At 39.5% G+C, this 60,948-nt stretch overlaps 2 protein-coding genes across 4 annotated transcripts; both read left to right on the forward strand.

Annotated features, from left to right (window-relative positions):
* Positions 1-18,487: 18,487 nt before the first annotated feature.
* On the forward strand, positions 18,488-30,118 carry SPON2 (spondin 2). Of its 3 annotated transcripts, none has more exons than XM_074229978.1 (6): positions 18,488-18,558; positions 19,614-19,840; positions 21,148-21,371; positions 23,662-23,853; positions 24,354-24,531; positions 28,905-30,118. In XM_074229978.1, the coding sequence occupies exons 2-6, from the start codon at positions 19,618-19,620 to the stop codon at positions 29,081-29,083; spliced, it is 996 nt and encodes a 331-aa protein (XP_074086079.1). In that variant the 5' UTR covers positions 18,488-18,558; positions 19,614-19,617; the 3' UTR covers positions 29,084-30,118. The 3 variants fall into 3 exon arrangements, with proteins under 3 accessions (XP_074086079.1, XP_074086078.1, XP_074086076.1); XM_074229977.1 differs by lacking the exon at positions 18,488-18,558 and adding an exon at positions 18,887-18,930; XM_074229975.1 differs by lacking the exon at positions 18,488-18,558 and having other exon boundaries at positions 19,267-19,840.
* Positions 30,119-33,544: 3,426 nt separating this feature from the next.
* LOC141516430 (transmembrane emp24 domain-containing protein 11-like) lies at positions 33,545-60,699 on the forward strand. Its single transcript, XM_074227508.1, has 5 exons — positions 33,545-33,674; positions 54,244-54,344; positions 57,286-57,411; positions 59,284-59,430; positions 60,550-60,699. Exons 1-5 carry the CDS (start codon positions 33,545-33,547, stop codon positions 60,697-60,699), a joined length of 654 nt encoding a protein of 217 aa, XP_074083609.1.
* The last annotated feature ends 249 nt before the right edge of the window (positions 60,700-60,948 follow it).

Genomic DNA, 60,948 nt, shown 5'->3' on the forward strand with positions numbered 1-60,948 from the left:
ACTATATATGTCAGACACTGTGCTAAGTATTTTACAATGATTATCTCACAATCACTCTTTGAGGGAGGTGCTTTTATTATTTCCATTTTCTAGATGATGAAACTAAGGCAGACAAGAGTCAAGTCAGAGAATAAATTTGAACTTAGGTCTTCCTGACTTCCAGGCCCAGTGCTCTATTTACCTAGGTACCTAACTGCTTCAAGACTGCCTCCTAGATCAATTGTTTTTTTTTTAATGCATAGATCTGGTTTTGACACTCCTTTCCGCAAAAACCTGCAGTGGCACCCTACTGTCAATGGAATATGGTTTAAAGTCTGGCATTCAAGGCTAACCACCTTCCAACTATCCCTAGCAAACTTTTCCAGCCTTATTATATATGACTCCAGATGCTGTATTTCAGTCAAACCGGATCACTTGCTCCCCCAGAATTCATCCTACATCCTCCTGAATCTGGGCCTTTGCTCAGATTATTAGCTATACCTGATATTGACCATCTCTACCCATCCATGAGGAAAATTTTTCCCTCTTAGGTATATGTTCTTGATTGTGGAAGCAGGGAAAGATCCAGAACTTTAGTCTTTAATTGGAACCAACTTTGCTTCATCTGGACCAATTGTCCTTAGTGACTTCTGTCCTTGGCAACCTGACCAGCTCAGAGCAGTGCCTCAATTTTTTTCCCCCATCATCCAACTTTTCCCTAACTTAGTCTGGATGGTCTCTTAGAAAGGAATGGCTCATGGTGTAATGGAATGACTCCTGGATTTACAATCAGAAGACCTATATTTGAAGACCAGCTTTGCTACAAAGTACTTTGGGAAAATCAGTTAGCCTCACTGGACCTCAGTTTCTTCATCTATAAAAGGCAAAAGACATAGAGAGTAACTCAAAGGTCATCTTATATTCTCCTGCCTTATTTTATTTCATTTCAGACTCAAATACCTTTTCTCCCCACCTTTCTCATTGAACTCCTTTTAGTGTTTATGTCACCAGACATACTCAGAGGTACCCTCCCAGAAGCCTCCTGGAGTTTCTTCTTCCTTCTGTTTAGACCTTATAACTGGCCCAGGTGAGACAAACATCAGATGATGTTCAATATAATGACTATCTTACCTTGCATGTGAACAACTGCAAATTTGTGTGCACTAACTAGCCAATGAAGAACATTCCTAAAGGGGTATGCTCTCATTTGAGAGTCCCAATTGGAGAATTCTGTCATAGTTGCCTAGGACTGGAAGATAGCAATGTAAAGTTTAGGATTAGATAATTTTGTTATGTACCAGGCTGATTGGCACAGGACTGGCTTTAGAGTGATTCTATACAAAATCCTCCAGAACCTCCATATTTAGCCAATCTTATGCATGACCTTGCCTCACTTAGCAGGTCCTGAAGTGTTAAGACCAGAGAAAACTGACTGTAGCATGTGGCCTCCAAACTGAACCCTGACACTGCTGAGAGCTGTAATATCATCAAGAACTATAACACTGCGCCTACACCAGCCAACTGAGTATTTGACAACTTGCTGGCAAATTGCTACTTTCCTTCTGAAACAGGCGTCATCCTACTAGGAAGCCCAGTGAGTGTTGAGGAATTCTAGGGGCCAAAGACAACCATGGACTTAAGCATACATACTCCTGTTAAATGTCCTTGCCAATAAACAACCTTGATCAATCAAATGTTGAGTATGCATGCCGCCATACGTGGCCCAAATTTGACCTTTGAGTAAAAGTTCCATTGGACTTTTGACCACATCTGGAGTGGCTCATTAATACTCTATTGGCTCTGAAAGATTGGCATAGCCTCATGTGATATTTCTGAATCTGTAATCCCCAGGAATTCATTCTTCTGATTTAGAGTGAGTGAAGTCAGGGAGAAGGAAAGAGGAGGAGCAGATGCCAAAATAGGGGACCTGGAAATAGTCATGAGAACTCAGATGCTACAGATCTCAGAACCCAAGACTTAGAGAGGTCTCAGTGGTCAAGCACACCATGGGATTTAATTGTCTGGAGTAATAGCAAGACTCAGAATAAAAGTGAGAGGGATCTTGTGAATTTGGGTTTTTAAAAGACAATATTTTGAATATTGTATTTCACTCTGACTGGTTTCCTCAGTAAACCCTCTGTATTATATTTTAAACATTTAAAGACGTTCTGATGAGGGGTCCATAGACTCCCACCAGACTTCATTGGAGTCCATGATAAACACAAGTTGCAAAAGGCAACATGAACACTTAAATCTCAGACACCTGCAAATGCTACAAGTCAGGTCTCAATTTATTATTGATTTATTTCTCATTCATTCAAATCTTGATTTTTATAAATCAGAACTTAATTTATTGTTTTACTGGTTGTCTAGACTTAAGAAAGTGATGGAGAAAATGTTAATAGTGCCATTTTTCAATTGTTAAACATTTATCAGCAAACCATTGGTGAAAGGAGAAAACAAGGATTCTTGGTCGAATTTTATAGATAAGAAAGCCAAGACCTAGAGGAGAAATGACTTTCACAGAGTTCACACAGTGAATTAATGTCAGATCCAAGGCTAGAACCCAGCAACCCAGAATCTCAGAATTGGAAGGGAATCCAAACCATATCTTCCTGAAGTATCTGTTTGGACTGCAACATTCCTAACAAGTGATTCAACCAGTCTCTTTGCTTGTTTTTCTTTGTTTTTGCAAGACAATGGGGTTGTGACTTGCTCAAGGCCACACAGCTAGGGTTAGGGTTAGGGTTAGGGTTAGGGTTAGGGTTAGGGTTAGGGTTAGGGTTAGGGTTAGGGTTAGGATTTGAACTCTACTGTGCCACCTAGCTGCCTACCTCTTGAAATCTTAGTCTGTCTTCAAAGTCCAGTTCAGGTGCTTACTCCCCTGTGAAGCCTTTTCTGATCTCCATCCAAACCTCTTTTGCCTCCACCCTCCAGACCCTAACTTAGAAAAGGGATCTTTACCTTCCATCATCTTCAAAGCTAAATGCCCCCTTCATCCACCCAATGAAGGTATCTTCAGTCCTGCTTCTTCCCCATCACTTAGCACTCCCCCCCCCCCCAAATTCCTGTGAACTCCTTTGAATTTATTTTGGGTTTGTATGGTAACTAATGTGATATAGGTGGTAAAGAGCACTGAGTCTTGAGTCAGGGAGACCTGACACTAGTGAAGCCTCAAATTTGCCTCAATCTGATCCACTATAAAATAGGATAATAATAGTGTCTGCCTTAAAGGGTTACTGTAAGAATCAAATAATATTTGCAAAATGCTTAGCACAGTCTCTAGCACATAGTAGGCAGTTGTTTCTTTTCTTCCTTCTATTTGCTTCTCTGTTCATGGTTTTCCCCAATGGAATATAAACTCTTTTTAGGCAGGGACTAGGTTTATTTTTGTCTTGGTATCCCTGAAGACTATCCTGTGAGAGGTACTTGATAAGTCTCTTTCCATTATATCTCTCCAGAGACTCAACTCTCCACATCTCCATTGCTTTATAATCTATATGTGCTTTCATGTCTATTTTGAGTTTATCACACCTTTCATAGATTTACAGCCCTATTAGTTCAGGGAATGAAAAAATAGTTCCATTTTACTGATGAGGAAACTGAGGGCGTAAGATGAGTGGCAGAGCTGAGACTTGAACCCAGGCCTTGTTCTTGGAGTATCCCCTCACCTACCTTTTAAACTTGGGTATCTCTGGTACTCTTATGGGGGTCAACAGAGGATGGGTCTCTATGACTTGGGGAGAAGCCATCCCAATTCACTGCCCAGTCTGTTCTCCACGTGGCTGGTTTGGTCGACTGCCAGGAGGCCTTAGATTTTTTGTTTTTCTTTCTCGTTGATTCTGGCTTCAGACAGGGAAAGCAAATGCTGACCCATATTTCCGCTGAAATTAATTTGAAAAGTAGGCCATGAGATGAGGTTGGAGCTCAGGCTTGTGGGGGAGGCCACGTGAGCTGCCTCAGGCACAGGGTCAGATTTTCCAGGCTTGGGGGAAGCCGCCTCCTTGGAAAAAAAAAAGTGACTTCTTCCTCGCTGCTCACTCTGCTGTTTCTCCTGAGTCTGGTTGAGAGGAGGGGGCACAATGGCCTGGAGGCCTATAGGCTTCCAGGATGGGGGTTGCAGCAAGCTGGGGGGGGCAGTAAGTATGAATGAGTTTCAGATGGAAGAGGGGAGGTTGGGGAGGGTTGGGAGCCTTTGTCACTGGCTCTCCTACATGCCCTCCAAAGTCCTTGGCCCTCTTCAGAGTCACACTATCAAGGTCAACTCCTTATATAAATAGGATACTTTGCAGTTTGAAAAGTGTTTTCCTATGCTTGCATCACCCTGGGGGAGGACAATAGAACTATTAACCCATATGTAGGACCAAACACATATGAAAACCATAAGAGTACCATCATGTTTTATGGAGGAGACAACTGGAAGCCCAGAGAGGGGAGGTCACACCCAAAATGCTACCAATGAGTCAGTGTCAGAGTAGCCCTAGAGCCAATGTTTTGGATTCAAGAAGAGTGTTCTTGGCAATGCTATACACAGCTCTTAGGGACACCCTTGTCCTGGATTCTGTCTCAGACACAAGCCTTTGTTTTCTTGGCATCTTAGTCCCTGTCTGGGGCTACAGAAATTGCCCTACCCAACCTCTTCCTTTTCCTGAAGAGGAAACTGAACCCCCAAAAGAAGAAAAGATAAAATTTCTGCCCATATTTACATGGTGAATTAGTGAGGGACCCTAATATCCTATTCCTAGGCCAAGATTATTTTTTAAATGAAACTTCAATGCACCCACTACTACTTCTTTTACAGACAAGGAAACCCAAGTTCAAAAAAAAAATAAGGGAATTATTCAAGATCCCACAGCTAAGTGTCTGAGACCAGATGTGAACTCCTGAAGATGAAATTTCCTGATTCTAGTCCTGTACTCTACCTACTGTACCACCAAGCTGTTAGAAAAACATTTTGCAAACTTCAAATTACTATATAAATATGAATTATAATTATTTTCCAAACCTCACTTGACTTATGAGTCTAACTGGAAAAATCAGTTTCTTCAGGGTACCCCAAAAGAATATTATCTTCCCTCCAAGAATACCTGCTTGCTGGCTTGGGGATTTATCCCCCAGTCTGAATCTAGTCCATTTCTTCATTCTATTTTTTTCAAAATCACTATAACCAATCAGGAAGTTTCCTGATTACGTTTGGGTTTATGAGCTTGTGGCATCCCACTCAAATTATTATAAAAACTACTAGTTTACCAGATAACTCCTTGATCTTCTCCCAAAAAGGCGAATGAAAAAAGACCTCTCATACCATTTAAGTTTTTCCCATTGCCTCTAAAATAGAGTTCATCTCTGCCTCTTTTTCTCCTCCATCCCCTACTGAAGATGTGCAAAGACCAACTTATTTGATGTATATGTGGGCAAGAAGGTCTTCTAATACCTCCCACATAACATGACAAAGATGATCCCCTCTTCTTGTGTCTAAGGACTGCTTGGGTCATAAGACAGAAGGCCTTACATCTAAGTAATGTTTGTCCTTAGCCATACAACTCACCCTGAAGATTCTGTTGATAATAATAATAGTAATAACTGACTCAGGAGAAACAGCATTTATATGTTAGTGCTTTAAATAAAGCTATCATCTTTGAATCAGTATGTGTTCCGAGCCAAGAAGTGGGGAGTCCTCATTTTCAATTCTTTCTTTGGGGGACGAAGGAGCCATCAACCTATCTTCTTTACTTCCACCTGCAGAATTCTGGGCAGATCAGTCATCCTTCCCCAGAGAGTTTTCACTTGACCTCTCCACAGTTTCCTTAACTGTAAAATGAGGTGGGCTTTTTTTCCCCACCAGATAATCTCTATAAGTCTCTTCCAGCTTTAAGTCTCAATTATACCATTGAGACCATTTCCTCCAGACTGTTTTTTTTTTTTCCAGAATCAGCATAGGAAAGACTGAGAGCATTTCCAAGACAGTCCTCTCTCTGTAAATGTTTGCAGAATTAGTTTTGGCCTTCTCCTGAAGAGGGAGAGACAGAGAGAGAGAAAGAAGAAGACAGAGAGAAAGAGAAAGAGAGATAGAGATAGAAAAAGACAGAAGAAAGACAAAGAGAGACTGAGAGGGAGACAGAGGCACAGAGACACAGAAAAAGAAAGAAGAGAGAGAAAGACAGAGAGACAAACAAGGAAAGAGAAAGAAAAAGGGAAAGAGAGAGACAGAGATGAGAAAGAGTGACAGAAACAAAGAGAAAGACAGAAGAGACAAAGAAAGAGAGGGAGATAGAGACAGAAATAGAGAGACAGAAAACTGAATTAGGGAGAGGAGAGGGCAGAGTAGAATAAGCAGGAGAAATAGAGCAAGTCTCTTGAAGTAGATCAGCATTCCAAAACCATCTAGAGTTTCCCTTTGCCTAAAATCTCAGAGATAGTCAGAATCCGAACATCCTGGAGTTGGAAGGGGACTTTTGAAGTTTTCAGGCTCATAGCTGTGTTTGCACCTGAAGGTGCTGCAGAGGATGCCTCATCCATGCCTTCCTGGATGTTGCTAACAAATCATCATCCAGCTTCTACTTGGAGGTCTCTGGTAATAACTAGCATCCTATTCTGCTTTGGAATAGTTGGAGAAGATGATCGCCAATAGAGAGAAACAAACATTTCTTGAATACCTACCATACAACAGGCACTATGTTAAGGACTTTTTTTTTTAGTTTTTTTTGCAGGGCAATGGGGTTAAGTGGTTTGCCCAAGGCCACACAGCTAGGTAATTATTAAGTGTCTGAGGCCGGATTTGAACTCAGGTACTACTGACTCCAGGGCCGGTGCTCTATCCACTGTGCCACCTAGCTGCCCCTTATGTTAAGGACTTCACAAATACTGTTTCATTTGATCCTCACAACAACCTTGGGAGGGAGCTGAGACAGAGAAATCAAGTGATTTTCACAGGGGTCACCTGGCTAGTGATTGTCTGAGGCAAGATTTGAAATCAGGCCTTCCTGATTCCAGACCAGTGCCAACTGCCCCTAGGATGATGAGAGGTCAGAACCTTTTGGAATTGCCTGGGACAACTCATGTGGCTTATCCTGATCTCATCAACTATGGTGGACCAGCCAGGGAAAGTGATACTTTGGTCTGATGTTGCAGACCTCAGCAGAGGAGAAGTCATACCACAACTGTAGCAGCATCCCCACAGCAATGCTCTGTGTGGTCTGGGTATAAGACAACACATTCCAATATATGAAGAAATTCAGGGTTTCCTGTAGTTGGACATCCTTCTCCTGCTATGGCTAACTAAGTACATTTCCTTCTGTTATGGTTGATTTACCTTCTAATAACCTAGGGATGTCTCATTTTGTTCCAAAGCTGAACATAAACTACCCAAGTCAATCCTAAGTCAGAACACCTTGTGATTAATTTTTTTCCAAGGAATGTATTGTGTTTGTACTCTCACATTTCAACATTTACATCTCTGTTTGAACAATTGGGCTAATGGCTAAGTTTCTAAACTCCCACTGTCTAAGACAGAGCAATCTTTTGCCTACCAGTCTTGATATGAGGCCTAGTGCCTACCCCAAGTCTGTTAAAGGCCAGTGGTGTTTGACAATTCGGACTTTCTAGTAATGGACAGTAGAATCTTTAGTAGATTGAACCCCACCAAATATAGACAAGCTAGAGAGGTATTTTAATGAGAATTAGCAAACTCATGGATGGACAGGGAAATTTTAGCTCAAGTTGGTGTTGCTCAGTCTTGACCAGTTCTATGTGACTCCATGGACTTTGTCCCCTTGGGTTTTCTTGGCGAAGATACTGGAGTGGTTTTCCATTTCCTTCTTAAGTTTTTCATTTCCTTCCTTTTACAGAGGAGGGACTGAGACAAAGTGGGGTTAAGTCAAACAGCTAGTAAGTGTCTGAGGCTGGATTTTAATTCAGATATTCCTGACTCCAGGAATAGTACTCTATTCTCTACACCACCTAGTTGCCCATTTCTAGCTCAATCTAAACATACAAATCCAATACGACTTTGATAAATTAAGCTTATAACCTTTAATAGTAACCCTAGAAACACACAAACATTCCTGAGAAAATCAAAGTGATCCTTGTCCTCAACTCAGTAGAACCTCCCATGTCACAACCAGAGAGGGCTAGGAGAGCCTTCCTTTTCTTGCTTGTAGAGAGAAGATAATAGCAATAACTCATGTTTAGAAGGCACACTCAGGTTTGCAAAGAGCTTTCCATATATGAGCTTCTTGTGCTAACAAGAAGAAAAAAGAAAGGGAGGGATTGAAAATCTCAGAAAGCTCTCTTTCAACTTCACCCATGTTTTTCCTTTCAGTCAGGCCATATATTAAAGCCTTCCATATATATATATATATATATATATATATATATATATATATATAATATCCTTCATCTCCTCCATTGGAACGAAGGCAGCAATGTTCAATTTTCACTTTATGCTTTGCTAGTGAAGGTGGGTTTCCTTCCCAGTTTTGAATCAAGGGTGTACCCCCCTGTTGACAATAGAAAGCCTCTTCTTCAATCCAATCAGTGTGACTTGTTGGAGCTCATCCAGTATTGTAGCTAGAAATTAGTTGGATGTGTGGAGTTGTGATGTCCCTGTTCCAAATAACTAAGGTAACTCAGGGTCAGTTGAGAATTAGTATATTGCTAAGGATGTCTGAGCAGAGAAGCTCCTAATGAAAGAACATGTGAGCCAGAAGGAAGCACAGAGTTGGCGAGCCAGAGAAAATGGTGATCCATCACCAGTAAAGTAGGATAAATAGATGGCTTCAGTTCCTGATGGAGAGAGTCCCTGAAGCAGGTGACATGGATGTTTGTAAAGGCTTTTGTTGCCAAACTACCTGGAATTCCTACAGCATTGAGTCCAGGAATGTCAGAGACCAGGTTTTAGCCACATAGTAGGTGTTTAATGTTTGTTGACAGGAACATTAATTGGATCTGAGAATTTAAAATTGTGAGTTGAAAAAAATGATTTGAAAAAAAAAAGAATTGAAAAAGAGTGGTATTAGTCTAGTGGAAAAAAACCTGACTAGCATCATAAGATTTAGAGCTCAAAGAGAACATAAGTCTCGGGGAAATGACTGGCCTGATGTCACACATTAATGGTCCCTAGAACCAAGCCTAGGTCTCTTGACTTCAAATCTTTTATAGTTTCTATTATGTGATCCTGAAGCTCTTACGTGTAGCAGTGCATAGTAACAAGAAAGATTAGCTAACTGAACCTAGATGTTCCTATTCAAATATTTCTCTATCAATATGTATTTTGAAAATTCTGTTCCTTAAAAAGTTCAGTTAGTTAAATGAAATTATATTTACTACAGGAAATGTATGACTGACCCCCACCCACGCAGAGCAGCCAAACCAGAAGATCTGACCCTCTTTCTGCAAGGGGAAAGTCCATATATATACCACGAGCTGTCAGTTTACCCTAATTATGGACAAAGTGGCCTGAGGTGCTGGTCATTCAGTCCAAATCCATGGAATAACAGAAGATTCTTTAAGAATAATCAGGAAAGAGGGCAGCTAAGTGGCTCAGTGAATAAAGCACTGGCCCTGGAGTCAGGAGGACCTGAGTTCAAATCTAGCCTCAGACACTTGATACTTACTAGCTGTGTGACCTTGGGCAAGTCACTTAACTGCACTGCCTTGCAAACCCCTCCCCACAATGAGGAAGTTGGGATCAATAAATAATGTCCATAAAGGGCTACATCTAAGGCAAGGTCTGACAGGATTAGATAGTCAGAAAAATTCAGTAAAAGTTATAAATATTTTCTGCTTTGAAAAGGAAATTTTTAGAACATAAGCATGCATTCTTAATCAATGTTCTATCTTTGTTTGAATTATTTTACTGCTCTTTCCTCCCCCATAGGCTCTACTGGGGATTCACTTTTTTAACTGTCATAAAAATCATTTGGATAACATTTTTCCATGGGATACTGCCTCCATCTTATCTTGCTAATGCACATCATAAGATGACAATCCAGCTTTAGAAGAAATTAATGACTTTACCAATGACATAGAATCTGAAAGAAGGAAGATGCATTAAGAAGAAAAAAATAAGAAAATTGAAATATAAATACCCAAGAGCCTACAGTGTGGGGAAAAGGATGGCCTTACCTCCTCCACAGACAAAGCCAAATGGCAGTCATTCATAAAACTCCCTCTCCAATACCAACAGGAGCTGCCACCAGTTCCACTTGCCCTCTGGGAGTTTGTTCATGAACCTTGGAAACTCTTGTGTTGAATTTTGTTTTAATGAAGCAGCTTGGCAAACTCTGTTGGAATCAAATGGAAAAGAAGTCTGTCATGCAGCTGGTCACTAAATGTTGACTCCTAAGGACATGGGCTCATTGATTTCAAGTTGGAATGGACCCTCGAGGTCACCTGGTTCGATACCTTCATTTTTCAAATGAGAAAACTGAAGCCAAGACAAATTAATTGCTGCTCATACAAGGTCACATAGGAGAGAATTGGGATTAGAACCCCAAATCAAACACTCCTTCTACTCTTAGAGATCATTAAATACAAACTCCTCATTTTGTAGATGGGGATTCTGACATCTAGAGTGGGAAAATTAATAGAATGCTAAGAACCATAAAGAATCATGTAAATCAAATTCAAATCATGGAATCATAGAATCCTCTTCTCAAAGAAAACTCAGAGGTCGACTCCAATTTATACCTATGCAGGAACTTTTTTTATTGCTAATAAGTGGTCACCTAACATCCCCCCAGAAGATCTCCAGTGTTGGGGAATTTAATAAGGTGTAAGGCATCCCATCACATCTTTGGATAGATCTATTTGAAAGGAAATTTTTTTTTCCCAGAGCAAGTTGAAGTCTGCTTCTACAACATTCTTTCCATTGCTTCTAGCTCTGCCCTCCAGGGTCAAGAAAAACTATGGAGGCAGAAAGGAGCAAGAGAGAAGATTGACATTGGAGTCAGAGGATATGAATTCAAATCCTTCCTCTGATTATTACTACTCATATCCCCTCAGGCAAAGCATTTAACTTTCCTGGGTCCCAGTCTCTATATCTGCAAAAAAAGGGGATTGTATTGACTTCAAAGATCTCTGATGGAGCTAAATCTGACATAATTTTCAAGTGCTCAAAGGTAGTAATCAAGTCCCCCCTAAGTCTTCTCTTGGATCATTTCAATAAAATAAACATCTACTTCACTGAACTCTTATTAGGCACTAGTTAGACACAAAAGTTTGGGCAAGGCTCAATCTCTTTCTTCATGTAGCTCACCATCTAGTTGAGGGATAAGGAACAGCTCAAATGTCTATAATACACTCAGAGACATTAAAATGGTGCAAAAAAAGCCTGATGGTCTTCACCAATCAGGATGATTGGGGAATCTTCATGTTGTTTAAGCTCAACTATAAAAGATGGCTTGAATTTCAACAAGGAAAGATAGAATGCTTCAGATATGGGAGTGGCGTGTGCATCTAAACCAAGTTTTTTTTTTTTAAGAGGATCAAGGAATTCTCTTCTAGGGAATCTTGTCTTAGAAGAGATATTAGAAACTAGGAATCTAGTACCTGGTTTTATTCTTGGGAAATTGAGGCTGAATGAGAGAAAGTAATTTGCCCAAGATCATTGACAAAATAGTAGATTCTAGTCTGCTTTGACTCCTGGCTCCCAAACTCGTGTTTATTTCCACACATCACAGATGCTTTCTGCTGTGACCAGGACCTTCATGGCTTAATAAATTAACCCTAATTAGTGTATAATTCTTTCCAATAGTGAAGTGAGATGCCCACATTGCATCTTAGTCCTTCTCTAGCTGAAGCATGTGACACTTTAACATGGGAATGGAGCTGTCCCTGTATCCCCCTGGGAAGATTGATCCAGGAAATGTGAGGCTACCTGCAAAAGGTCAGGCCCTGAGTCAGAACTCAGGTAGCCATGGTAACTGAAGGAGAATACACAAGGACATCTGTTGTAAGGAGCAGTCAAGAGTATCTCTTAGGAGGGATGGAGAAGCCAAACTGAAGAATCTGTAAGTTCTCAAATTGACCTGCTCCTGTTTCCTTATTTTCCTTCCCCTACCCATGTCCCAGAGTATTTTAACCTGTGACATAAAGCAGATTTGAGGATTGCTGATTTATGTCAGTATTTATTCCTAGGATAATATCAAATGTAGAATCAGAACTGGAATCAAACCCAGATTCTTCCATTTATAGGAGACTCGAAGTTAAAATTGGACAAATGACAAATTCAAGGTCACACCCAGATCCCTTCCCCCCCCCAAATATAAAGCCCTTGAGAAAAAGGGCTATTTTTTTCTTTTTAACCATAGGGTAGAGCACATAGTAGACAGTTAATAAAGGCCTATTGATTATTGGATTGATTGTTTCATTGCTTTGGCTGTTAACTTATTCAGGACTCTTATCTTCTGGCCTCCAGGCTAGGCTTACTTCATAGTGACTAAACAATCACATTCTGATGATGGCATCTTCCAGTTGGAATTTACTCCAATTCCATTGAACATTGATTTTCCCAAGCACCTCCTATGTTCAGGGGAGCAACATTCTCACAACTGGATAATAACTAGACAGTGTGGTATAGTGGAAATCCAACCTCCTCATTTGATAGATGAAGAAACTGAGGCCAAGAAGTGAAAGAATTTTTCAAGATTAAACAAATAGGGGCATCTAGGTGGTGCAGTGGATAGTGTACCAGCCCTGAAGTCAGGAGTACCTGAGTTCAAATGTGACCTCAGACACTTAATAATTACCTAGCCGTGTGGCCTTGGGCAAGCCACTTAACTCCATTTGCCTTGCAAAAACCTAAAAAAAAAAAGATTAAACAAATAGTAAGTGGCAGGCCCAGGATTTGAGCTTTTGAACCTGGCCTTTTGACTCCAGATCTAGTATTCTTTCAGTACTTCCATACTATCACATCATGGTATGGGGGTCCTCCTGGGTTTTCAAAATCTATGGTATGGCTTTAGAGGATAGTTTCTGTCAGGTCCCCAAAACCAAGCCCCAATATGAACTGAATGACTAGCTAAACTCTGAGACTGTCATCGCCAGGAACTTGGTTTGCAGGATGCTAGATTTTGACTTATAATCATGGGAGATGATTTATAATGAGATGAATCATCTCTGCCATGCCATCTCATTGAAATTTGTGAAGAAACTACAGTTTGTATTTGAGATAAATGGTAGATACTTGAAGAAGAGATAAGGTGACTTGAGCACTGTTCAACCAGCTTCCCTGGCCCTCTGCTGTGTGAATGGATTCCTGGCTCACAGCAGGGTGTTGTTGATGTCTGAAATCTCTCCATTAAAGTTCTCCATTTTTAGATTGTCATTGTTTCCTGTTAAAATGCACATAACCTTGGGGAGTGCTGAAAAATGTCATTAATGATCACTGATCTTCATAGAGTGCTTAGGGTTTGTAGAGTACTTTATATGACTTGCCTCATTTGATTTTTACAACCCTACCAATTAAATTCTGCCAGTGAGACAAGGAAACAAAAGCTCAGAAAAACTGTCATTTGCCCTAGTCACATAGCTAATAAATATCAAAGGTGGTGTTTGAAAGAAGGTCTCTTCTTGGCTCCAAGTCCAGAATTCTTTCCACTTCATCATACTTCTCATCCAGAGCAAGAAATACTGTCCGCAGGGTAGATCTGGAAGGGAGTGCTTATGGTATTTTATTAAGGTGGTGGTTTGTGAACATTTAGAAAAAATGCTCTGCAGTGTAATTTGGAACTATCCAAAGGGCAATCAAATTGTGTTTACTCTTTGACCCAACATTATGACTACTGGATCTGTATCTCAAAGAGATTAAAAAAGTGGGGGGGAGCAACTCTTTTTGTGGTGATAAAGAATTAGAAACCAAGGAGATGCCTATCAACTGAGGAAAGGTTGAACAAGTTGTAGTATTTGAATGCAATGGAATACTGTTGTGCAATAAGGACTGATGAACAGGAAGATTTCAGAAAAATCTGGAAAGACTTACTTGAACTGATGCAAAGTGAAGTGAATAGAAGAACCAGGACAATGTACACCATTACAGCAACAATATGCAATGAGCAGCTATGAATGACTTTGGTATTCTCATCAATACAATGATCCAAAGGACTTAGGATGAAAAATGTAATCCAAATCCAGAGAAAACTGATGGAATCTGAATGCAGATGGAAATATACACTTTTCACTTTTTTGTTATTTTATTTTTCTTTTGATCTTTTTCTTCTTTTGGAACATGGACTAATAAGGAAATGTTTTATATGAATGTACATATATAACCTATATTAAATCACTTACCATCTTAGGGAGGAAGGAAGGGGAAGGAAAGACAATTTGGAACTCAAAATTTCTTTCTTTTTTTTCTAGGTGTTTTTTTTTGTAAGGCAAATGGGTTTAAGTGGCTTGCCCAAGGCCACACAGCTAGGTAATTATTAAATGTCTTAGACCAGATTTGAACCCAGGTACTCCTGACTCCAGGGCCGGTGCTTTATCCACTGCACCACCTAGCCACCTGGAACTCAAAATTAAAAAAAAAAGAATGTTAACATTTATTTTAACATATAATTAGAAAAAATGAAATATAGTGGAGAAAACAAAAACAAAGACTGCATAAAGTCAGAATGGTTTTGCCAGGAATGTCATGCCAAGATATTCTAATTTCCTTCTGGTGAAGGTGGGGGGGATGGAAGCCAAGATGATTATGTTGGATTTTAGCAAAGCACTTTACAAAAATCTCTTGGATATCCTTGAGAAGGAGATGAAAGATGTGTCCTAAATGACAAAACTATTAGGTGAATTTGCACTTCATTGAATGACCAAACACCAAAATGGCCATTAATGAATCATGATATTTAACAAATGGTCAGTGTTATTCCTTGAGGATTTGTTACTTGCTGTCTCAATGCTCATATCAATAACTTTTGATGAATGTGATGCTTCTCATGGGCTAAATGCTTAAAAAAACTAAACATAATATGAAACTGCTGAGGATAGTTAATATGTTGGATAACAGTTGGATTCTAAAATGATTCTACAGGTTAGATTAATGGACCAAGTCTATGAAATTAAAACATTTCAGTAATAGATATAAAGTCTTATACATGGTTCAAAAGGACAACTGTTCAAGCTTGCAGATTTTAAATGTGAGAAAAGCAAGACCTTGAGAGTTCTGGAGACAAAAATTCCAAGACAGCACCCCAAAAAGCTAATGCATTACCAATTGGAGCAGCTTGATGGCACCATGGATAGAATGCCTAGCCTAGAGTAAGATATGAATTCAAATTTAGCTCCAGACACTTTCTAGCTGTGTGACCTTGGTGAATTCACTTAATTACTGTTTGCCTCATTTTCCTCATCTGGAAAGTGAGGCTGATTATAATAGTACCTGCCTCACAGGGTTGTCATGAGTATTAAATAAAGTAATTGTAGCAAAATGCTTAGCACAATGCCTAGCATGTAGCAAGTGTTCTATAAATCTTACTTATCATATGGAGTATTCTGTTGAGTTCTGGATTACAAAGGTCATTGAGAAGATGATGCATCTCCAGGGAAAGGCAGTTAGGATGGTGAGTAGACTATAAACCATACTACTGGTATCAAATTCAAATAGGAAAAAAATCCTTATTGACTTCATTTTGACTTAGAAAACTTCAAATTAATATTATCTATGTTACATTGTATTTATATCTATTTTTCTCTAACATTTCCCAATTTCATTTTACTCTATTTGGAAGTCCAAATTTGATAACTCTGGAGCATACTATAAAAGGCTTTATTGAAAGAATTCAGAGAAAGGAATGGAGGGAATCATGATAGACCCCATAAAGTAGCTATTAATGAAACCATGTCAACTCAAAAGGTGATTAATGGGAACACTCCTAAAGATCTGTCCTTGGTCCTATGCTTTTCATTTTAATCATGGATGAAGGCTTTGAAGTTGTGATTATCAAATATGCTTAGATAACACAAAACTGGAAGGAATTTAGTTGTTGGGTTTTTTTAAAGTGGGTTCAAAAAATCAACTTGATGAATATAGTTTGGGGGAGGATTAGAATAATTCTTATGAAAAAGCACTGGGAGTTTTAATGGACTGCAGGCTTGTGATGAGTAAGCCATGTGTTATGCCAACCAGAAAAGTTATGAGAATTTGGGCAGCATGGTGACACAGTATGCAGCCCCACCAGGGCAGAACAAAGGTAGTGATCATTTTGCTTTCCTCTGCCCTGGCCAGACCATATCTGGGGGATTGTGTTCTCTTCTGGGGGCCACATTTTATGGAGAGTTTTAAAAATCTGGAACACATCCAAAGGAGGATTGGTTGAAAAAGTGGGGAGGTGTTTAATTGTAGGAGGAGATTTAAGGGGATGTTGGAATTCTAAAATCATAGATCTAGAGGAACTTTCAAGTCCATCTGGTCCAACCCTCTGTTTTATAGATAAGGAAATTGAGGTCTTCAAAAGGGTAAGTGATTTCCCACATAGGTAGTAAACATGCAGGCAAAATTTGAAGTCAAGATATGAAGTATCACTGAGGCACACACAAAAAAGGAACAATTGGGAAGAAAGCAACTGTTTAGGGGTTTTGACAGGAATATAAAGGAAAATAATCAGAATTATACAGAAATGGAATAGGCTTCTTTTAAACTCCTTCCATCACTAGAGGTCATTAAATGGAGGCTAGATGACCATTTAGTAGATATATTGTAGGGAGAGTTTATGGTTTTAGTAGGAGTAGTTGAACTTTCTGAGGTCCCTACTCATATTGTGATTCTGTAATTCTAGGACATTTACAAGGAGATAAGTAGGGTCTTTTGAAATAGGAGGGAGTCTCATCTCCAGACTAATTTAGGGGTTTCCTTCCTAGAGGAAAAAGAAAGGTCTTAATGTCATCTTTTTTCAATGATGACTTCAAAGTCATCTCCTTATTTTCCTATGCTTACAGGGAACATTTTATAGTGGCATGAACCACTGTATTTAGGAATCAGTAACCCCTCTCCACCGGCATCAGAGGGGCTTGGTTATTTCCCCAGAGTTGGTTTTGCACAAAAGATGGAGAAAAGCTCTGATCCCTTTCATTTTCCCATTGACTCTCTAAAGTGCTTGGTGCATCAGCACTAGCTGTTTTTGTGATCTTGTTCTGCTTAGTTCATCAAGAGTGCTGTCCTTTCTTGGCATTTTCCTACCTGGGCTATAAAAAAAGAAATTCCATTTGGCTGGGAGAGGATCACAGTTACAGTATCAAAGGTCAAGCTAGAGGTCTGAAAGGATAGTCCCCAAAGGACCACGGACCTCGATTTGGCAAGGCATACTCTTCCTACCCTAGCTTCATCACTCCAGGGCATGGAGTGGGCCCCAATGGCATCTCCAGATGCCACACACACGCACACACACACACACACACGATGAGAGAGAAAGAGACAGAGGAGAGAGAATGAGAGACACACAGAGATACAATGAGAGAGTGAGAGAGATGGAGGAGAAAGAAGGAGAGAGACAGAGGCAGAGACAACGAGAGAGAGAGAATGAGAGAGAGGAGACAAAAATGTTGGAGAAAGAGAGCAGAGACTGAGACAGAGAGAGACAAAGAGAGAAAATGAGAGACAAATAGAAATAAAGATGGAGTCAGAATGAGAGACACACAGAGATAGAAACAGAATGAGAGACTGAGAGAGAGGAGACAGAGACAGACATCAAGACAGAGAAATACACACAAATGTGTGTGTGTGTGTGAGAAATACACACAAATGTGTGTGTGTGAAATACACACAAATGTGTGTGTGTGTGTGTGTGTGTGTGTGTGTATGAGAGAGAGAGAGAGAGAGAGAGAGAGAGAGAGAGAGAGAGAGAGAGAGATGCCCAGCAAGCATGTTCAAAGAGCTTTTTACTCAGGGTGCTGCTCAGGTAGATGAAGTCTTCTCCACTTCTCCAAGGGGTTAGCTGGGTTCTGTAATAACAGGATTATGGAAATAGAGCAAAGAAATATGGAGTGTGGAAAGGAGGTGGCCAGAGGGGGCAGGAGAGAAAGCAGAAGAAAAGCGAAAAGGTGCTTAATGAATCTTGAATGAATGAGTGAAGGAAGGAAGAGAGAAAAATTAAGAAGGAAGGAAAGAGAAAGAAGAGAGAAGCTGAGAGACAGAAAGGCTAGAGACCGAGATGAAGACAGAGAGAAATCGAAAAACAAAGGGAAGGATGAAGGAAGAGAAAAGAAAGTGAGGCAACAAAGAAAAGGAGAGAGGGAGAAAAGTGTAGTGCATTATAGACACACAATAGTAGGTGCTTTAAGTGTGGGCTGACCTCTTGCACACAGTTGGTCTTTAATGAATTCTGATTACGTCGAATGAATGAATGAAGCAAGAGAAAGGAAAGAAGAAAGAGGTAGCAAAAGTGAAAGAAAGGGACGAAGAAAAGAGATAGCAGGGGAGAAAGGGAGGGGAGGAGTGATCTCTGGGAATGTTTGCAGGAGGCCACAGTTCGTAGCCGTAAAGTTTGGAGGGCAGCTGGCCTCACTCCCCCCGGCGTCCCCTTCCCCCAGAACTCGGAACCTCTCGGCAGAACTCCCCGCAGTGGCGCCACCAAACTGGAGCCGTGGGTAAGACTCCCCCCGCCCCTCCCTACTTCCCGGACCCCCCCTCCCCATGCTTTGGCCATTCAGCAGAGGGAGGGGTGCTGGGGGGAGGGAGGTTCCACCCCGCCCTTGGCCCCCTCGGCCCCCAGGGGGCCCGGCCGGAGCCAGAACGTCAGAGTGCAGCCTCTTTGGAGGGCGTCGAACGGGAAGGTCTCGAGGTGACCCTTCCTCGTTGGCCGCAGAGGGGCCCCTGCTCGGTCATAAATAGGCTGCTCGGGCTGCCCTGCTCCCAGACGGCCGCCGAGTAGCGCTGCCCGCTGCCAGCCCTCTGCCAGCCCGCGCAGGTGCCCGCCGCCAGCCCCCCTGCCGCCCCGCGCCTGCCCACAGCTATCCTGAGTGAGTACCGGCCCCTGCCCCGGCCCCGGGGACTTCGACCACAGCTTTTATCGCCAGAGGCTATTAAGCTAGACAAATCCATGGGTCGGGGCACTTCTGGTGCCAGGGTGCCGGTAGCAAGTCTCTCCCGTGGGGGCGCGGCACCTCCAGCTTCTCAGCCCGAGCCCCTTCTGAAGTCCACCTGTGCTTCCTTCCCTTCTCCAGCCCCTCTGGCAGCAGGCAGGAGGCTGGGGACCTCAGTCTGAAGCTCAGCACAGCGTTGGCACCCAAGCCATTCTTTAAAAGAACAAATACCCCACTGCTGCTTCCCACAAGCATTTGCGGGTCTAACTCATTTCAGATGTGATCTAATAGAAGTGGAGGGGGAAAAGCAGGGCTCGATTTCTCCAGATGCCCCATCAGAAGGGATAGAGAAGAGGGCATTGGGGTTTTCCATTGGTGGTGCCCATGTGGAGGCTGGAGCCAGTCTGGCGGTGGGTGGGGATAGACGATACCGTACATGGGGCAGGAAGCCTGTGATGTGCTCAGCCAGCCCTCCTTCCACACTTAGTTCTATGTCCAGGTTACTTGTGGAGAGATCACAGCATAGCAAACAGTGGGCTTTGTCGCCAGGCACCCCCCTGCCTCTGTCTGTGATGATCTGTCAGGCCAATGAGGGTATATTCCCCCTTTTCCACATGTAGGAAAATGGAAAATTTGATGCGTGTCTGCCGCTTCTGTAGAGCTGTGGGGACCCTCCTCCTGACAGCTCTGAGTTGGAGCAGCTGCCTGCCTGTGGGGGAAGAGGCCATTTGCACAGCCCCCGGTCTGGGGAGGTACAGTATCTCCTTCACTGGGAAATGGAGCCAGGCAACTTTCCCTAAGCAGTACCCTCTCTTCAGACCCCCGGCACAGTGGTCCTCATTATTAGGTAAGTAGAGGCAGCCTGGTAGAACTAAAAAACATGCTGGGCTTTGGATAAGGAGGCAATGTTGAAAGAAAGATTTGGAGTTGGAATATGGGGAAATTGAGTCCAAGCCCTACCACTTTCTAACTGGGAAACCTTTGGACAAGTTGTAAGTCTTCTTCGAAGCTCATCTATTAAATAAGAGGTTTCCAAATAGTCTCCAAGGTCCAACACATTCAATTCTTAGAGAACTGATCTCATCATCAGGAAGACTTGGGTTGAATTCCTCTTTCTCATATATACAGCTATGTGACCTTGGACAAGACACTTGATTTCTCAATTGCCCCTACACCCAATTCCTCCAGACTATAGTTTGTATATTAATAGAGGGTGTTTTTCTCCTGAGGAGCTCTCTTCACTTAAGAAATCACAAATCCACACCCCAAAAAACCAGAACAGCCAAAACCCCTTAGTACTTAGCAGAGGGACTCAAACATATTCAGTTTTAAATAAATGTTTCAAAGTTTTAAAAACGCCCTCACAAGTTTATCATATTAATTTCCAAAACTCTTTTACATATCTTATCTCATTTGATCCTTATGGAAATTCTGTAAAGGAAATAGTGTAAGTATTATTGTCCCCAAAAACCCAGAGAAGGAAATTAAATTGCCAATGTTCACATGGCCAGAACCCACCCCGGGGTACTCTGGTTTCAAATCTAGGAAGGACTCTTTCCTCTCTATAGGGAATATATCACAGAATAATGGCTAATTCCTCCCCCCATTATGTTCTTAATGGTTCCAGAAATCTGATTCTATACCAACAGCCCCAGGAGATTATCTTGAGAGCCAGTGCCTTTGGCCAAGTTTAGCTTTAGGGTCCAGAATCCAAACTTACGTCAGCTCTAAAAATATTTAAGCTCTTTCTTCTTCCCTTCCCTCCAAATGGAGATATCTCGAACTGTTGGGTAAATGAGGTCAAACTGGAGAAGTCTAAGCCAAAAGAACAAATGGGACCATCTTGGAAACTCAAGGGTAAGGCCTGGCCAAACCCACAGGCTTTGAGGATCCAAGACATTCATCAAACACTCACTTAAAACTTTGTTGACTTTGTATACATTGTTTGATTTGACTCTCACTGGGGCTCTGCGGAACAGATATTGTTATCATTCTAAGACCAGGAAGGATGTAACCAGCCAGGGATCTCCCAGCAAATATTTAGTGTCGTTGGGTAAGGCACCCAGATGTCTCCTAATCTTAAGCCCTGTCCTCCTAACACACTGCCTGGCCTCTCTAATGTCCCTCTGGCTCATAAATTTCTGCTCCCAACAGGTGCAACCCATAGCTCTGACTATAGCATGTGGAAGAAGGATGAGTATGTCAGCAATGGGGTTCGGAATTTTGCTGAAAAGGGTGAAGCATGGGAATTGATGAAGGAAATCGAGGCAGCTGGTGAGAAAATTCAGAGTGTGCACAGTGTTTTCTCAGCAACAGCCATTCCCAGTGGGACAGGACAGACCTCCACTCAGTTAGAGGCTCATTCAAGGCATTCACTAGTAAGTGAATTTTCTCTTTCTTTTTTTAAGGAGATGGCAGGGTTAAGTGACTTGCTCAGGGTCACACAGATGATTTGAATATAGGTCCTTCTGACTCCAGGGCTGGTGCTCCAGCACTACCTAACTGGCCCTAGTAAGTGAATTTTCAAGGTCTTTCAGGAGCATCTTTGTCCTTATTCATTTTCCAATAAAGGACAAGTATCATAGAATCAGTGTCCTCCCACAGAAAGGACCCTATTGACATGATTTCTCTCTCATCACATTCAATTTAGATCAATGTATACCATGGAAATAATGTAAAGACTAACAGACTGCCTTCTTTTGGGGGGTGGGGGGCAGAGGAAGCAAGATTAGGGGGAAAATTGTAAAATTCAAAATAAATAAAATTTTTCTTTTATAAAAGAAAGAAAGAAAGAAAGAAAGAAAGAAAGAAAGAAAGAAAGGACCCTATTAGACAATGGGGTATAAAGAAGGGACTTGGAATTTCAGGACCTGGGTTCAGATTCCAGTTGAAACTCATTAAACCAGGGGTGGCTAGGTGGCGCAGTGGATAAAGCACCGGCCTTGGAGTCAGGAGTACCTGGGTTCAAATCCGGTCTCAGACACTTAATAATTACCTAGCTGTGTGGCCTTGGGCAAGCCACTTAACCCCATTTGCCTTGCAAAAAAACTAAAAAAAAAATAAAATAAAAAAAAGAAATGAAGTACCAGAAAAGTTAAGTGATTTGCCCAGTGTCTCACAGTCAGTAAGTATCTGAGACAGGATTTGAACCAAGGTCTTTCAGACTCCCTATCCAGTGTTCTATTCACTATATTACTAATAGAATTACTAATAGAAAGGGGATTGGTAATTATGATTTTGACAATGATGATGATTGCAATGAAGATGATAATAATGATGTTGATGACTATATTAACTATTAACAGTGATCAGAAAAGGCCAACTAGACATGCTTTAAGCAATTGTACCAGTATAAAAGGAGCATTACCTGGATATGTGAGTGAGCCATTCAAGGAAGAGGAAAAGACATTACCACTTCTCATAGACTGGTAGACAGACTACCTCCTTGGTGCCTTTGGGCTGCTTTGGTGGTTTACAGTGCAAGGTGCTGTGAAGGGAGGATCTGCATCATCTAGGTTTGTAGCTAGTGCTCCTTGATGTGGTCCTGTCTCTTTTTATCTCCTCCAGGATGCTGACTGGCAGGATGGGCTCCAGAGGTACAGTTCTTTAAGTGGGTAGCTACTAGGAATCTCGAAGTCCTAGGGAATGTTTCTCAATGTAGTGAGTGTGCATGCTCAGATGTGCTCCAGGTAGAATTCTAACCTGTCTCATGTCTCCTTGGGCTCACCTGGCCCACACTCTCTGTAGTAGGTGTAGAATTCCCAGAGCAAGGCAAGTCCCAACCAGTATAGGTTACTAAGGTAGGTGAGTCTGTGATCATCAAGCCCCCCATTAGAAGATCCTCTGATCACTCACTCATCCAGTATTTAAACCCATTCTATTTGCCAGGTTCTGTAGATACAATACAAAGAATGAAACAATCCCTGATCATAAGAAGCTTATATTCTAATAGAGAAGATAATATATCTAAATAAAAAAAGAACATATATAAATACATGCATCATAAGAATAATAAATGCAAATATATTCAAAAGAAGATGTGTTAAGAAATCTGGGAATGAGGGTATTAACAATTGGGAGGGTCTGGAAACACTTCATGCAAAAGATGGTGCTTGTGTGCTTCTTAAGGGGAGAGTGGGGGCTCTTCTAGGTAAAAGGAAAGATGGAGGACATTTCAGGCATGGGACTAGTCAAAGTAATTTATAAAGATAGGAGAAGGGTCTGTGTGTTAAAAAAAGAAAGGAGGTCGATTTTGACTGGATTACAGAGTGCAGGAGAGGAAGTAATTTTCAGTGAATTTGGAAAGATAGGGTTGCAGCCTGGTTGTGAAAGGCTTTAAAAACTAACAAAGAAATTCCCGTTTTATCTTCAAGGCAATAGGGAGCCACTGGAGATAGTTGATGAGGGAATCACATATGAGATCAAAATTATTTCCAGCAGCAATATAGGATGAGGTGGAGACTCTTTTGCATCACCCATAGTTATTTTAAGCATCTCTGACAGATCTCCATTCTCTGGTTAAAGGGCTAATTTTGTCCTATGCAGTGACTGTGTTTGCGGGGTCACCCTGCAGGTGCTGAGCTCAGCCATCCTGTTGTCCGGCTAGAGCTTCCAGGAAAGTCAGACTCCTCATCAGAGTGTTCATTCTAGCTGTCTTCCCCTTGCCAGGTGTCTTTCTTGGTGAGGATTGTTCCCAGCCCTGACTGGTTTGTTGGAGTAGACAGCATCAATCTCTGTGAAGGAAACCGATGGAAAGAACAAGTCACCTTGGACCTTTTCCCCTATGATGCTGGGACAGACAGTGGCTTCACATTCTCCTCCCCCAACTTTGCCACCATTCCCCAAGACACGGTGACAGAGGTAAGGAGAATTGCGATCAGAGAAGTCATTAGGGCTAGGAGGACTCTTAACCCTCATCCAACCCATACCCTGTGGACTGTGTTCATTCTGGAGAACAAAGGGAAAAGGGATGCAGGATGGGTCACTGACCTTTCTCAAACTGGCAGACACTGTCTTGGGTCACCTCACTCCATTATCTGAAAACTGTCTAGCAATGGCCATCTAGCCAGCCTGGATAATGGTTTGATAAACCTCCTCGCTAAAACTGTTGGGCTAAGCACATTGCCTAGTCAACTTGGCCTAGGCTGGGACTGTTACAGAGAATCTGCTTATTTAGGCCACATCCCTGAATCCAGTTGAGAATTTAAGCTATGAAGAGAAATGTGTTTTCTGGCCTATAGTCTGCTGGCTTGTAGAGCCTGAGGCTGGAGTTCCCCAGCTATCTGACAATGGTATCAGAGACTTTTCTGGAGACTGAGCAGTCTTAACCAAGCGAATGTTTGTTTTGCTTTAAATTCTAGATAACATCATCATCTCCTAGCCACCCTGCAAATTCCTTCTATTACCCCAAGCTGAAATCTCTGCCTCCCATTGCCCGAGTGACCATGGTGAGGATCAAAAAGAGACAAAGGGCCTTTGTCCCTACTCCCCCACCACCCGTGGTCCGTATGGGGAATGAGATTGAGGATGCTCTTTCAGGTAAGTCCACAGGCTTCTCTCACTTAGGTATATGCTCTCTGGAATGATGGGCTAACCCAAAGTCAAGGAAATCCAGTGACCCCAATTGGAAATGAATTTAAACTCCAACAGCTTCATGGAATGGAACCACCAAGGAGGAGTAGTTTCCATTTTCCTGACTCCTTTAGTCTTGGAGGAAGAGTGAGATAAGGAGGGAAAAGTGGTTGGAAAAGCAGATGCAAATGTGAAGAATTTGGTGGGTTTAACTTTATTACCTTTGAGAGATGACCAGGCATAGTGGATAGAGGGCTGACCTAGGAGTCAGAAAGAGCTAGGTTCAAGTCCTGCTTTTGGTACACATTAGCTTTGTGAAGCTGGGCAAGTTGTTCAACCTCTTAGGGTTCCCCCCCTCCTCTAGGCAACTCTCTAGACAAGGGTTCTTAATATGGAGGTCTGTGAGTTTGAATTTCAAAAAAAAATTTTTTAATAACTGGATTTCAATCTAATTTGGCTTCTTTGTAATCCTATGCACTTTATTTTAAACATTTAAATGCATTATCCTGAGAAGAGGTACATAGGCTTCCCAGACTTTTCAAGGGGTCCATGACACAAAGGGAGTTGTGAACAATTCTTTCAGTTATAGATGAGCTGCCAATCTGCATCACTGAAGGGAGTTTTCACACCAGGATATCCCATATCAATGAAATAATAGATACTGGTAAAAGAATTTTTTTAAACTTAATTTTAAGTAGATTAAGTCTTCTTATAAATTAAAAGGGGCCTTAAAGACTAACTAGTCCAAAGGAGGAAATAAATGACCATGGAGAGCAAGATTACATAGGGCATGGTTATTCCATTCCATTTAACATTTAAAGACTTTCATCCTGTAATTACGGCTTTAAAAGTAAATAAGATGGCTACATAAAGAAGTTGAATGAATTCCCCACCCCCCCTTCTACTAAAAAACAATCCAGTGCTTAGCCTAAGGCATTGCACACACAGTTGGATCTTAAACATTTGATTAATTGAATTGAAAAATCACACACAATGTGATTTATGTTTTAGGAATACAGATTCCTACTGATTCATGTTATGTCAGGGGAGAACAATTGACTAACTTATTTGAGGGGTTTGTACCTCTTCTTTTATTATAAAAATTAATCAGAATGAATTGGGCAATTTTTTCCTACCCATTAAGGTACTTTATTCATAGAGACACTATACTCCATCTAATTCTTTCTATCCTTTATGCCATCTGGCCTGGAGGAGAGAGGACTTAAGTGAGTGGGTTGGAGATGAGAGGGGCTGTTGCTTACCCAGTAATATCTGAAGGGCTGATCTGGAATGCTTGCCTTCCTTAACTTCACAGCCCCGAAATGTAGTGAAGAGAATATTGGACTTGGAGTCAGACCTGGGTTAGAATGAGGCAAATCCTTCATCTTCTCCAGTTTCATTTTCTCCTGTAAAATGAGTGGATTTATCCTTTCAGCTGTAATTCCTATAAGGGAGGATCAATAGGAGGAAGCCACAGAGAGGCAGGTTTGGTAAGGACAAACATTTATTGTTGATGTTTGTCCTTCATTTTTTTTTTTTTTGGAAAGCAATGGGGTTAAGTGTCTTGCCCAAGGCCACACAGCTAGGTCATTATTAAGTGTCTGAGACCGGATTTGAACCCAGGTACTCCTGACTCCAGGGCCAGTGCTATATCTATTGCGCCACCTAGCCACCCTGTCCTTCATTTTTGAAGAGGATCAGTGACATCACAGGTGGTGTCACAGGAAGAAGGAGAAGGTGTGTCCCCAAGCTCCCAATCCCTAGAGTTTCAAGAAATGGTTGATTGCTTGCTGAGGATGGTATGGAGTTTTTGACAATTGGTGTGGGGGGAGGAGGGGATCTGAACTTAGCTGCCTTCTGAGACCCCTTGTGGTTCTATGAACCTGTTTCTCTCTTACTAGAGCACTACTCAGCCTTCCTTCCCTTCCCCCCAAAACAAACACCCAAAACCTAGTTCAGAGCCTTCAAATTAGCTGCATATTATTAATCCTTCATATCTTTGCTATGATGTTAGTCTTTCTGTCCTGTTGAAAGACACAAGTACAAAGGGAGACAGGGTGGTGGTGAGGATCATATGATCCAGAGCCATTGCTTTGGGACAAATAGATCTTTATCTTAATGAATAAGGAACTTCTGTAGACCTTAAATTAATATGGATTTGTAACTGTTTCCAGAAATAAGATGAAAGACTTTGGTATTGGATGTCTGGGCCCTAGAAATCAATTAGGCTTTCAACAAACATTTTCTTGGTTTGCTCTCCCTACTTAAACCTGCACTTGGGGATATTGAAAGAGATAGAGAAGGGTGTATGATCTAAGCCCTAATCCTCAGAGTCAGAAGGCTTGGGTCCCCTCCCCATGAGGGGGAATATTACATAAGGCGAGTAGGGGTTAACCTGACCTCTGAGGTCTCATCTAACTGCAAAATCCTAGAATTCTAAGTCCCTGGGATTCCTATTCAATCTCTTCAATATTCCAGGAAGAGAATACAAGACAGTTACTTGTATTCTATTCAATGGGAAACTGAAGTACATAGAAAGACAATAGTTTGCTTGAAGTTGAGTAGCTGAGCCAGATGGACCCCTCTTTCCCTTCTCTATCCAAGCTTTCTTCCTTTGCTTGGAGAAAAATTAAATTGCTAAATGGTTCAACCATAAAGCCCAGAAGGATCCTTTTTTTTTTTAATTTGGGGAAATGAGCAAGACTTAGTGAAATGAAAGAAATCAAAAAAAGGCCTGCTTGCACCCCCAGTGCCCACCACAGGGGTCCAGAGACCTTCTACCCAAACTGTGGGAGGGGCCTGCCTGCTTATGATGATCTGGCTGCGTCCTTTAAAATCCATTAGGGATGAAAATCCAATGTTGCAGTTTTGTCAAAACTGTTGTCAGAGTGTTTGTCATTTTTTGAGCATTTTCTCACAATAGGAGAGCTTGGCACTTTCTGGCGGAGTAAACACAGCGCACACGGTGTTAGTAGTGGGGGCCAGGAGCCTTCAGGCTGCCGCACAACGACAGCTCATTTTCAAAAGCCGAAAACAGAAGCTTTTATTTACCAGGCAACATATGGCCTTTATTATAGGAATGTAAAAATCAAATACTTTGAATTCAATGTCCCTAGGCGGATTGAGTAGTGATGGGAGATGTAGTATCCAAAATGTATTGGTTTGAGGTTAGAAAAATTACACCATATCAAAACTGAAAGGGCCCTTAGAACATTGAATATCAACTGTCAGTCAATCATCTCCTGAGAGCCGGCAGTGACCTGGAAGGCTCTATCTAGTCCAGGGTCCTCATTTCATAGATGAGAAGTTGTAGTGGGAAAATGTAATAATATAAGAAGTAAATAATAATAGGTAACATTTTTAGAGTACTTTAAATTTTGCAAAAAATCATCTCATTTGGTCTTCATAGCAACCTTGGAAATTAAGTGCTGTTATTATTACCATTTTACAGATGAGGAAACGGAGGCAGACTGAGATTAAGTGAAACTTGCCAGGGGAAGTACAACTTTGAGTTGCAAACCTACTCCCCTGCTTTCTCTACTCCAGGCTTAGCTCTGTGTCTGCTCCACCACCTAGGTGCAGGAGCAGGTCTTCATACTCAGATACTTTAATTCCATTGGATCATCCTATCTATAGAATATGGATTGTTAGAACTGGGCTGGACCATAGAGCATGGAATGTACAAGCTAGAAGAGATCTCAGAAATAGAATGTCGGAGTTGGAAGAGGTCTTAGACATTATAATAATATCATTATATCATAATGTCTGAGCTGGGAAGAGACTGCACCTATCAGACATGGCAGTTGGAACTTTAGGATGCAGATGGTCACCCCCAAAAAGAACTTTAAGATATAGGCCAAAGGATTTTAGAGTTAGAACAACTATCAGATACAATCCAGTCCAATCCCTTTTATAAAGAGAGGAATTGAGGCCTAGGATGAAATAGAGACGTGTTCTCAGAGTAAGAAGTTCCTCTGATTCTAAGTGTAAGACTCTTCCCATTATGCTGTGGTATATATATATTTTTGGCAAGGCAATGGGGTTAAGTAACTTGCCCAGGGTCCCACAGCTAGGTAATTATTAAGTGTCTAAAGTCAAATTTGAACTTAGGTCCTCTTGACTCCAGTGCTGGTGCTCTATCCACTTTGCCTCCTAGCTGCCCCTTGTGGTTTATATCAGTTACCAGTCTTGCTTTTTTTAAAAAAAAAAAAGTGACAGTGTTCATTGATTTTGTATGGAGGGAGGTAAAAGAGGAAAATAGGTCTCTTCCCCCCCGCCCCCATGTATTAATGTTTGATTTAACTCTGGCTAGATCTCTTCTGTGCTTTGTCAATTTTCAGAAACTCCTCTGGACTGTGAAGTCTCCCTCTGGTCTTCCTGGGGTCTGTGTACAGGCCCATGTGGAAAATCAGGCTCCAAGAGCCGAACCCGCTATGTCCATCTGCGGCCAGCCAACAATGGGACCCCCTGCCCAGAACTGGAAGAAGAGACTCCATGTGAGCCAGACAATTGTATCTAAGGAACATGGTGGACCACCCAGCCAAGGGCCCAGATCCCTTCTGATGACTTCTAACGGACCTGGGCTAGAGGCGGAAGCTGGCCAAGGAGTGGGGCCTGGGACATCCTGGAGCGGCCTTGGCTTGGCGTGGGACAATACCGAGCGCCCCTCTGTTCAGATGGGTGACCAATTGTATGAGATGTTTCTGATAAGTTCCTAAACATTCATGCAGCTTTCTAATTTGGGATGAGAGACCCATAGCCGAATAATCTCTCCCAGTACGGTAGAAGTGCTCACAGTACCCTCTAGTGGCAGAATGAGGGATTTCTTTCTGAATGAATTGGATTCCCTTCTGAAAACCGATTTTTCTAATATACAAGGGAATCGGTATGTTCATCATATCTTCCAACGCTGGCACGCCTACCCCCTCATCCTCCATCTCCCACAATTCCACATTGATAACAAGATTCTAGAAAAACACTACATTCGTAGAAACAACATGACAAGGGACTGTGGCATGTTTCTTATGACATTGTGCTTCAAGGATTCATAATTTCCTGAATGAAGTCAATCCCTCCACTGAGGCAGATTACAACCCCTCCTCCTACATACCTTAATAGATACTAGGATCACAGATTTAAAACTTGGAGGAAAACCTTAGAAGTTCTCTAATCCAATCTCCTTATTTTACAGATGAAGAAACTGAGGCCAAAAAAAATAAGTTCACTTGCTCTGAATTACATAGGTCCCAAGTGCCAGGATTAGGATTTGAACCCAAGTCCTTTGACCCCAAATCCTGTGCTCTTTTTTTTTGTATTATTTTGTTTTGTGTTGGGGGTGGGTGGGTGCAATGAGGTTAAATGACTTGTTCAAGGTCACACAACTAGTAAATATCAAGTGTCTGATTTTGGATGTGAATTCAAGTCCTCCTGAATCTAGGGCTGGTGCTCAATCCACTGTGCCTCCTAGCTGCCCCCTTATGCTCTTGCCACTGACTGTATCACACAGTCTCCCTTACATTATTTTGAGTTATTGTGGCAAAAAAAAAAAAAAGAACCCCTGTCCAAGCTGGTCAGTTCTTTGGAGATGTGCTTTTCCTCTTTGTTCCCTTGATTTTATAGGTCCCAGATAGACAAGACTTTCCCTCATTTTATACTTTCTAGCTTGATAGGCTAATTTGGGAGTTTTTACTTTGTTGATATGGTCTTTCAGGTCTCAGGGCTACCTACACTAGCCACAGTACCCTTAAAGGAAGTCTTCAGTGAAGGGTAATGTTGTCCTAATAGTCACTAATGAATGTCACAGTGGTGTCTTTAAAGTTGCAGTGAAGTCTGAGTTGTGTAGTAAGAGTGTTGATCAGGGCAATGTTATATGGATCATTCCTGAACTAGAATCAGTTCCTCCAGTAAATCTATTTATATACATTTGAGACTAATGTCCTAGAATAAGATTTTTTTTTTACTATTTATTAGCTTTAAGCAAACCTTACATGGCCTTTTTATTTTTTTTTTAAATTTAGAGAAAGGCTACTTCCCAGGAACCATTAGGCCTCATAGGACTGGAAATGAAGGGTAGAGAACTTATAGGACAGTGAGACACCAAGTTGTCCCTCCAGGCAAACATGGTTGTGCCTGGGATCCCTTTCAATCCAGTTGGTTTTGTTTCTGTGGTTTTGTCAGAAGGTTAACTGAATAGGGGTCAAAACAAGGGATGACATGATTCACCTCAATTTTAAAAATGTTAATGATCTCTTTGCACATAAATAAAATTTCTTTGTTTCTTCACAAATGTCCATGAATCAGTCTTACTCATGTCTCGAAAAGTCACCAAGTTGGGAGGAAGATCCTCTCACAGAATCTAGAACTAATAGGAAGCCCAAAGGCAACACCTTTATTTTATTATTTTTCAGTGAATAAGCATTCATTTACTTCCTTCTGCTTCCTCCTCCTCCTCCCCATTTGAACAAAGAAGGAAAGAAAGAATGAGAGAAATGAAAGGAAAGAAAGAGGGAGGAAGAAAGGAAGGAAGGGAGAAAGGAAGGAAAGAAGAAAGAATTTTTTAAAATGTTGTAATAAATATATGTAGTCAAACAAAAGAAATTTCTCTGTTGGTCCTGTAACCTTGTCATTTTACAGAGGAGGAAACCAGAGGAAATTAGTGACATCCAAGATTACATAGGAAATGGCAAAAGCAGGATTTGAACCCAAAGTTCTCTGACTCCAAATAAAATATGACTCTCACAGAATTAATTCTAAGAACCAGGTAGTCTTAGAATTCTAGGAATATTGATCAAAGTCTGGAAGAGACCTCAGGGGCTAGCTGTCTAGTCCAATTCCTAGATGAGGAAACTGAGGCCATCATTTTAAGGAAGATTAAGAAATTTGCCCAGGGTCACACAGACACTAAGCTGCAGAAGTAGAATTTGAATCCAGGACTTCTTTTGACACCCAAGCCATTGTTATTTTCACTGTATCACATTGTCTCTATATTTGTTAATTATAGTGTTTTAAGGTTTTCAAAGTGCTTTACATATGTGATCTCATCTAATCCTCACAATAACCCTAAGAGACAGGTACTATTTTTATTCCTTTTTTACAGTGGCCACACAGTAAAGATCCGAGGCAGCATTTGAATTCTGGCCTTACTAATGCCATGTCTAGTATTCGTTTGTTGTTGTCATGGCCCCATTTGGAATTTTCTTGGCAAAAGAACTAAAGTGGTCTGCCATTTTCTTCTCCAGCTCATTTTACAGATGGAGAAACTGAGATAAATAAAGTGATTTGCCCAGGGTCACATAACTAGCATTTGAAACCAAATTTGAACTCAGGTCTTCCTGACTTCAGGTCATATGCTCTATCCACTGCACCACCTAGCTTCTGGGTCTGGACCTGTGATCCTATTCATATGTTTCTATATCTGGATTTATCTATAAAATGAGGAAGTTGGATTGGCAGACCTATACAGCGGTTCCTCAATACTCTAAATCCCATGATTCTCTGATCCATAAAACCAGATATGACATTATACATTGAACAGGGGGAGTTTAGCTTACCTAATTAATTATTTGCTGACCAATACACATGAATATGTTGGCATCATCCAAGTAATTATTTATGTTCAAGGCTCTATATACTACACAAGAAAGCAAATCTTTGAAACTGTAAGCTAATGTTGAATACTATGGAAAAACCCAGAATATTCTCTTTAAAAATCAGTGTTTAATGGGGCATCCACTCTTACCACTACTATTTAGCATAGTTTTAGTAACTGTAGTCATAACAACACAGGATGAAAAATAAATTGAAGGGATGGGTTTTAGCAATGAAGACATTCTAGTCTCTCTATTTGCAGATGATGTGATTGTTTACCTGGGAAACAAGATGGTCAGCAAACGATGATGAAAGAACTTAGTCAAGTATCCACTATATTCTATCAATGCATACAAATCAACTGCACTGCTAAATTCCTCACTCAAAACAGGGAGAAATGTAGAGAAAAAGAAATGCTCTTTTCAATAATGACACCCAATATTTGGATGCTGATTTATCAAGACTGTACAAAGGTGATTTCAAAATGATTTTAATAGAAATCAAGGAAGAATCAAGACTGCTCATGTGAATAAAAATAGAATGAAAAAGGACAACAGTTTTCAAACTAAGAGATTTAATGGATCAATCCGAGGAACAACAGGTTATTTAATAGAACTGGATAAAGTCATCAGAATTTACATGAAAAAAATTGACAGATAAGATTGTGAGAAATTATACAAAAGAAGACAAGTGAAATGGGACCAGCACAATGCTATCTTATCTCAAAATGTACTGTAGATCTAGTTATAAAAAAATTTCTTGATTCTGGAAAAAGAGTAAGGAAATAGATTATGTGATTTGTATTCATTGACCACTAAAACCTGAGCATGTCAGAGTTTGAAGGGTCCTTAGAACAAAAAGGGAACAAACCTGAAAATGCAAAGGATAGAATTTCAACATTAGAAGAGACTTTAGAACATAGAATGTTAGAGTTGGAAGAAATCATAAAACATAGACATTAAAATGTATAAAAGGGGTCCTGAAAACATGGAGGTGAAAAGTCAGGGCTGGTAAGAATCTTAGTTATCATCTAGCCTAATGCCCTCATTTCATCGATGAAGAAATTGAGGTTTAGAGGGGGAAACTGATTTGGCCAAGGTCACACAATAATCCACAGATTCCTTTTGACTTCAAGGCCAATGCACTTTTCACTTGGATATCATGCTCAGTGACTGTATGCTTGGAAAGGTCCAGAGGCCCTCTTATCACATTTGGTGGGTGTAACTGGAATTACCTGTCTGGTGCCACTACCACATGTTCTTTCTCACAGAAATCAATTTCTTGGATTTATCCATGGCAATGCCAAGACCTAATGGGTATTTTATCTTGTACAAGGCCAGACCTAGTGGTGATTTCTCCATTGTGGAGGGAGCACCGAACAAAGACTGAAGGAATGGAAATTCACCTTTTTCTTTCACTGTTTAGCTTCTGTTTGTCGGTGTCATCTGCTTTCTATTTCCATGTAGCAGAAAGAGAGGAAAAATGCATAATAGAGGACATTCCTAGTGACACTTGGATCACAGGTAAGTTAAATTCCTCCTGTCATTGTATATTGTCATATCTGGTTTTATGGATCAGAAATGATGGGATTTAGAGTATTGAGCAACCACTGTATAGGTCCACCAATCCAACTTCCTCATTTTATAGATAAATAAACTGAAGTTCAGAGAGATTTAGTGATTTTCCCAAGGTCCCACAAGTGGTTTATGGTTAACTTTGAATCTACTCAGTAGGGATAACCTACTTGGCCTTCTCAGAGAGGAGAAGAAAGAATGATTTAGACCATTAATTATAATGTAAATGAGTCAGTATAATAAAGATAGATTTTCATAATCTCTCTAAGCAGAGCATCTGAGATCATTGAGTACAAACTCAACCTGAGAACTCTAACTTTCTCTGTCTCTCTCAGTCTTCATCACTCAGTCTCTGTCTCTCTGTCTCTCTGTCTCTCTCTGTCTCTCTGTTTCTGTTTCTCTCTGTCTCTCAATCTCTGTCTCTCTGTGTTTCTGTGTCTCTCTGACTCTGTCTCTTTCTCTGGGTCTGTCCGTCTGTCTCTTTCCAGCATCCCTGATAACTGGTCACCCAGTCTCCCTTCAAACATCTCTAAGGATGGAGAACTCCTCACTTAAAAGGACTTACTTTTGTATAGCTCTAAAGTACTTAGAGGTTTTTCTTTATCTCAGACTGAAATCCTGCTTCTGTTGGTTCTACTCTTGCTCTGGGTCAAGGTCAGTGGGTCTTCCTGATGCCAAATGACCTCCTTCTCTGGAGTCAAGCAGAATCCATCTCCAAGGTGACCATCCTTCTCTTGAATACAGTGATCAGTTCCCCTAACCCTTCTCTTCTCTAGATTAAACATCCCCAGTTCATTATATTGATACTCACATGGCATGGTCCCACCATTCTGATTACCTTATTTTTCCCCATATTAAAATTTATTTATGCTCCTAAAATGTGACTTCCAAAGCTGAAAATAATACTCCCAAGGTGGTCTGAATGGAACAAAAGTGAGTGACCCTATAACTCCTCCTTGTTTTTTGAAATTTTATTAATTTAAGGCAATGGGATTAAGTGACTTGCCCAAGGTCACACAGCTAGGCAATTATTAAGTTTCTGAGTCCAAATTTGAATTCAGATTCCCCCAACTCCAGGGTCAGTGCTCTATCCACTGCACCATCTAGCTGCCTCTAAGTCCTCCTTGTCTTAAATACTGTGCCTCTCTAAATGTGGCCAAGATTTTCCTAGTTTGTTTGATTTGCAATTCACTTAAGATCCCCAGTTCTTTTTGATAGTTATCATTTATTCAAGAAATATTTATTGCACACTAATTTTGTGTAAGGCTCAGGGCTTGGAGTGGCAGAGAGATGAATAAGCTTGAGTCCCTGCCTTCAAGAAATTCACAGTTAGAAGGGGTGTGGAAGAAAAATAATTTATGCACACAGAACTATCAAAGTCCAGACTCTAGAGTAGTTCAATAACCAGGGTGAGACAGCAGGGGTTTTGCTAAGAGGTGTCAACATTTAAAGGAGTTAGATTTCTTCCCCTGCTGATCCTCTACCAACCGTGTACTATGAACTCAGAATTTATCTTGCAATATTACAACACTGGGAGAGCTGATCAACACTGCTTTCCCTCCCTACACCCCTGCCACTTGCCCAGCAGTTTCCTCTCTTTCTGTCAAGGAGCATAGAAGGATGGGGAATTCATTGGTTGTGCTGAGGCAGGCTGACTTCTCCGGAGACCAGATTGGCCCTCTTTCCTGTGGGACTACATCTGATCACAAATGACTTACAAGAAAGCCCCCTTTCCTAACCACCTGAAATGAAGGTCGAGGTCAGTGGGTCTTCCTGATGCCAAATGACCTCTTCCTAATCAATCCCTTCCTGTTCCCCTGTATAGAAACCTCAGAATAGCAGCCAGGCTCTTAGTCCATCCTCAGTCCTTGGAGACCTTGCCCAGGTGCCAGAATTTCTGGTTACCTCTCTGCCTTTGCCTGACCCAATCCCACCCAGCTGAGCTAAAGTGTTCCTTCAAGGAAAGAATCACACTCCAAGTAGAGTTTTATGGAAAATTCAATACAATGTTTTACATTCCAGTCAGAATTTATATCGAATCTGCAGCTTTTTAATACAATGAAATAAAACATGCTGTTGGTCTAGTGGTATTTTCAAAAATGTTGATAACGTTTTTCTATTCTCTCCTCAATCTCCGTTTGAATATCGTCATATTCTCTTCTCAATTTATGTCTCCAGTTATGTTGGAGTGTTTTAGCAGCAGCAGTCATTCTTTAGATAACCAGAGAGCTGTTAGGACTTCTGAGATGGAGGAAGAGGTAGAAATGCAGGGAATGATGAAGAAAGGAGAGAAAGAAGGATGGCTTAGAAGACCTTGTAATAAGAATCTTATGTCTCCTTTTTATCAACAAACTAATTTTTGAAACCAACTCCTAACCACCCTGTAGCCCAAACCTCAGGAAGGGAGCTCATGATAAGTGACCTTGAATTCTGAATTTAATTACTCTTACTGCCCCAACTCCTCCAGCACCTCTCCCTCCTCCAGCTCTAGGCAGCTGAGAATTTTCCCAGTGACTTATGCCAGGGGTTCCTTTTTTAAATCCATCAACTTCAAACTCTTACACTTTGCATTTGAGGTCCAGTACAATATCAATGAATCAATAAACAAAATGTTTATTATAATAAATGTCTATTATGTGCCAAGGACCATATTAAGCTCAATTTCACACTTCCTTCCCTTTATAACTTTATTTATAATTTATATATTATATAATATATCATGTTATATATTATATAATTATTCATATTGTATTTTATTATATCCAAATTATTTATAATTTATGTATTATTCATTTGTTCATTACTCCGCTCTGTGGAGAGTCTATAGACACCCCAAATCCTCCTGATTTTTATTTGCTTTCTTCTCCTCTCCTTTAATTAAATTGCAACATACCCTTGGACATCTAAACAGATATTTTTCCTGGCCAAAATCTTTAGAGGCGTCTCAATGTCATCATCAGTCTGACCTTTAAGCCCCCTTCCCTCATCTGACACCACATTGCTTTTCCAGTTTGTTTTTTTAATTTAAGCACCATCACATCCAGACCTGTTTTGGTTACAGTCTTCACTCTTCTACCTCTGGACTCATTCCCCTCTGAGTTTCCTCCCTTTCCCTAATTTGAACTTAGACTTGAGGGTTGGGGTTGCCCAGAGAGATTGCTGCTAATTTGAGTTCTAGGGTTAACTCTTGTGAGTGGCTAGACTCCTACAGTCCCCACTGGTGTGCTTTTTAATAAACACTCAGAGATTCATTTAACCCTCCCTAGCAAGGTATCATAAGATCCATGGTTACAAAACATTCTTTCCATAATTCCAGGTTATCTTCTCCTATTTTCCTGTTTCCCTCTTAATGCTAATGTGCAGAAAGCACAGAGTGAAACCAATTTATCCCATATAGATCTTATTTGTACATCACTGTTGTTTGCATGCTTTCTCTACTATTAAACTGTGAAATCCTAGAGAGCAGGTTTGTCTTCTGCCTTGTGCACAATGTTATGAAAAATGCAACCTTCTCTTAGAGCAACATCTAGGCCACACCTTTGTATGGTTGGGCTCTTCTCTGCCCTAGGGCAGTTAGATGGTGCTGTGTATAGAGACCTGGTTTTAGAATCAGGAGGACAGGAGCTCAAATCCAGTCTCTGACATGTCCCAGCTGTGTGACCTTGGGCAAGTCACTTAACCCTGACCGCCTCACATCCAGGACCATCTCCAGTTGTACTGATTCATATCTGGCCACCAGACCCAGTCGGCTCTGGAGTAGAAAGTGAGGCTGGTGACTTAGCACAGCTCCCCCCAACTCAAATCCAATTCACTTGCTTGTCATGGCATCACCCCCCTGATGTTGTAGTCTTATTCAAGAATGAAGGACAAACCTTATCTTCTGGGCTCTACAATATTCTCTGAAAAGGTTTAGTTGAAGCCCTCAACTAGAATAGTGCTCCATTCTTTCAAAAGACAAGAACTCTTTATCTACAACTGCCAGAAATCTTTCTTATTTGATTTTTCCTTCCAGACTCTAAGATCTTTTTTTAAAAATCTCTTAACCAGATAAAGACCATGTAGAGAAATATAACCTCTCTATTAAATACTTTTCTTTAACTTAAAGTTGGATCCCTCTCAGTTAAAGACCTCACTTACGGTAACCTTCCAGTATTTTCCTAAATCTTCACCTTTGTAAGCTATGGTTATCAAAAACAAATCTGGGGACAAGTTTAGGACTCCCCCAATTTTTTAATTCTAAGTTTCTCTTGATGGTCTTATGCAAATGAACTAGGAAACAAGGTACTGAGATGATATAACCTACCCAGATCCATTACCTCTGCTGTTTTCTTGACTTTGCCCCTTTGCAAAGAGACATCCTTTCATGAGAATTTCATTTTGTTTAGCTCTCTCTTTTTGTTTTTTTGCAAGACAGTGGGGTTAAGTGGCTTGCCCAAGGTCACACAGCTATGTAACTATTAAGTGTTTGAGGTTGGTTTTGAACTCAGGTCCTCCTGACTCCAGGGCTGGTGCTCTAATCGCCTGTGCCTTCTAGTTGCCCTTTAATGTACTTTAGCTCTTTGATGTACTTTTCATGTACTACTATATAATATAATGACCCATGTTGAAGTCTTGCTACTGGAGTGTAATATTGCAGTGTAAGCTCCATAAAGTCAAAGATTGAAGTCAAACTCATTTGATGCTTAATCAATGTTTCCTGACTGCTGAATCAATTCTTTGAAATTATTTTCAGTTCAGAAGAACAGGTGTGGTTGGTGATTAATCCATCATTCTCCTATCTCCAAGAGGGATCTCCAGCTAGAATTATATCTATCTAGCACACTGCAAATATTGATAGTTAAGGGGTATTGGTAGTTTAGAGTATTTTGCCAGGTCATTCTAAAAAGGAATTTAACATTTAACACACTCTCACCAGCTGAGCTCCTCTCCCACTAAATATTGGTTACAGAAATAGTCATACTGAGAGTAAACTTTTCTATCAAACTAATCAGTAAATATAAATAAGAGATGTTACTATTATGGATTAAATGAATGATATACAAGAGCCAATGAACCTTTCAGAACACAGGATGAAGGCCAAAACACTCCAGAACCAGAAGTCAAGGGATATGTGGCGGGTCCGCCTTCCTTATATGCCCGCAGCTCTAGGGAGCACTCCCAGATCCCATTCAAAAGTTGGTTCTTACCTTTCTCTGAAACTCCCTCTCCTCTTCTCCCAGCAGTTTCTTCCAGGATGTCCCTTCTCCACAAGGAATGAGCCTCAGAAAAGAGGTCGGTTCAGGTTTGGAAGAAAAAGAGAGTTTTATATATGCTTACAAAATATATTCAAATATACATATTTGTGGATACTTAGTAAATATATTTATATTTATACACAGACATATGCACATGTATATCATATATAATTTTAAAGAACACAAAAATTTAATCCCCTTTTAATCCCCAATGTCTAAACATAGTAGATTCTTAATAATGGTTGATTACCAGAGGGGGGCTCATTTACTTTTTCTTCTTATGGAGAAATAATTCTTGGTCCTGACTTTCTGCGGTCTGGTTTCCTGTCTCCAGTCACCTGAAAAAACCTTGACCCCAGAAGCATTACTGACCTTCTTCCCACCCCTGCCCCCCAACTTCTAGCTTTCCTCTTCTCCCAGTCAGTCTCAGTCTCCTTTCAGCTAGATGACTTTGTGATGAAAGACTTTGAAGCTTCAGAGAACAGGAAGGTTTTTGATGTTTTTCTTTGATCCAAAAGTAATCACTCAGATGACTGGCGACTCTTTACTCGATCAATCTCAGCCTTGCTCTGCCACAGTGTCTCAAATGAGTCACGGTTTGCAAGGAAATAAGGGCTTGAGAGAGAGTGCAGGATATTTTAATGGCTTCATAATGTATGTATGTCCCAGGTAGCTAATCTCCAAGGTAATTCTCCATGTGACCAGAATTTCTTTTCTCCCAAAAGAAAAAAGCAATGTGGGATAAGGCTGGAACTGGATTCAGAAGTCCTGGGTTCCAGGCTCATTGCCACCGTTTACTAGGTCTGATTCTGGGACAAATAACATGATTTCAATAGCAGTTTATTGAAGGCAGAATATAGAGTAACATCAGATATCAGAGCTAGCAGAGAAGCATAGTCTTAGAGCTGGAAGAATCCAAGAGGTCAGCTAATTCAACCCACCTTTTTTTCTAGAAGAAACTGAAGTCTGGGAAAAAAGCTCACACAGGTTGTGTGTCTTTGAGGAAGGATTTGAATTCAGGTCCTTTTGCTCCAATCCATAGTGCAACACTACCTCCCACCTGAACAAAGCCTAAAGTTTTACGATGTCTCCTCAGCCTCTCATGACATGACATGACTAGCTCACCCTTTTTTCTCAGACTTTAAGGCCAGCTTACTTGCTACATGACTTCAGTTGAGTTGTCTAACCTCTCTGCCTGTTTCCTCATCTGTAAAAATGTGGGGATTAGACTAGATGATCCTTAAATCTCTTCCTGGTCTTTAATACCCCTTCCCAAGTAGTTGCTGGTGGTAGGCCAAGGGCTAATTACACACCCTACCCCTCCATATATCTTTCCATTGCTTCTAGATCACTTGCAATGGTGATTCTTTGGGGGAAAATGGTGTTTCATGAATTGCAGACATCTATTGTCATTAGGATAATAACAACTTTAAAGGATAGTTTGTGTGTATATAAATATATATACGTTAAACCAGATTTCCTACACAGGACTAACTTGAGGTAGTATTTTTCCTATCTGTGACCTGTCCCCCATTAGAAACATAACTAATTCCTAGTCAAATTAGTTCATAGATCATGAAGCAGGGAGAATGTTCTGGAAGATGATCAGTCAGACCATAAAAACATTTTAAAGGAAGTTTCCTACGTACCAAACACTATTCTAGGAGCTGAAGATATAAATATCAAATTGAGACTGTCCTGCTCTCAAGGTGTTTATATTCTAAGGGGAATGTAGGCAGGTTAGAGTAAAGAATACTGACCACCACCATATTGCCCTCTTGTATTTGACCAACTACTTCAGTGGCTAAGAGTTATGCTATGCCCCCTCTGTTCTTTAAATATAGTTTAACCTCTCTCTACCCCAATTTCTTCTTCTGTAAAATGGGGGTAATAATATCACCCCCCCACAGGATTATTGAGATTTACACTGTGCAAACCTTAAAGCAGTATATAAACACTAGCTATTATTATTATTATTGTTTGATGAAATTAATTATGTTATGGATGTTTCTGCATGACTCTTTGGAAGTAGTGTTTGTTGTTGTAGTTCAGTCATTTTTCAGTTGTTTCCGACTCTTCAAGACCCCATTTGAGGTTTTCTTGGCAAAGATCCTGAAATGTTTTCCCATTTCCTTCTTCAGCTCATTTTACAGGTGAGGAAACTGAGGTAAAGGAGGTTAAGTGATTTGCTCAGGGTCACATAACTAGAAAGTGTCTGAGATTGGATTTGAACTCAGGAAGATGAGTCTTCCTGACTCCAGGGGTGGCACGCTATCCACTGCACTGAATCACCCAGCTGTCCTGAATTAATATGGCATAGTAATATGTCAAGGCTAGTCAACAAGATTTATTTATTAAGTACAGACCATGTATCAAGTACTGTGCTGAGTATTAATGATACAAAATAAGTAAAAAGAAACGAAATCCCTGCCCTCAAAAAGTTTACATTCTAAGGAAGGAAGACAATACATAAAAGCAACTGATAGGGGAGAAAGGAATGAACGGAAAAGGGAGGAGGTACCTGTATGGAAATATCACCTAGGGTGGAAAAGATAAAAGGATGGCTTCGTGTGTGTTTGTGTGTGTGTGTGTGTGTGTGTGTGTGTGTGTGTGTGTGTGTGTGTGTTTAAATGAACTGGGAGCAAAAAAATTGAAGTTCTGAATCTGTAAGTGATTATCTGTGTGAATTCTTAGAAATATATTAATCTCTCCGTGCCTCAGTTTCTTCATCTGTAAAATGGGGTTATTATTTATTTGTGCTACCTGTCATAGAGAGTAACAGTTGAGGTCAAATGGAAAAGTACTGTAGAAATAGGAATTGATATTTTTCTTCTCTTTTATTTTGGGTTGATTTTGCTATTCTGGGCTCTTCTTTGAATATTTGGATTTATAAAAACAATTTTAAAAAAGAACTATTTTTGTAACTTCATAACTCAAGTTGTGTCTGAAGAGAGATTGGATATGTTTACATACCACCACCTGGTGGCAGCTGTCAGTATTGCAGGCTGGAAAGGTAGGGATATAAAAGTCAAGGTTGTCATTCCCCATATCATATCGAAGGCAGTAGAAATGCCCTCCCTGCCCCTTGGACCTTCTCTTGTATTTTATCTTCACTCAAGCTTTTTCCTCACAGACTGGAATAGGAGAAGAGATATCTACCTTCAGAAAATTGTAGAATTGTAATACAGGGCAGTGTGGTGTACTGGTTCAAGACTCAAGTTCAGGTCCATACTCTGCCACTGACTCATATTGTTATCTTGGGAAAGATCCCTTTCTATATGAGGAAGGAAGGGAACAAGCATTCATTAAACACCAACTATAGGACAGGCACTATGCCTTAGTTTCCCCATGTGTAAAATGTAAGATCCATTTCAACTCTTACAATATGTGTTCTAAGGATCAGTCTGGTTATGACATTCTATACTAAATAATAATAATAATGATTATAATAATAACAATACTTGTCAATTTTATTAGCATTCATAAGTTTTCAGAGTTCTTTTCTTACAACAGCAAATGTAACTCTTACAAGTGACTTGCAGGTTTGACTCATGTCTAGACTACGTAAGAAGGAGTCACCCACATACATAGAAGATCATGGGAGAACTACTTCTGGGAGAAAGGAGAACTGTTATATGCCTGTATATTTTGTGTTGAGCTACTGTGTAAGTGGGAACAGTCTTCTTCCATTGGTTGCATAGCCCAAACTGTCTATCTTTAAAACATTTGCATCTGAGAGAGACAACAGGTCAAAGCAGAATGCCCAGACATGTGCTAGTTTTGCTATCTCCCAGAAACAGATCTCTCAGTGAATTCATGTGAGTGATGCCATCTTACTTGGGGTAGACAAGGATCAAACCCCCATTATACAAGTAACATTATCCCTATTTTACAGATTAAGTCAACTGGATCCCAGACCTCAGAAAAAAAAATAGCTAATCAGATTTTCCAGGAAGACATAAAATAATTGGGAGCAGTTGCTAACATTCCAACTCTGGATCACCGAGAAGCTGCTTGGGGTTGGAGGTGGGGAAGTTGTACTCCTTTCTACTCCTCCTAAGAAGTCATAGCTTCAGGAAGTGGTGGGTGGGTCACTTGCCCCTGGAGAGTGCTGATTAGTCTATGGTTTAGTAGGGGTAGATGAGAGCCAGGCTCCCTGTGCTTCTGCCAAAAAAAAAAAAAGACCCTTGGGAAGCCAAGACTGCCTCTCTTTTCATCGGGTAAGGAGCTGTCCAATCCCCAACCACACTGAAGTCAAGATCTGTCTGGAGGGCATTGCTTTTCTCCTTTGTTGGGCCCCTTTGCTTCCTCCTAGTGTTCCCTTCTTCCCCATATGTTATAATATATTGATTCTCAAACTTAATTTGTTCATGACATAGTGTTCAGTGCCTTGATGAATCACAGTGTACTGGGTGAAAGGTAGAGGTACCCATGTGTTTAAGTGTAAGTTCCCTATGTTACTGCTCACTTAATCCAATATATTCTTTGAAAACCACTCTTACGTTGTGGGTGATATCAGCTATTAGACCTTGGAATGCTATTAATATTTCTATTTCCACAGGTATTTTCATTTTAATAGATAATTTTTTTAGACTGGAATTCCTCTTTATCCAAAGGATGATCTGATGAATGAATGAATGAATGATTGCCAGTTGTGTTTCTTGGAGAGGTCCCTCTTCAGAACTGATTTCTGTAGAAGACAGTTGACAGTGCAGCTGCCCATCAATCATTTACACCCATTCAGCAAAGATTTATTGAATGTTTAATGTGGGGCAGAGCCAAGATGGTGGAGTAAAGGCAGGAACTCACCTGAACTTTCCCCCAAAACACTCCAAATACCTTTAAATAATGACTTTAACAAATTCTAGTGGCAGAACCCACAAAAAGATTGAGTGAAACAATTTTCCAGTCCAAGACAACTTGGAAGATTAGCAGGAATGGTCTATCTATTACACCAGTTGAAAAAGGGGCACAGTCCAGCACAGGACTCAGTAGCACAGAGCCAGCCCAGCCCCAGCAGATCAGGAGCAGTCCTTGGAAGCCAATGAAGTAGTAGCAGTGGCAGCTAAGGCCAGAGGCCTCCTGACCCACAGAAGGCAAGGGGACCAGCAGGAGAATACAGGAGTCTCTTTGCTTTCACTGAGGTAGGACTTTGCTGCTTTGTCTATATTCAGATCTCAGTCACAATCCTGACCCACGGGGACCAGCAGGAGAATACAGGAGTCTCTTTGCTTTCACTGAGGTAGGACTTTGCTGCTTTGTCTATATTCAGATCTCAGTCACAGTCTGGGACCCTACTGCAGGAAGAGAAAGAACAGTGACACAACAGAGCTTGCTGCCCCAGGGGAGCCGGGACCTTCCTCAGAGTTTCGGGACAGAAAGGTCACCCCATATATCAGAGCACAGGCTGGGAGAGTAGTAAAAAAAACCTCCCCTTAAATCATGCCACCTTGGAAGAACTGAAAATTGCAGGTCTTTAGAAATATCTCTGAAAAGAGCTATAAAAAGCCCCCAAAACTTGGGACAGTCCATCTTCCACCCTGGAAGCAGAACTTCACCTTAACAAAGAATTAAAATCAAGTTATAGGCTGGGGAAATGAGCAAACAACAGAAGGAAAAAAATCTGATCATAGAAAATTACTATAGTGATGAGGAAGATCAAAACACACACACACTCAGAAGAAAATAACAAAATCAAAGCTCCTACATTCAAAGCCTCCAAGAAAAATATGAATTAGTTTCAGGTCATGGAAGAGCTCAAAAAGGATTTTGAAAATCAAGTAAGGGAGGCAGAGGAAAAATTGGGAAGAGAAATGAGAGTGATACAGGAAAATCATGAAAATTGAGTCTACAACTTGGTGAAGGAGATACAAAAAATATTGAAGAAAAATCACATCTTAAAAAGCAGACTGGGACAAATGGGAAAAAAAGGTCTCAAAAAAACTAATGGGGAGAAGAATTAGCCAAAAAGAAAAGGACATCCCAAAAGATCACTGAAGAAAATAATTCCTTAAAATTTGGAATAGAGCAAAGGGAAAATGATGACTTTTTGAGAAATCAAGAAACAATAAAACAAAAAAATGAAAAACTAAAAGACCATATGAAATATACCTCATTGAAAAAAATAACTGACCTGGAAAATAGATGCAGAAGAGATAATTTAAAAAGTATTGAACTGAAGCCATAATAAAAATAAGAAGAGTTTAGACATTATCAAGGAAAATTGCCCTGATAGTCTAGAACCAGAGGATAAAACAGAAATTGAAAGAATCCGCTGATCACCTCTTAAAATAGATCCCCAAATGAAAACTGCCAGGAATATTATAGTCAAATTTCAGAACTCCCAGGTCAAGAAGAAGCTATTGCAAGCAATCAGAAAGAAACAATTCAATTATCATGGAGCCAGTTAGGTTAACCACAAGATTTAACAGCCCTACGCTTGGAACATGATATTCTGGAAGGCAAAAGAACTTGGATTACAACCAAGAATCAGCCAACAAAGTTGAGTATATTCTTTCAAGTGAAATGATCAACATTCAGTGAAATGGCGGGGGGGGGGGGGGGTGTCTTTCAAACTTTCCTGATGAAAAGACCAGAGCTGAATAGAAAAGTTGAAATTATCTTCAAATATGAGATTCAGGAGAAGCATATAAAGGTAAACAGGAAAGGCAAATCATATGGGACTTAATGATGTTGAACTACTTATATTCCTACATGAGATGATACGGATAATTCATGTGAACTTTCTCATTTATTAGAACAGTTAGGGGTGTGTGTGTGTATATATACACACACACACCCCTAACTCTTCAATTCATATTCAACTCCTATCTGTATCACATTATATCTGTATCTGTATTCTATATACAGATACAGATATAATGTGATACAGATAGGAGTTGAATATGAAGGAATAATATATTTTTAAAATGGGGTTAAGGGGCAAGAGAAGAACCTACTAGGAGAAAGGAAAAGGGAGAGATAGAGTGGTTATTTCAGACAAAAACTTTTTAATGGACTGGAAGAGGTGGTCTAGAGGGGGAATGCCTTACTCTCCTCAAAATTGGCTCACTCCTAGAGGAAAATAGAAAGGGAAGGGGATGAGAGAAAGGGGAAGGAGTGTAGAAATAAGGGTAGATTGAGGGAGAGAGTAATCAGAAGCCAAAGGAGACAAATAACAGATTAAATGGGACTGGGGAAACAGGAGGGAGAGAAATACAGTGAACAATACTTACTGTGGAGAAAAAAAAATACATTTAAATAATGTTCTCCAATAAATATCTCATTTCTCAAACATAGAAAATTGAGTCAAATTTATGAAAAAAATCATTTCCCAATTGATAAATGATCAAAAGATGTGAACAGTTTCCAGATGAGGTTATCAAAACTATCTATGGCAATATTAAAAAAAAGTCCTAACTCACTATTGATTGGAGAAATGCAAATTAGAACAATTCTGAAGTACTACCTTGTACCTATTGGATTAGCTTATAGGACAGAAAGGGAAAATGACAAATGTTGGAGGGGATGTAGGGAAAATGAGACATTAATGCACAATTGGAAGAGTTGTGAAATGAGTCAACTATTCTGTAGAGCAATTTGGAAGTATAATCACAGGGCTATAAAACTATTCCTACCCTTTAACCTGGAAAAGCCACTACAAGGTCTGTATTTCAGAAGAGATAAAAAAGGAAGGAAAAGGACCTCTATTTAGAAGGATATTTATAGCAGCTCTTTTCTGATCTCAAGGAATTGGAGATTTAGGGGATGTCCATCAGTTGAGAAATGATTGAACAAATTGTGATATGTGATCATGATGGAATACAATAAGAAATGGTGAGCAGGATGCTCTCCATAAAACCTGAAAGACTTACACGAGCAGATGCAATGGAAATGAACAGCAATATTATAAGATGATCAGCTGTGAATGACTTGGTTTTTCTCAGCAGTGCTATGACCCAAGATAAGTCTGAAGGACTTGTGATAAAGAACGTCATCCATCTCCAGAGAAAGAACTGATGAGGTTTGAATACAGATTGAAGCAGAATATTTTTTACATTATTTTTCTTGAGGTTTCTTTTTTTTTCAGGCAGTTTTGTTAACTTTTACAACATGCCTATTATGGAAAAAATGTTTAATGTGTGCAAGACACTGCAATAGTAATAATAGCTAATATTTACACTTTATGGTTAACAAATCATTTCCCAAATTTTACTTTGCTTTATCCTCATAACAACCCAGGGAGGAAGGTGTTATTATAATACCCAGACAGAGGAAGACCGAAGTTAAGTGATTTGCCCAGGGTAACACAGTAGTGTCTAAGGATGGATTTAACTAATTGGATTGGAGAAAACTCCCCCCCCTTCATATTTTTATAGCAATTTATGTGTACACACATACACATTTATATTAAATAAATACAAATATAAAATAATTTGGGGAGAGACACTTGTGTGAGAGAAAAGCAGGAAAAAGCTCATATATGAAGTGACATGGGATCATAATATTTTTATCACCTTTCTAGATTTCTTAAGGCTGCTATGTGTAAAGCTCTTTGTTGCTATTAAACATTTCATTATTATTATTATTATTATTATTATTATTATTATTATTATTATTATTATTATTATTACCATTACCTTTATGTTCAAAAGAACCATCCTGCAGGGTTTAGTATAGGCCAAAATGACTTGCCTCACAGTTTTCATCTTGGTTCTGGGAGTGAGTCTATTGGTTCCTGAACCTGAAATTACATGGGTTTCTTAGGGAAAGGCCTTTGGTTCAGAACTGTTCTCTCTACAAATAATTCCCTTAAAAATCCATATTTGTTAGCTTTGAGGCTAATGTGGAAGATATTTATTTGGGTTTATGTCTTGTGAATTTCTGATTGTCTCCATTTTTTAATTTACTGCATTATTGATGCTCCAATGAACCATAAAGAAGGGGAGTCACAAAGACATGAGAAACTGTAAAATGTGACATCCCACCCTTTATGGGTCTCCTGGCATCTCCTCCTGCAGCAATAGCCTAGCTTTATGTGTTTGTCACAAGCTTTCCTTAGATGTTTTTGGGGTAGTAAATAATACTTTATGGCCTTTAAAAAAGTTTTAATAGTGATTTTTTTCTTTTTACAGCATTGTCATCTCTGGATATATTATTCCCCCTATTCTTCAACCCCATCACTGAATTGAAACCTCTTTTGAATCAGAGAAAAGCAGTTTAATAAAAACAATTGATACAGTGATTATGTTTGACCATGTATACAATATTCTGTCCCATAGTCCCCCACCTTTCTGTCCAAAGGATGAAGGTATTGTTATTATCCGTTCTCTAGGAGTATTACTGGCTTTTTCATTTGCTCAAAATTCAGATTTCTTTTAGTCATCTTTTCATTTCTATGATTGTACATTTACATATGGTTATATTTATATTGTTCTTTCACTTGTTTCACTCTTCTTCCTTTTATGTAAATCTTTAATCTAGTAAAAGGGATCCCCAAAAAGTAATCCTATAGGAGACTCAGGAGAAAAAGCATACTATAGAAGTCAAGAGAGGAGAGAGAATTCAGAAGGGAGTGGTTAGTAATATTGACACTGGCAGAAAGCTCAAGGAGGATGAGACAACTGGATTCAGAAATTCAAGTTGTCTATGGCCTTAAAGGGCAGTTTGAGGGGAATGGAGAGTTAAGATCAGAGTGCAAAGATTTAAGAATGAGTAGGAAGTGAGAAATTAAATACAAGAATTTATATATAGACAGCTCTTCCTTGGAACTGAGCAGTGAAACAGAAAGGGTATAAGGAGAGGAAGGCAGAGTCAAAGGAAAGGTTGGATTGTTTGTCTTTTAAAAGGGGGGGCAGGAATTGAACATGTTTTTAGTTAGTCAGGTAGGAAACAATAGAAATAGAGATGATAATGAAAAAGAATCTGGCAAAGAAAGTTTCTGAGGAGATAGGAGGGAGCTGAAGGAAAGGAGGAGATGAGAGGTAAAAATATTATATAAAATCAGAAAGTATAAAGATGAGCTGCTGCTTCTCCCCAACCCCCAGGCTCTCTGTGATTTCATCAGTTTATGGAATTCCAGGTGTGGAGATTTTTTACACCAATGCAAATAGACAATAGAATCTTAAGAGTTGATCAGGGCAGACTGTCAGTATGTATCATAGACAGTACTTGAACCAGGGTATCCTGGACTATTTTTTCCACTATGACATACATTTTCTTATTATTCAGTTAATCAAAAACTACAATGTGCCAAATATGGCAGGAAAAGACAAATAATGCAAAACTTGCCCTCAAGGTGTTTGTATTTAAGAAACAGCAAATAGTATGCAGTGTTATAAAGGACTTGTGACTATTTAGTCCAGAGTGATTAAAATGATGTTTTTATTAAGACATCTTAATAAATGGCACAACACTCTTGAGGGGAGAGGGGCCCCTAAATACAGAGCTGCTACGTATTATATGTACTTTGAAAGGATTTGTTCCTGCCCCTTCATGCCAATCATTGGCTGGGGTCACAAATTTAATTGATATATTCATTCATTCCCCACATATTTCCCCTCCCCCCCAGCCCTGCTCATTATACTAATGAACAAGAACAATTACCTCCTTAAGCTTGTGCAATGGAGAAGGAAGCAGATCCTAGGTTAATTCAGAACCAGGTGGGGCAGACTTGACCTAATCTCAGTTTTGATCAGTTTGAGGCTAAATCTTTTGTCCTAACTCACATACCTGCTCATAGGCAACAATGCAGGCAGACCCTATTCTTTGTAAACTAACAATTCTCCCTTCACATTCTTGTGGAACCCAAACACCCCTATTTTCCTCACATATACAAAATAGAAGATAATTTGGGAGGGAAGAGGGAAGCCCCAGCACTGGTAAGAAGGTGGTACTTGGTCTTGGTCTTAAAGAAAACTAGATAGTAATTGTTGTTCAGTTGTGTCTGACTCTTCATGATACCATTTAAGGTTTTCTTGGCAAAGATTACTGGAGTGATTTGCCATTTCCTTCTCTAGCTCATTTTATAGATGGAAAAACTGTGATACACATGGTTAAGTGTCTTTTCCAGGGTCACACATTTAGTAAGTGAAGCTGGATTTGACTTTAAGGCTTTGTGCCTCTAGGTCTGATACTGTATTCACCCTACCACCTAGCTGCACTTTAGTAGATTATTTAGTCTTGGCTATATTTTTCTTGTATGCAATTTCCAAAGTGATTTTTCTAAAGTTTAGGATGAACTATGTCACCCCCTCACTCTGTAAACTCCAGTACCTCCCTATTACTGCTAAAATCTAGTATATAGTCCATTGTTGGGCATTTAAAGTTCTTTACCACCTGGCTCCTTCTTATCTTTTCTGTTTTCTTAGACTTTACTCCCAGCCACACACAACCAACTTACAGTTCTTCCATTTTTGTGTCTATACATGAACTATCTCTCAAACCTAGAATGTTCTTCCCCTTCTCCATTGGCCCTTGAAATCTCTTGTTTCCTTTAAGATTCCTCTTCAGATGGTTATTATCAATCTTCCCCCTTCCCCTGATTACTAACTCCTTACCTTCTCATAGAGTACTGGATCTGGAGTCTGGAGACTGGAGAAAATCAAGCCTTAGATGTTAAATAGCTCACACTCCATTTGCCTCATCTCCTCAACTATAAAATAAGACTAATAATAGCACCCACTTCTCAAGTGAAAAGCAAATGATAATTTATACAACACTTAGCACAGTGTCTGGTTTCTTTACCTACCTTGGCTATAACTATTTCTGTACATGTGGCTTCCACCATTATCTAAAATGATTGAGGGCAGGGGACTGTTTTTGCTTTATCTTGTATCTTCAACTCTAGCACAATGCCTGATACAAAGTAAACTCAACAAACCATTGTTGATTAATTGATTTGCTCCTGTAGCTCTTAGCACAGTGTCTAGAAAACCATATTTAAATAAAATTTTTAAATTGAATGAACATTGTCTCTCAAATTGATCAAGAAGTGAAGAGACCCACTTTCCCCCTACAACCATCCTTTCCTTGAATATATTTCAGAAAAACTCTTCCAAATCCTCCTTCACAAGAAAATTCCTTGACAGTGAATTAGCCCAGAGCAGTTGTCAGCCCGGCTTCCCTGAGGTGCTCTTACATGGACCGTTGCCCATTTGAGATTTAATCTGACTTGATGTTTTATCCAATATTACAAAGTTATGCATTAGAGACCATAATGTAACATTTTTTCTTGAGTACCATGACTCTTGTCATTTAAAAGTATTCCCAGATTATCTCAATTCCCTGCTAATTTGGTTGCCTGGTGAGTGGAAAGAACCCAGAATTTGCAACCAGTACATCTGAATCTGAGTTCATTTACTTAGCTCTGTAATTGTAATAAGCCACTTCAGATGAATCTGTTTCCATATCTGGAAAACAGATTATTTTAAGACAGCTCGTATATATATGCATATGTGTGTACTTTACATATATATATTCCATCAGAGAAGATAGAATATATATGTAAAAATATATGTATGTGAAATATTTAGAAAATAAATGATGGACTTCTTGGCACTAACAGATGAGGAAAATATTTCCCTGACGTAAAACAACCTGGGAAAATTTTACAGAGTTGGAAAAGACCTCTGAAGTGATTCTGGTCTGCCTAATACCTGAGTAGGAATACCCTCTATTATGTAAATTTTTCAGCCTTCTTTTTGGTAACAAAGAACTGAAAACAAATTGGGTACCCAATTAAAGAGTGGTTAAAAAAATGATGGTATATGAATCAAATATGATAGTATTACAACCAGCCAATGGTCATCCAGCCCTCATTTGAAGATCTGCAGTTAACAGGACACTCACCCCTTTTAAAGCAAATTATTTCACTGTGGATCACTCTGACTATTCCAGTCCTTCATTACCTTGATTTGTAACATGTTTCCCTACATTGTCCGCTCACAGCTCCTGGTTTTGATCTCTGGGGCCAAGCAAAATAAATCTAATTCCTCTTTCCTATGATGATACCACCTACAAATCTTACTGTTTCCAGATCCTTCAAGTCATCCTCATTAGAGAGAGTGATTTTAAAAAACAGTGCCAACATCATGATGCCACAAGCTAGAAGTGCTAAGGGAAGTAGAATACTGAGAAAGGATTTTGATGGGAGGAGACATAGATTCAACAGAATCTTAAAGTGTGTTTACTTGAAGCAAAAATAATTTCAGATGGCACCCTTTCTTTGGCCTTCAAACCATCACAAATGAGCATGCAGAAAATTGGGGATATCAATATCAACACCTCCCATTCTGGAAAACACTTTATGTCTTGGCTTCTTTGCAGGAAGGTGTGGGCTAGATGAGAGTATAATCAGGTTAATTTTGAAGAAGTTCAATACCTTGACCTCCAAATGATCTGAGACTTATGGCTACAATTCCAATATTAATTGGAGGTGATATGGAAGCTTTTAAAAAAATGCCAATATGCCCTGAAGGTCTATTGAGAGGCCTAGGTCTAGACAGAGGTAAGTGATAGTTAATCTTGCTGTCTTCTATCCCAGTAAGAGACTCTCTGGGTTCAGGTCTGGGTACTGCATTGTGGGAGGACCATTGACAATCTAGAACATGTCCAGAGGTGATGAGGACAGCAATGGGATTAACTACAACATCAGATTGATTGATTGAAGGAAACAGAGATGTTAATCTGGAATGGAAGAGATATCACAGCTATCTGTGACTCAGTATCTTCAGTCCTGACAAGTTCCACAGGGCCATAATTGCGCACAATGGGTGGAAATTAGAAAGGCTGACTTCAGTGACTTTGGGAGTTTCCACCATCAGAGGTCTGAACTGGATAGAGGCTGGATGACCACACAGAAGGGATCATTGTTCACACAGAGGTTGAATAACTTAGATCTGAGATGTCATATCCAGCCTACAACCTACATTTTCCCCAAGTGTGACAGAACCAGATTAAAATGTAATTGGGAAGTATTTAAATAAAAATATGATAAAACAGATAATATTACATTATAAAACTAAGTTAATATGTAGCCCATGGGGATATTGGCATATGGATTAATGACCGTCATTTCTATTTGAGTTTAATACCACTGACCTAAGTGATTTTTGAGGTCCTTTTCAGCTTTAAGTCTGAGGCTCAATAAATATTTATTGAATATCTACTATCTGTCTAGAGAGGGAAGATTCTGGAAAACAATGATATGTAATTTGGATTAAATAAATTGAATTCAATACACACACACACACACACACACACACACACACATATATATTCAACTAAATTGAATAAGCATGCCCTTTAGAGAACCACACATTGTATTAAGTTACAGAGTTAAATCCCTATTTTACAGATGACTAAACTAAGGTCTAGAGAGAGGTAAAATGACTTCTACACTCACCATTATTAAGTGGCAGAGGCAGGAGTCAAAACTGAATATTGGAACACAAACCCTCTTTCCTCTAGTCTAGGGCTCTTTCTACTACTCTGCTGCCTCTAGCTAAGAGGTGAGGAGGGGTGTTGGGACATTTAATAATACCAATATAATGAACAAATAATTTTATGCAGGATTCTGTGTGCTTTTGATGGGGAAAAGGTGAAAATATGGTAGTCCCTTCCATCAAGGATCTTACAGTCTAATGGGGGAAGGAAATATGATATAAAGATGCTCAGAGATCTTTTCCAATTCAAATTCTGCAAAATTTTTCCAGACTGTTTTATGACAGGGAAATATTTTCCCCAGCTGTTAAAGTGTCCTCACCAAAAATTTCTTCATTTATTTTCTACATATTTCATAGTTATATATTTTACATATACATGCTATCTCCTCTGATAGAATATATAACATACATATTTGTATGTCTCTCTATATACATATGTGTCTGTACATATAAGGATACTATGAGAAGGGTTGAGGGCAGATTCAGACCATGTGCTAAGGAAAACTGGTGGAATGGGTGCCTTCTTCTAACTGAATGAATCTGATGTATATAAAAATAACAAGTACAAAGGGATTTGTGTGTAAGAGAGCTACTGAGCATGAGAATTCAGAGGAAGGAGAACCCAGGGCTGGAGCCAGAACTCTGGTCTTCTGATTTCCAGGGACTTTTTTTCATTAGACTGTTATATAACCTGGAACACCAAGAAATATGTAAAAATTGCTACTGTATTTTGTGATTTGAATGAAATGGAAATGATGGATTCATTTACTATGACTGTAATAGCTTCTTGCCATTTCTTGCATCTACTTTAAAATAATCATCTTTTGTGTTTCTAAATAGGGACTTACAAGGTAGAGCAATGGGACATAAATCGTCAAGATTTCCTTGACTCTGCTCCTGGTTTAGGGATGTATGTGACTGTTACAACTTATGATGATGAGGTAAACGATTTTCTGCATTTTAACATTCAATTTTTTTTCTTAAGCTAAGATCTTAAATATTATCTATGCATGCATTCAACAATTATTAGGTATTTACTGTTTATTCATAACTCTGGTTTGGATTATATGCCTTCTACCCTTATGTAGCCATTGTCCATCTTCCCTATGATGCTTAAAGACTCACATAACCAGATTTATTCAACAAAAACTACTGGTCATCTAAGTGGTATTATAGATAGAGTACTGGATATGGAGTCAGGAAAACTGACACTCTCTGAGTAACTCATAGAAAGTCATTTCTGGGTCATCTGGAAAATAGGAATAATGATATTACCTCATGGGGTTGTGATGAGGATCAGCTAAGATAATATTTTTAAAGTACTTGGCAAACATTAAAATGCTATATTTAAATATATTATATAGTATATATATATATTTAAATATGTATTTGAATTTTAAATATTAAAATGAAAGTTTAAAGATATATTCTATATTTTAGAATTATATAGTAAACATTAAAGTACAAATTTTGTTTTATATGTATGTATATAATATATTACATAATATATTATATAATATATAATAAATAATATATGATATAGTATATATAATATAAGTTTATATATGGGTACACATATAAATTCACTAGTTTGTAGTTGGATATAGAATCACTGCTGTACAAATGTACAACTCAGGGACTCTCTGTTAAATCTAGTTCAAAGGGCCTAGACAACAAGTTTTGTAGAGTGAGGTTGGATGGTCTCATATATTAGGGTCAGTCAGAGGAGTCAACTTCCTTACTTCTCTCTTTAGGGTCCTTTAAAAAAAAGTCTCAAAGTCTTCTTGGCCTCTCAGGCTTCTTAAATACATACAACAAACAACAGATTATGTTGTTGTATGTGGTAACAGAGAACAGAATGTTTGATTTTAACTAACCAGTTTTTGAATTGAAATGTTTTTCTAAAGATCAGGAACGTATTGCCAAAATTCTCTAGGATATCTTATGTCAAATTTCAGAGAGTGAAAAGTAGAAAAGGATGATTGGTCCAAATAGAGACCAAACAGAGATTTTTTATGTCTTAAATCTGACTTGCATCAAACCTAAGTGCTGCTTATCATTTAATTGTGTGAAAAAAATCAACAAAAGTGATTGTCTCTAAGTATTGAGGTTAAAAATGAATAAAACATCTTTATTTGACTGTTGTCTGTCAATCAATCTCACAGGACATGAAAAACTGTGGGTGTATACAAGGTAACTTCTTAGTAATTTGCTTCATTGCTTTTCCCCAAACTCTTCCTTAAAACCTCTTACAAGATCTCAGTTCACAAAATTCAAGGAAGAAAAGGTTTTGTTTTGTGCCAAATAAAACAAATGGAAAGTACAACATATTTCATGAGAAAATAATGACACCTATGAAGGATAGACATCCACCTTCTCCAGAGACCTATATGGACAACCCCAGTCATTTAGGGTTACTCACCACATTAGGGTTTCTGGCAGGAATTGTCTCCCTAAGTTCTCCAGCCCTTGTGTCTTCCTATAATCTTCCACAGCTCCCAAGAGGTAGCAATGGAACCATTCTCCTATCATCACTTCTTCTACACTTCTTATTTTAATAAATAGATTTCCCGATTTTTGCTATTCCATTTCCAGAGAACAAAATTTCTCTTTCTTTATTCCATCTGGGTATGGCTCAAAGAAATATCTCAGACTTTCCATGACCACAGGAGCCATCTTTCCCCCGTACATCACTCAAATATAGACTGATAAAGGAGATTTCTGCTAAAAAAACCTTTCCTGGACATATTTCCTGCTGTCCCCATAGAAGTTTGTCCAGGAGAAAGAGACATCCTTGCCCTTTGATCTCTGAGCAAGTCTAACATTGATGCCAATTTGAGATATGGTGACCACAAAGCCTTCTTCCTAGGAACTTGGGCAGTATGGCTACTACCTAAACAGACACTCCCTTGTATTGTTTAGAAACTCAACAAAACACCCCAGTTTCTCCCCAATGATTAGTTCTCAAATTTCCATGAATGGAGGTGCTATTCAAATTATTTTTAGGGAGGCTGCTGGGGAAGGAAATTAAATACTCTCCCAGTGTCACTATGGCCACTGTGTGGGAAAAGGAAATAATTCTACTGCCTAATGTGTGTGTGTGTGTGCGTGTGTGTGTGTGAATGCACATATATATATATATATATATAATGTATAATATATGTATATAACATATAATTATATATATAAACAAATAAATGTGTATTTATCTTTGTGTATACTTATATATAGTATTTTATAATAAATATATATTTTAATTTGTTTTTATTTGACATTACATGAAACTACTGGATAGTAGCATAGAGGTTACAGTGCCAGACCAGGAGTCAGGAAGACCTGAGTTCAGTTTTGACCTCAGATGGGACCCTGAGCGAGTCACTTAATCTTGTTTGCCTCAGTTTTTTCATCTGTAAAATGAACCGAAGAAGGAAATAGCAAACTATTCCAGTATTTTTGCCAAGAAAACCCCAAATAGGGTCACAATGAGTTGGACAGGACTTCAAATGACTGAACAAATGGGAAATCCCTGGTATGGAAACTTCCTACACTGTTGCAGCTTGACAGCCAATCTGTAACTTGCAGTCTTTAAGAACTTTCTGAGAGATTTTCTGGAGTATCCATGGTCTTCTAGCTGTCTATATCCAAGTCAGTACTTGAATTTAGGTTTTTCTGATTTTAAGGTTGGCTTTTTATCTAGTATGTTATGATAAAGTATGTGTGAATGTGTGTATGTGTGTGTGTGCTTGTGTGTGTTCTTTCAAAGAAATCTCCTTTTAGTTGTATGATTTATAGGTTACAATGGCCTATAGTCAGTAAGTGACAATCCCGGAAAAGATCACTTCTATAAAAGGGTTCATAAACCATTCAACTTTTCCATTGTAGGTATTATTGTCAAGACTGTATGGATCACAGGGGGTATTCACATTTACATCACGCTCGCCTGGAGAGCACATCATTTGCTTAGAGTCCAACTCTACAAAGCTCATCTCCTTTGGTGGTAGTAAGCTGGTAAGTTGTATTCCTTTAATGTCTTTGTTAATGAAACCCCTGACACCACCATTCAGGCATGACGCTGGTTAGACATTTCTTCCAGTATTGCATCCAGGTCTGGATTTAGTGACTAAAAAGGAAGCTGGGGAGCTTGGAAAGAATTCAAAGGAGAGCCACAAAATTGATTAAAGAGTTGGAAAATAACTCTAAAGGATGGCTGAAAGAACTATGATTACTCAGGCCTGAAGACAAAAAAAAAAAGGAATAACGAATGGTAAATTTATAATGGTATTTAAGTAAACTCACACTCTTATAGAAGAGATGGTGGCTCTTTCTTTGTTTCCGCTAGGTATCTGAGAGTATTTGACTTGATGGATAACAGATTTAATTACATGTTTGAGGAAACCACGACATGATAGCCATTAGGGCCAGAGTCATTCTCATACTGGCTAGAATAAAGGTACTTTTTCTGGTTAGAGGATGATCATTTGATGCTTAATGAGGAACTTGTGCATGGTGTGGAAGTGAGGAAAAAAAAAGAGGATTTCTTACCACTTAGGAGAGAATAGTCATGTAGTGAGAATGAGGGATACTAGATGGACAGTCCACCGTTGCTATTGATACCTACAGTCTTATCAAGAAGCCTAAAGGAACGGGGGGGGGGGGACAGAGAGAGAGAGAGAGAGAGAGGAGAGAGAGAGAGAGAGAGAGAGAGAGAGAGAGAGAGCCCATGCAGTAAACATTGTGTAAGCACTGAGGATTGCTATTGTTTTTGTCCTACATTCTCAAAAAAAGACTTGGAAGTGAATTAGATTAAAGAATAAGGAATAAGCAAATAAGGTGTTTCATCCCTCAGGAAACTTACATTTTAATAGGGAAAGGCAACAGATAAAGACAACTGGAAAAAGAGAAGGATATCTATTTAGAGGCAAGAAATCTGAAGAATAAATAAAATGGACATGAAGTGAGAGCATGAAAAAAATCCTTCATGGAATGATCAGTGGACTAAGGGAGAATGGACCTCAGGGAGATACAATCTCTTATGGAGGACTTACAGGGAAAATAGATGAGTTTTCCAGAAGAAACCTTTCCTAATCCCCTTAAGGCTAGTACTTTCCCTCTGTTTTGTATGACCATGCAAATCTGCCCTTTTAGATTATTGAGAGAAGGGAACTTTTTTTTTTAACCTTTCATTGTATCCTTAGCATTTAGCACAGTGACTAACAAATAGAATGCTTACTGACCAACAATAAGAAGACATAGCTAGATTGTGATCTGCATTATTGAAAGGATTACCTGTATAGCTTAGATCAGAGGATCAGTTAATTTTCAAAAGTATTTCCAGGGTCTGGCATAGGATACTCAGTGCATGTAGTAGATGCTTAATAAATATTTATTAAATGGAAGATGGAAAAGACCTTGATTTTCTCATCTGTTTCATTAGGAAGTTGTATTGACTAACCACTCAAAGTCCTTTCCAGCTTTATATATATTTTCCTAAGATCCAATGAAGAAAAATTTTCATTGAACAGCATCCACTATTGATTAAGTATCCTCTATGGGCTCTAGTCTATGGCTAGAGGAATTTATTCAATTTGATGACACAGTCTCTACTCAGAATTCACTCTCTAATGAGAGCTGGGTAAGAAGACCTAGACAAAGTTGTATGTGATGAGAGCAAAAGAGACATCCAGACAAATGATCTAGGAAAATGTGAGCAAAGATAGTATATTTGGGAATGAGGAGGGAAGCTTCTAGAAGGGCGAGGGCAAATAAGGAAATAGAAAAGAGAGAAGGAAGAAAGAATTTCCACTGGAGCCAGTTTTTGAGGATTAAATGTCAGCTGTGGTTTTTAAAATCTGGAAAACTTTCTTTTTATTGTTTATTTAGCGGATCCACTTGGATATTCGAGTTGGAGAACATGACCTTGATGCAGTAATTGCTCAAGCAAAGGACAAAGTTAATGAAGTTAGCTACAAACTGGAACATCTGACAGAGCAAATTGAGCAAATCATCAAAGAGCAGAACTATCAAAGGGTGGGTAAAGCCACTTGCACAGTGGAATTCTCCTTTCTGTACCAGACCACGTCAACTTCTTGGGAGAAGCAGCATGAGACCAGGAGAAAAATGAACCAGAAGTTCCTTACTTGACTGAGTGGCTCTGTTCAGACTCAACTACTATGCTTACTAGCTGCGCACCCTTGGCTTAGTTCCTAGTTTGGTTCTCTCCATTTCCCCATCTTTAAAATGAGGGGATTGGGCTGGATGAGGTATGAGGTCCCTCCCAACTATCAACTGGGCAAGCATTTTTTGCCTGAAGGCAGTCCTATGAATAAGCTGTATAGTTCAGGAACAGCTCTTGTTTTCCTTCCCTCTGTCTCTGACATCCATATCCACTCTGAAATGTTCAGCCCATGGTACCTGGACAAAAGGAGGGGAGGGAGGGAGAGATAAACTCAGGATCCTCTACTTCCCTCTATTATGGAAGCAGCTAGGTGGTGCAGTGGTTAGAAAGCAGGAACTGGAATAAAAAGACCTGACCTCAATGCAAAACTGTCCTCAGATACTTGCTAATTGCATGATCCTGGGCAAATCACTTGGCTTCTACCTGTTTCAGTTTGCTCATCTGTAAAATGAGGATAATAATAGCATCTACCTCCCAGAGTTGCTGAGAGAATAAAATAAGTTAATATTTGTGAAACAGAATACTATATAAATACTAGTAGTTTATTATTAAATTATGTAATACTACAATAATAATTATTATCCACCATATGTGTGTTGGCCCTACCACTGTGTAGAATTCAGTGGGTACAGACCCTGTCTCCAACCTCAGAGAGAGGATCTAGTTGATTAATGAGTATATGTAATATTTGTAGATTATTAGTAACACAAATAGCAGAAAGCATATGTTACTTTCTTGGTATTTCATGTGGAAATATACCCTAATATTTTATAATGTTGAGCCTCACTTTTTGATGCTTGGATAAACAGCACACTCCAGCTTGTAATATCAGATAGGGTTCTTGTGCATACATACAGATCATTGCTGATAATAAAACTACCTTGAATTTATACAGAGCTTTTCCCCCAAAGAATATGCATTTTTATGTACCTTTATGAAACTAAATTTACCCTTTCTTTTCTTCTGCATAGGAACGTGAAGAAAATTTCCGAATGACCAGTGAAGATACAAACAGCAATGTTTTATGGTGGGCCCTTGTTCAAATGTTAATCCTTATCTTGGTTGGAATTTTCCAAATGAAGTCTCTTAAAGATTTCTTTATAGCTAAAAAGCTGGTTTGAAATGCAGTTAAAAGAGGCAAATAAACTGTACAATGATTTGCATAATGTCTAAGTTAATAAACAAAATACATAAATATGTATTACTTTGTGGGTTCTTTCAAAGAGATCAAAAGTTGAAATTAAATCTGTTTGATCATCATCATAACATCCTCTGGCAAATAAATGATGATTACAAAAACGAAGTTTAGCCAACGACTGAGCTGCAGATTTTTATTTGTTAGTAGGATAAGGAGGAGATGCTGTGGTACA

Source organism: Macrotis lagotis, chromosome 3, assembly GCF_037893015.1.
Source record: "Macrotis lagotis isolate mMagLag1 chromosome 3, bilby.v1.9.chrom.fasta, whole genome shotgun sequence".
Classification (NCBI taxonomy): Eukaryota; Metazoa; Chordata; class Mammalia; order Peramelemorphia; family Peramelidae; genus Macrotis; species Macrotis lagotis.

Bases quoted from the DNA above. Each gene is read 5' to 3' on its own strand.
- SPON2 (XM_074229975.1), top strand. From the start codon at position 19,582: ATGAGGGTATATTCCCCCTTTTCCACATGTAGGAAAATGGAAAATTTG. The intron at 23,854-24,353 runs GTAAGGAGAATT...TTTAAATTCTAG, and splicing joins CCCAAGACACGGTGACAGAG to ATAACATCATCATCTCCTAG. The intron at 24,532-28,904 runs GTAAGTCCACAG...GTCAATTTTCAG, and splicing joins GATTGAGGATGCTCTTTCAG to AAACTCCTCTGGACTGTGAA.
- LOC141516430 (XM_074227508.1), top strand. From the start codon at position 33,545: ATGGAAATTCACCTTTTTCTTTCACTGTTTAGCTTCTGTTTGTCGGTG. The intron at 33,675-54,243 runs GTAAGTTAAATT...GTTTCTAAATAG, and splicing joins TAGTGACACTTGGATCACAG to GGACTTACAAGGTAGAGCAA. The intron at 54,345-57,285 runs GTAAACGATTTT...TTTCCATTGTAG, and splicing joins TTACAACTTATGATGATGAG to GTATTATTGTCAAGACTGTA.